Source organism: Peromyscus leucopus, chromosome 1, assembly GCF_004664715.2.
Source record: "Peromyscus leucopus breed LL Stock chromosome 1, UCI_PerLeu_2.1, whole genome shotgun sequence".
Lineage (NCBI taxonomy): Eukaryota > Metazoa > Chordata > Mammalia > Rodentia > Cricetidae > Peromyscus > Peromyscus leucopus.
In genome coordinates, this window is record NC_051063.1 from 30,820,367 (window position 1) to 30,891,821 (window position 71,455).

The 71,455-nt window shown below is 47.0% G+C and overlaps 2 protein-coding genes across 9 annotated transcripts in view; one reads left to right on the top strand and one right to left on the bottom strand.

Moving 5' to 3' along the window:
* Window positions 1–2,585: 2,585 nt before the first annotated feature.
* Casp7 (caspase 7) lies at window positions 2,586–48,074 on the bottom strand. 3 transcript variants are annotated; one of them, XM_028875138.2, is made up of 7 exons: window positions 47,878–48,074; window positions 41,326–41,444; window positions 14,881–15,017; window positions 13,708–13,836; window positions 11,092–11,267; window positions 10,372–10,507; window positions 2,586–7,554 (listed from the first exon to the last, which is right to left on the bottom strand). In XM_028875138.2, the coding sequence occupies exons 2-7, from the start codon at window positions 41,442–41,444 to the stop codon at window positions 7,325–7,327; spliced, it is 927 nt and encodes a 308-aa protein (XP_028730971.1). In that variant the 5' UTR covers window positions 47,878–48,074; the 3' UTR covers window positions 2,586–7,324. The 3 variants fall into 3 exon arrangements, with proteins under 3 accessions (XP_028730971.1, XP_028730972.1, XP_028730973.1); XM_028875139.2 differs by lacking the exon at window positions 47,878–48,074 and adding an exon at window positions 43,343–44,898; XM_028875140.2 differs by lacking the exons at window positions 41,326–41,444; window positions 47,878–48,074 and adding an exon at window positions 29,959–30,126.
* A 13,490-nt stretch (window positions 48,075–61,564) lies between these two features.
* The window catches only part of LOC114697061 (nebulin related anchoring protein), a 73,988-nt gene continuing 64,097 nt past the window's right edge, over window positions 61,565–71,455 (top strand). For all 6 annotated transcript variants that reach the window (XM_037205936.1, XM_028875135.2, XM_037205942.1 and 3 more), the window contains exons 1-5: window positions 61,565–61,801; window positions 62,110–62,204; window positions 62,688–62,775; window positions 67,107–67,211; window positions 70,025–70,126. In XM_037205936.1, coding sequence (XP_037061831.1) covers window positions 61,730–61,801; window positions 62,110–62,204; window positions 62,688–62,775; window positions 67,107–67,211; window positions 70,025–70,126 — 462 coding nt within the window. In that variant the 5' untranslated portion in view covers window positions 61,565–61,729. The remainder of the gene's footprint in view (window positions 61,802–62,109; window positions 62,205–62,687; window positions 62,776–67,106; window positions 67,212–70,024; window positions 70,127–71,455) is intronic.

Here is a 71,455-nt window from a genome sequence, read left to right on the forward strand (position 1 = left end):
TAGTGCAGATGTTCAGGCAGGCCTTTTAGTAACCCTCGGTGGTCTGCTGTCCCCAGAGTGCTGAATCAGACACTCCAGCAGGGGTGGTTAAACAGATTCCTGGTTTTCATCCTAGACCTTCTGCACTGCAGTGGAGTAGGGAGTAGGGAGTCTAAGGATGTTGGGACATCCCAAAGCTTGGGGATCACTGAGTCACCTGCCTGCAGCCCCAACCCCCACTAACCTCCCATTCCCTCCATTTTGCTGGCAGTTAGAATGGAAAGCATTTCTTCTGGCAACCTGTCTCAGTCCCAGGCAGAGGGGCAGCCCCCATTGGTATTTCAGATTTGTTATATTTGCATTCATTGTATTATATACACACATCTCTCCCAGCCAGTTTACTGGGTGATTTGCTTATCTTTTCTGGGGTGAGCATCATTTCTTGGTCACATTTGAAAGCACCCAATGTAACATGACATTTGGCAGTGAGTTGGGGTTCATTAAATGTTCACTCCATCATTCAGTCCCTGCACTTCTGGAAGACTACAGTTCGACAACACAGATTAAAGAACATGGGCAATTAAAAGGCTCGGGGCAGAGAAAGTAAGTAGATGGTCCATCTTGAATCTCACATCATTGGGATTACTTCCTCCTCCTCCACCACCACCTCCACCACCACCATCACCACCTCCAACATCTTCGTATCACCACTATCTTTGACATCTACTACTTACTGATCTTCGTGCAAGCATCTCACAAACCCCTCCACTGACATCATTTCATCTCACACGGATGTTAAAACTGGAGGGTTACATGAGTATCAGGAGGACAAATGGTACAAATGGAGTCTGATCTTGGATTGAACTCAGTCTAATTTTTAAGCATTTCAATGCTTTTCTGCTTAAAAAAAAGGATGATGATTGCTGACTGAGATATGTCTTAAACACCTGAAGCTAAAACTAACAATGTAGACCAAACCTACCCTGTCACCAACGCCTTCTTCTCCTGTCCCTCCATCAACCTCATGCTATTCGCCCAGGTCAGACCATCAAAGCTCAAGAAGTCCTCGGTGTTGTGTACCTGAGGCTACAACCCTTCCAAATTCATACTCCACTGACACTGTCTGACTTTAAATACCTGAAACAAATTTACTGAAAACTGTAGTAGCATAAATACTTATAAAACCAAATAATCTAAAACTAATGCCAAAGGCAGCTCATCATATTGGACCATTGTATTTTCAGATGTTGATCACATACTATAGAGGGCTCTTCATGCATGGATCTACAAGCTAATGGAGTTTCTCTGTCCACATCAGTGGTAAAGTGTTGCCTGGGACTTCCCAAATAATGTCTTTAGTGTGTTTGTGTTCGTGATTTATGAATCCAATAAAAAGAATGACTTAATATCTGATCCAAAACAAACTCCTGGGGTCTATCAAGAAAGGAAGCAATCTGTGACCTGTGGGCACACCAGTAAGGAGAGAGAATACGTGTCTGGGTAGGCTCCAAGGGCAGAATGGGAGAGAGGAACAAGCTTCCAGGCTTCAGTGCACAACTCTTGCTGCCAGTGAAAACATGCAATGCAACGCTCCCTTTCTATTTCTGAAGACATCTCAAAGTCTACAGTTCACATGTGCAGATGTGTTGAGAGCATACACGTGATCCTACTGTAACACTCAGCAAATGCTTTAGAATGGAGATAGGTTTAAGAGATGAAAAGCTTATAGTATACAGGCCATGGGGGGATGTGTTATGGCTTAAGTGTGACTTCAAAAGCTCATATACTGGAAGCTTAATTTCCAAATCCATATGCTAATGGTATTTGGAGGTAGGGACTTTGGCTTCTCTAGTTGCTGTGGTAACATTCCTGACAGAAGCAATTGAAGAAAGCAAGATGGTTGGTTTTGACTGTCAACTTGACACACTAGAGAGTCACCGAGAAAGGAGTTTCCACATGGGATGACCTTGATGAGACTGGCTCATGGAAATGTCTGTTGGGGTGGATTACTGTAGTGGGTAGCCATTCCAGCTTTGATCTGGAAGTTCCAACCCCCATTGAGGCTTCAACAACTGTCACGCCTACAAGGCGGGGCCAAGGGAGGCGCCTGGAGACCGAGATCTGGATGGGCCAGTGCTCTCTCTGTTCCTGGACCCTAGAAGGTGGAGGTTGACCGAGCAGAGCTCCAGAGAACACCGCTGGACTTCGATACACCTTCCCCAGACCCCACAACCTACCTTTCCCTTTTTTGTAAGTTACACACTAAATAAATCTTCCTTTTAACTACGTGGAGTGGCCATAATAATTTCACCAATAGACTACTTTATGTTAATTAAGGTGGGATGACTTCCCCACTGTGGATAGAATCCCAGAAAAAGATTTTTTTGAACTACATAAGAGTGAGGGGGAAAGCCAGCTGAGCACTAGCATGCATTATTTCACTGCTTTCTGCTCTTGACTGGGAATATGCGACTGCTGCTTCAAGTTCCTGTAGCCTTGACTTCCACACAATGAAGGGCAGTACCTTGAAATTATGAGCCAGACAAAACTTTCTTCCTTAAACTGCTGTAGTCAGGGTATTTTAATTTTATCATAGCAACAGGAAATTAAACAACAGGATTTATTTTAGCTCACAATTTGAGGGTACACAGTCTATCGTGACAGGGAAAGCATGGAGACAGGGGTCTGGGATGGCTCGTACATCACATCAGCAGTCAGAAAGAGAGAGAGGAACATTGTTACTCAGCCAGCCTGCTCCTTTGTTCCTCTAAGTCCACGGGACAATCCCAAATCCAGTTAGGCTGCCAGTGAAGATTATCGCTGGAGGCTCATGTTTCAGTGTCGAGGCAAACAACTATGTGATCTTTCAAGCTGATGAGCACATAGATCTAAATCCAAACTCTTGTTGAAGGTGAGATAATCTTGAAAGTATCCCTGAGATGCTGGGACACTGCTCTTTGCTCTCCTGGCTCTCTTCAGCCAGTCCTTTCCACTTCTGCATTTGCAGATCCAACCAACCAAAGATCAAACATATCTGATAAAGTTGCATCTGTACCAGACATGAGCAGATGGTTTCTCTCATCCTTCCCCAACATAATATAGTAGTATGCCATCCGAACAGCATTCACATTGTATCATGTTATAAGTAATCTAGAGATGACTTAAAATACATAGGAGGAGACAGGCAGATGGCTCAGCAGGTATAGCCCCTTGTCCACAAGCATGCTTGGAGTTCAGATTCCCAGCATCCAAGTAAATGCTGTGCGGGATGACAGCCTGTCTGTGACTTTACTGCCTGGAAGGCTGGCTAGCTAGTCTACTAAACTACACAGTAAGCTCCAGGTTCAGCTGAGAAACCCTGCCTCTGTGATAGAGGAAGACTTGAGCTGACAGTCCTGGGCCTGTGTCACACTTGCCCACACATGGGCACCCATACATACACAAACATGCACAAATATACAAATATAGAGAAATAAAAATATATGGGGGGGATATGCACAGGCTTATGTGCAAATACAATGTCACTTGATGGAATGTGAGCATCCACAGATCTTGGTATCCTGGATGTAGGTCCTGGAACTAGTTCCCATGGATACTTACAGCCATGGCAACAAAGACAACTGCTGCTGTAAAGTGATGACCACCACAGCTGCTCACCTAACCCACTGGTTTTTGGGAAAGGTCCCAAAAGATGAAACACTGGCGGGAAGGGTATGCACCCAGGATACCAACAGGCAACCCTTGGTCATCAGAGAACCTGCCAGTGAAATGTAACAAGTGATGAGCTGCAAGAGCAGACTAAAGGTCAGTCAGAGCCTGTGACCTTTCAGGAAATGCCACATCCTTCTCACAGAGGACTTCATCCGCCTGAGGTTTTAAATGACACATGTACAACAAATCCCACCACTTTATCTTGAAATCTGTTTTAAGCAATTCATAAACATAATGGGATTATGATGGTTTACAGAAATGTGCTCAGGAATAGAGCTGAGGACAATCTGTGAATATATAAATAGCCAACTGCTTAAATAGGCTGGTGGCACCCCGAGGAAGAACAGGCAGGAATCCAGATCTGCATGCATTGATGCCCACGGACACCACACAGAACTGCCTCCCTCATAATACCACAGCCAGACTCATGTGATGAAGACAGTGCTCGCTCTGATACTCCTGCAAGGAAAGCCTGGGCTCTGGGTACCAACAAGAACTGGGAAGGAGTACTCACAGCACTGGATTCTGTTACCTCCCAGCCGCTTGCATCTGCTGGTCAGAATATAAAAGGATAAGAACAAGCAGGTAAAGATGTTTGCTGGAGGAGCCTGGCAACCGGAGCTTGATCCTTGGACCCCAGAGAAAGGTGGATGGAGAGAATGGACCCCACAGAGCTGCCCTCTGGCAGCCACATGCACATCATGGCATGTGTACAACTCACACACTAATAGGAAAAGTGTAGCCACAGAGCTATGAATGAACTCGGGCTCACGTGGAAGAGGATCTCTGATCTGGATAAGCAAACTGTCTCTGTGAGTGCCCAAGAATGAAGACGCTTCCCTAATAGGGTTTAAGGAATATCAAGTATGGTCTGCAAATCCCTGAGCAAAATGCCTGGAACTTCAAGTGTTCCAGATTTCAGAATTTTAGCTCTGGGATTATTTAGATAGATTTTATTGGTTGGTATCCTTAATCCAAAGTATCTCACATCTGAGACTATCTGAGCACACGAAACCATTTCAGAACATTTTGGATGCTAGGTGCTCACAGCTTGTAATACCCACTGTTTGCAACCTATACACACAGGGGTCACTTTTCTCTTGCTGTGATAAAATAGCCATGACCAAAAGCCACTTAAGGAAGAAAGGGTACACTTTACCTTCTGGTTTGGGTGGGGGGAAAGTGAGCAAGCTACAGACCCCCAAAAATGGCTCCCAAGGGCACACTTCTTTTAGCAAGACTCTGCCTGCTAAAGGTTCCAGAACCTCCCCATCAGCACCAACCAGGGACCACGGGTTTAAATACATGAAATCTCTGGGGCCGTTTTTTCATTCAAACCACAACACTTGGAAAATTAAAAATAAATGAACTCTAGCTGTTTCGAAGACCCAAGAGATGTCTCTGCAGTGAGAAGGGAAAAGTCTGTGCTAACAGTGGACATGAAGAAGCCCAAAGCAGCCGCCAAATCAACGTCATTTATGCGCATATGGAGAATGTCACACAGAAAATGGAATAGAATCCAGAGAGCCAATCAGATGCAGAGAATCTGGATACAGACTAAGGTACAAGAGAAGCAAACCTGGTAGTTGTGAAGCGGAATGGAACATGGGGATCAGGACTGTCTCCACTTGTGAGAGCACTGGCCCAGTTCTGTTATTTCGCATACTTATGAATACAACCACAGGTGCATAATTTCATTTTAGAAACAAGCTTGTATTTTAGTAATTTGTAGAGAGAAGGTTTTGGTCCATTAAAATAAATAAATAAATGAAGCCGAGCCCTTAGGATCACTTCTTCCCCTTTGGCGGAACTTATAACGTACCCTGGCCAATAGGGCTTTTACCCCAAGTCCTACATGCTTGGGCGTCTTGATTTCTACACTAGCCCGCCACTGCTTACAACAGCCTGTGGATTCTGGTAGCCGGAGGGCAGCTGCTTGAGTCATGGTCTCTACTTAAACTGGGACCATCTGGTGTAGTTTTGATGACAGGGACCAGGGGCAAGTCTAACAAACTGGTCTTAAATGATTTTCTTTGTGGGAAGTCTACTTTTATAATGGTGATTTTTTTTTTTTTCTAGGAGGTTGCCCTGTTTGGACTGCTTTACAGTTAACCCTTTTATGAAACATTTTGTCCTCTAAGTGATCATATACTTACTGTGCTCTAGCTTCCAAATAAATAATGTTTGTACTTTGTATGGAGACCAGGTCAGCAGGATCATTCTCATTCTGTTTCCTAATTCCTTCTTCTTTTTTTGTGTTTTCTAATTTCTCATTGCACTAAATAACTTCAAGAAGAAAGCAGCCCGGGCCAGTTAGGAGTTACTAAACCACATTTTAATCAATAAATAGGAACATTTGTTAACCACTTATTAGGTGGAAAAAATAGGAATGCCTAACAAATTCCAAAGAAAACACCTTGAAAAGAAAGTGCTAAGACTTTTGCCCTAAGCTTCGTAGAATCAGAGGTAACAAAAAATTATTCAGAAAAAAAATCTTGGAATAACTGAAAGAATTCCAGATATATTTGAAATACAGAAACATTACTTGGCACATGAGGTGGAAACATTGTTTTTTAGCACCTGTGTGGATGATCTGACAAACCAGTGAACAGATGAACAGCTGCCTACAAGAGACTTAGTTATTTAAGTTCACATTATGGGCCAAGCTCACAGCCCCACTCCCTGGCTCAATAGGCCCTGCTCTGCTCTGTAGCGCAGGGCATCTCAGGGGCCTCACTAGAGGCTTCCAGGGACCTTGGACTGGTGATGTGCTGGTGAAGAACATGAGAAGAGGCCTGGGGATGTCTTGGTGTCTGACTCAGCTCTGGCTTGGTTTCCATCTCGGACAGTGGCTTTGTCCTTGGCTGGGCTCCATTTACCACAACCCTCCATGGTCTCTGCTCCGAGGAGGCAGTGCTACCACAGTACTTACTGATGAACAGGGAACCAACCTACTCTCACAGCCTCCCAGTCACACAGGAGGTAACAGATTTCTACTGCTCGGCTCTTTTCCTTAATTACCCGCGTAAGTGAGTTCCCTGTATTGACGCTTCTCCACTGAAGCACCTTAGAAGGGCCTGTTTTCTGGATTAGGTCCTGCGTACTAGAATACTCACTGTTTTCTCACTTCCCTGGGAAGGCCTGCAAATGAATCTGTCCTAAGTCAATGAAAACAGCCACTCCTCTACACAACAGCCACCTTTCCAGGAGAGGCCAACGAGCGTCTCAGCTGTATTTGTTTGTCAAGAACTGGAATCCTCTTTGCCTAGTTCAACTAAGACTTTGATTTTCCATTAATGCCACCACCAATGAGTCTTGTTCAGAGGTCATTTTCATAGCCTGCACTCAATGTGATGACCAGGTAAAAGAAATATGAACAGGAAATTAACCTTAAAAGGAAAATATAAAGTCATCAATGAACAAAATTACAAAATTATTTAAAAAAAAAAAAGAAGTCTAGAAACCCAGAATATCAGACATTACCAGGAAACTTCCTTCCTGCTGAATCAATATACTTCCTTAAAATAAAATCTCTTAATTTAACATTTCTGGATATTTTGAGAGCATCAAAATGATAAACATAACAATTGGACTCATCAATGAGTGACTGCAGGTTCTCAGCTGGAAGGGACGGTCATCGGCCGAAGTAGAGCTCTTTGGTGAGCATGGAGACCATGCAAGGGATCTGCTTCTTCTCATTGAAGCGGGCATCTTCAGACTGGGACTCGAAGTGCCTGGCCACCCTGTCATTCACCCTGGTCAGGATCTGCATGATCTCCAGGTCTTTGCCATGCTCGTTCAGGATGGAGCAGAGAGCCTGCACAAACCAGGAGCCTTTTCCTGGGTTCCTCCATGAGTAATAGCCTTCAGCCAGAGACGGAAGGGGAGGGGGGGGAAGGAGAGAGAGGAGAGAGAGAGAGAGAGAGAGAGAGAGAGAGAGAGAGAGAGAGAGAGAGAGAGAGAGAGAGAGAGAGAGAATGAGAATCTGTTAGCCAACCTGCTAGCTGTGCCACCACTGGGAAGAATGGTCTCTCAGCACTGGGGGCCTGGGTGTTTGGAGATTATCTCCCTCTCTTCTGCACCAAAGTCAGCGACGAGAAAGTTGTGTTGAGAGCAGACATCTCAGGTGTGAAGCACTACATGAAGATGCTCAGAATGCTTTGGGTATTCCAGTACAGAAACCAGTAACAGACGGTGTCACTAAAGGCCAGTGATGGTAGATATTGCCAGAGGATCTCCTGTGTCTGGGATCCCTGAGATACCCAACAGAGAGTGAGTTGTGTGGAGAGTCCCCTACGGGAAGGGGAAGGACGCTTTACAGTTTTGCATCACCTCACCACCCTTTTGGAATGAGTGCGACTTTCTAGCCCAAGCCCAGAGCACAGAGTTATAAGAGCTGCAGAGATTTCTGAGGAGTGTATTTACTGTCAGGAGACACAGAATGAGGGTAGAGTCTGTTGAAAAAATGTACAGGCAAGTGCTGCTGGCTGCTTTAGGGGCAGAGGCAGGGGAGGCTACTGATCTAGGGTGGCAGGTGCTGTCAGGCAAGAAGTGTGTGTCTCATGGACCATACAAGTCTCATGGATTTTCCTGGGCCCCGACCTAAACATCTTAAACGGAACACCCTAGCAGACCTAGGTGCTGAGGAAAGAAACCTGACATGGAGGAGCAGGTCCCCAGGAACCCAGGACCTCACAACAGCGCTAGCTTTAGTCACCTGAACAATGCAGAGGTCCACTGGACTCGGATCCCTGACCATGGTGCCCTCCTTCTGTGACTTCCTCCATCTTTAACTCTAAGGGAATCTAAAATTGCTTCTTGCAAGTGGGAAAGCCAGTGAGGAAGTCGGAAGATCAAGCTCCCCATAGCACTTAACATGGCTGGTGGGGAACTCACACCTGTATGTTCGAATGGTTACCTGGGAACCCCTAAAGGATAGAGGTCAGAGGACACAGGCCGAGAGTCAGTCCATGCCCAGCCTCACCAGGTCACCATGAAGAATGAGATCTACAACAACGCAATAACATGTGGAGTTTCATTCATTATCCTGGGATAGATATACTGGTGAAAGGATTGCCTTGGTTGTGATGCTAGAAAGTCCATGGTGTAGTCTAGTGTCTTAGTCTGAGCAGTGAAGCTGCCGATCTGTGGCCCCTTCCCCGGGGACAGGGAAGAGTGCATGCCTCTCAATGACAGCAAGGGCAACGCAAAGCGGTATTCGGTTCACATGATTAGTTGTGTTGATGCTTCATCCTCTCCTGACAACTGGTCCAGGTCCAGTCAGATGAGAACTGGAGCATCACTGTCGTCCTTATCACCTAGTTACGGCCTACGGTTCAATCAGCAGGAGGCACACAATAGTAAGCTACAGGCAAAAGTGTCCTTAGGATTCTTGTCCGCACTGAACACACTGGCCAGGAGCTGGACGGTGCAGTCACAATACACTCGCCTGTAGACAGGGTCTCATTCAATACAGCGGCCTGGTAAGGCTGCATCTATCATCTCCCTGGGCTTATGCTTGACCTTTGACCTCTAGGGGCTCCAAGGTAACCATTTCAAAGTACAGATGCCATCATCCTATGACTCTTTGACCTGAAACAGTTTCCTTTCATTTCTTTATCAGGGCAAAGTTCAGACTGCTCGGCGGCCCATGCAGCTCACAACAGTCTCCTCGGTGTGCCGCTGCGGCCTGACCGTTCTGTGCCGCCACGTGTCCAGATATGGACTTAACTGTGCCCCATCCCCACCCTGGGGCTCACAGGTTGTGGTCCCAGCCTCCAGTGTGATGGCCTTCATGGAATCAAGTTAACAAGGTCAGAAGGGCGGGTCCCTGACCCAGCAGGACTAGCGTCTTTAAGAGAAGACACGCCAGAGCACTTCCTCTGTGTTTCTCTGCCACGGGAGGAAGAAGGAAGGCCATTTGTGAAGCAGGAATAGAGTCCTCTTCTGAGACCAGTAGGTCATGAAATAGACGTCTGCTGACCTAAGCCAGCCGCCACATCTGTGACCTATCTAGTCTCCTGTCTAGCAAGGACACCGGGCCATTTGACCTAGAAGGGAGTGGTAACTGAATTCTGGAGTCAGCTATGGCAGTACCATGCAGGAGAGCCTTCCTTATTGGCCCCTGCAGGGGAGTTTGCACTCTTCCTACCTGCTTGTGTGCACCTGTGTGCAGGCACCTGGGTCCACGCTGGGTGTCTTCCTCTATTGATCTACACTTTGTTTTTTGAGACAGATCTGTCACTGAATTCGGAGCTCCCCAACTCAGCTAGAGTGGCAGACCTCGGGTGCTCCTTCGTCTACACACCAAGTGCTGGGATCCCAGGCACACACTGCTATGTCTGGCTTTTATATGGAGGTGGGGGAGTCAGCCTTGGGTCCTCACGCTCCAACTGCAAGCAGCTTACCCAGAGCCACATTTCTAACCCAGAGCCACATTTCTAACCCAGAGCCACATTTCTAACCCAGAGCCACATTTCTAATGAGGAAATGTGACATCTGAAATGCTCCAGAACCCAAACTTTAGAGCAGGATACTGCCACTGTTTCAAATTTTGAAACGTTTTGAGTTAGGGGTGCTAAAACTGTAATTAATTACTGTAGGAGACTAATCCAGCCCTCACACCTGAATGCTGATGGAGGAACATGGATTGGTAAGGTCAGCAGACAGTGGACGGGGTACCTGGAACTGTGGAGTAAGCGAAGAGAAAGTCAGCTTCCACCGGGATCTTGTACCGGGGATTAGCATCGGTGTCGGTGTCGTTGATAGGCCCGGAGTCGGCCTGGATCCCGTCATCCAGCTCCGTCCCTCGGCAAGCCTAAGGCATATCAAAGTAGAGATCACACATGGGCTGGAACCAGAACTTCTCATGCTGTTCCCTGCTGTGCCCCAGGAGCTCGGTGGCCAGCTGATGAAGAGATAAGCACCCACTTTGAGTCAAATTACAAAGCAAAGCACAGCGATGCCGTCCAGAAAGGAAGAAAGTCCCTGTGCCAACCATTTCCAGGCAGACAGCCCCAGACCCGTCTGCATACCCCCAGAAATACACCACCCCCAGAAACACACCCCCCCAGAAACACACCACCCCCAGAAATAACACACCACCCCAGAAATACACCACCAGCCCCCAGGAAAACACACCACCCCCAGAAACACCACCCCCCAGAAATAACACACCACCCCCAGAAAAACACACCACCCCCAGAAACACACCAAGAAAACACACCACCACCCCCAGAAATAACACACCACCCACAGAAACACACCACCCCACCCACCCAGAAAAAACACACCACCCACAGAAACACACCACCCACAGAAACACCCCACCCACAGAAACACACCACCCCTGGCACTATGGCATTGCTTCCCGCTCCCAATCCCACTGGCTTTGCAAGGCACCTGAATGAAGAACAGTTTGGGTTTCTCTAACAGGGTTTTGCATCGATCCCCCCTAAAGTGAGCCGTCAGATCCTTTATCGGCGTCACACCATCTTTCCCGTAGATTAGATTCTCCTCTCCGTGGCTCAGCAGGACGCAGGCGAAGCAGGCTGAGTTGCTGTGGTCCTCCTGGGAGGCTGTGGGGAAGCAAGGCCAACACTGAAGACTCAAGGGCCAGGGCTCCAGGAACAGCTGACAGTTTGGGGTCAGGGGAGAGCATGCTATCCCCTCTTCAAAGGGCCGGGCTGGGCCACCTCCCCAAAGAGACTGTGGACTGATGGGAAGAATTCTAGATTTCTCTCAGACAGAACCCAGGCACCCAAACAGTGACTAAAGGACACTGAGAAGCAGAGGAATATGGCAGTCCTGTGGCTGATTCTGTGATGCCAGATTTAGTTAACCTCCATTTTCTTGTCTGTCTATAAAAACAATGTGGTTAGGGTAGCTATTAAAAGAGTTCCTATTTATTTATTTACTGGACACTGGGTCTCACTGTGTAGCCCTGGCTGGCCTGGAACTTGCTATGTAGACCAGGCTGGTCTTGAACTCAGCCTGCCTCTGCTTCCTGAGTGCTGGGATTAAAGGCGTGCTCCACCAAACCCAGCTACAGTTACTATGTTTAAAGTGAGATACATAAGAAGCATCATGAAAGTATTAAAGAAAAGAAACGTTGGGCCAAGCAGAACAAGCCAGTCATAAAAAGGGCAAATGCTGTAGGATCTCACTCTGGTGAGAGATACCCAAATAGAAAGGAGGGTGCCAGTGGCTGGGGAGGGGTAACGGCAAGTGGTTAATAGATAGGTTGCTGCTGGGCAGTGGTGGTGCACACCTTTAATCCCAGCACTCGGGAGGCAGAGGCAGGCAGATCTCTGTGAGTTAGAGGCCAGCCTGGGCTACAGAGAGATCCAGGACAGGCACCAAAACTACACAGAGAAACCCTGTCTCGAAAAACAAAACAAAACAAAACAAAAACAAACAAACAAACAAAAAAAACTAGATGGGATCACGAGAAGGGAGCAGAGACATTAACAGGGAGGGGACAATGGAATGCATGGGATAAGAAGGCAGGAAGAGAGGGGCGGGGACACTGGAATGGAGTGGGGGAGCAAATGAGAACAAAGCATAATGACACAACATATGAAACCCACTATTGTGGATGCCAAACTAGGAAGTTAATAGGAAAAAACAGATGGCTGTCAATACGGGAATTAGGAAAGGAATCCCAGAGCACACTCAGCTGACTGGCCTGGCTTTAGCTTATCTATGGTCACGACACTAACAATCTACTAGCTAATACCAAACTAGCCATGGGGAAAAAAGATTTAAAATTTCAGGGATACTGCCTATGTGTTGGCATTAATCTAGGTACTTTAGGTGAATCATATATATTTTTTAAGATTTATTTTATATTTAATTCTATGTGTGTGTGTTGTGTGTGTTGTGTGTGTGTGTGTGTGTGTGTGTGTGTGTGTGTGTGTGTGTGTGTGTGTGTGCGCGCTCAGCATATGAGTACAGGTGCCTGCAGAGGCCAGAAGAGGGCATCTGGTTCTCTGGAGCTGGAGTCACAGGTGGTTCTGAGCCATCCAACATCGGTGCTGGGAAACAAACTCAGGCAGGAGCAGTATGCACTCTTCACCACTGAGCCATCTCTCTGGCCCCAAGAAGTCAATTCAAAGGAAAACAAGAAAGGCTACACAAAATCTTTCTTTTTCAGATGTGTCGTTAAGAAAAGCTGAGCCCTCTGCTCTCTGTAGGTCTGTCTAATAACGGGTAGGACTCTAGTTTCAGATACTTGCCCCAAGTGTGACAGAACCTCCATGGCGTCCTTTAAGGCATGTCCAACCCATGGCTTGTGGACAGCATGTGCTGCAGTGCTGTGGATATCACTCTATATAAATAAAACACTGATGGCCAGTGACCAGACAGGAAGTATAGGCGGGACAAAGAGAGAGGAGAATTGGGGAAACAGGAAGAAGGAGGAGAGACACTGCAGCCACGGCCAGGAGAGGCAACCTGTAAAGACGCCGGTAAGCCACCAGCCACGTGGCAAGGTATAGATTTATAAAAATGGGTTAATTTAAGATAAAAGAACAGTTAGCAGGAAGCCTGCCACGGCCATACAGTTTATAAGTGATATAAGCGTCTGAGTGATTATTTTATAAGTGGATTGTGGGACTGCGGGGCTTGGGGAACCTGGAGAGAAGCCCTCCAGCTACACTGCAGGACAGCTATGAACTTAGGCTCAATGCAAAGTGGGAAACTCACCTAAAACATGATTCTTCTAGGATTCATTTTGTAACTCTACATGGTGCATGAGAATGAACTCTGCAGATGCCAATGTCATGTCACAATGTTAAAAGGCCTGGTATATAGTAAACACATCTCTCCTGGAGATGGGCATAAACTTTATAAAGTCTGGTCTGGTCCCTAACTTACTCTCCAGTCTCTCTCTCACCCTTTCCAAAGTCCATCCACACAATTACAATGTGGCGAATCTACAGCCAACATTACAGAGCCCAGATCCTGCTCCTCTTGGCACCAGGGTCAGACAGACAAGGGCGGCTTATGCCCACTCACCTTGTCTAAGCAGGTCTTGCATCTTTGCACATGAGCAGTCATTGTAGACAACCACGTCAAAACCCAGGCTTCGGAAGCACTTGAAGAGGGCCTCGGCATCTTTGTCTGTCCCATTCCGGACGTCCATACCTGTGGGGGTAAATCGAGGAGTGGGGCGAGCAATGTCGAGGGCAGGCTCTGGTCAGAGCAGGGGTTGAGCTGCACTCCAGCCCCAGTGCCCGGAGCAGAAAACACCTTCCAGCCTTCCAGCTTAAATGCACAAGGGAGACTAGAGGCATACTCAGAGGAGGGACTCAACCTCCACACAAGATAAGCTTCCTCATGGTAACCCAAAACCATACGGGTCTTGTGACAGCCAGTGCTGGCTGCTAATGTCACATGATCTAGAATCACCCAATTAAACAGGCCATTTTATCAGAGCCGTAAGAAAAGAAACTAAGAAAGGCTCCTCGATTCTTAGTCTCTAAGCTACAGCACATGGCTATGGTGATATTTTATTTGTATTAAAATGTTATTTGTATGTTAATAAATAAAGTTGCCCGGGAGTCAAAGCTATTAGCAAGCCATAGGAAAGCAGGGCAGTGGTGGCGTACGCTTGTAATCCCAGCACTTGGTAGGCAGAACTAGGTAAGTGTCTGTGTGTTCAGGGATACAGCCAGTATTGGATATACATGCCTTCTCATTGGTTGTAAACCCAACCACATGACAACCTCATCACGATCTGTCTGTATAGACCTCCAGGTTTTCTATGGTTGGTATTGAGATTAAAGGCATGAGATTAAAGGCAGAAGGAGTCACTGCCAGCTGCCACTGCCAGGACAAGCCACATGTGAAGATGCCAGTAAGCCACAAGCCACATGGCAAGGTATAGATTTATGGAAATGGATTAATTTAAGCTATAAGAACAGTTAGTAAGAAGCCTGCCACAGCCATACAGTTTGTAAGCAATATAAGTTTCTGTGTTTACTTGGTTGGGTCTGAGTGGCTGTGGGACTGGTGGGTGACAAAGATTTGTCCTGACTGTGGGAAAGGCAGGAACACAGAAAATTCTCTGCACCTCTCCTGGACATGGAATACCACTGGCAGAGGGCTTAGCCACTCTCTGATGAATGTCTGGTGTAACGTAGAGAATGTGGGAGCATCAGGAGAGGCTGGCCCAGCCCCAGCACCCACCTGTCACTTTGTCAAAGTTCTTGTTGTTTATGATGATACATTTTCCCATCTTCTCGAAATCCATGTTATACAGGTATGTGGGCACTCGGTCCCGGGTGGTCTTGACTGGGCGTGTAGAGGCATTTCTCTTCTTTTTCCTTGGGTTACAAAAAGTCAGTCAGAGGCTGCGGAAGCAGTCTGGGCAGCTGTGTGCTCAGGGAAGCCATGGAATTTGTGAAGAGAACACCCACAGTGGACAGACAGCTCTGTTTAACTGTCTTGTTTAAATGGAATAAGGCTCCAGGATAAATTTCAATGGATGTCAGAAAATGCATATCGTAGCCACAATGTGCCTCCCAGAGTGGCCACAATGTGAAAAATGGATGGTCATTTTTGGATCTGCCATGAATTTGCGTCACTGGTGGGGACCTATCAGGGTGTCCACTGTGTACCAAACGCACACAAACCTCACAGCAGAACAACTGCCCGGAGTCAGGCAAAGGTTTACTGAAAGACAGGGCCATACTGTCCATTGTGCCCCAGAAAGGAACTATCCCACAGTTCTGTTGACAGTAAGTGGCTGAACTGAGGAGGAATATTCATGTGGCAGAGTAAAAGAGAGACTGAATGAACCAAGACAGCATGAAGCACCTGAATGGAAATCACAAATGGAACAGAGCACAGGGCCAATACACAGAGGACTGCACACAGACTTCAGTGCCTCATTCTAAGTCTAGAGAGTTTCTGACACCAGAGGACCATAAAGACTAAGCGATTTTCAAATAAAGAAACTGGGATGCCAACCCGATGTGTGCACGTGTGCTCACCTGTGTGTGCCCGCAGATGCCACCAATGTCAGGTGTCTTCCCTCTATTGCTTTCCTCCTTGTTTTTTTTGTTTGGTTTTTTGAGTGGAGTCTCTCCATGAATGTGGAGCTCACCGTTTTAGCTAGACTGGCTGGCTAGTGAGCTGCCTGGTCCACCTGTCTCAACCCTGACTGGTGCTTGGGTCACAGATGCCTGCTGCCATGTCTAACTTTTATGTGAATGCAGGGGACCAGAACCCAGGTCTGCAAGCTTGCATAGCAAGCTCTTTGCCCACTGAGCCATCTCTTATACCCCCATGCTTTCTTTTTTTTCCTATGTATTGGTGGTGGTTATAGACATATGTCAATAAAAATTTACATGTGTAGACACCTTTTTGTGTGGATGAATATTTTAATAGCACTTATGTTAATGGGGGGTGGGAGAAACAGCAATTTTTAAAAGAACTGTTTTTAAAAGAATTGTTCTGCCCCCTACCCCCAACAACTATAGTTTTATTGGGCAAGAACCATACAGGCACTGTGGTGACAGCATGGACATCACGGGGGAGAGCAGAGGACCCAATGGGACCCAAGAGGAGGAAGAAGAGGACCCAATGGGACCCGAGAGGAGGAAGAAGAGGACCCAATGGGACCCGAGAGGAAGAAGAAGAGGACCCAATGGGACCCGAGAGGAAGAAGAAGGACCAAACCAGAGAAGAAGAAGAGACCCAATGGGACCCGAGAGGAGGAAGAAGAGGACCCAATGGGACCTGAGAGGAGGAAGAAGAGAACCCAATGGGACCCGAGAGGAAGAAGAGGACCCAATGGGACCTGAGAGGAGGAAGAAGAGGACCCAATGGGACCTGAGAGGAGGAAGAAGAGGACTCAATGGGACCTGAGAGGAAGAAGAGGACCCAATGTGACCCGAGAGGAAGAAGAAGAGGACTCAATGGGACCCGAGAGGAAGAAGAGGACCCAATGGGATCCGAGAGGAGGAAGAAGAGTACCCAATGGGACCCGAGAGGAAGAAGAGGACCCAATGGGACCTGAGAGGAAGAAGAGGACCCAGTGGGATCCGAGAGGAGGAAGAAGAGTACCCAATGGGACCCGAGAGGAAGAAGAGGACCCAATGGGACCTGAGAGGAAGAAGAGGACCCAATGGGACCTGAGAGGAAAAAGAGTACCCAATGGGACCTGAGAGGAGGAAGAAGAGGATCTACTGGAACCTGAGAGGAAGAAGAGGACCCAATGGGACCTGGGAGGAAAAAGAGTACCCAATGGGACCTGAGAGGGAGAAGAGGACCCACTGGGACTCAAGAGATGGGGCCTTGCTGGTCTCCTCTCCAATGTGAGCTTCAGGGGGACAAGAGTTTCATCTGATCTGAAAACCATTGAATCCCCCACACCTATAATGGTGACTGCCAGGTAATGGGCTGAGTAAATACTTCTTATACAGCTCTCCCCAAAAACAGCAGAGACAAAGGATCAGTGAAAACCCAGCTGGTGCTTGATAAATGTGATTTCAAGGTCAGTGTCCTGGAGTTTTCCTGGACTCTTTGCCATGGCAGTTTCTCAGCATCTCCGAAAGGATGTGTTCTCTCTCTCTTCCCCACTCCTCCTGTGGTCCAGACTGCAGATGAGTTCAGTATCTCTATCTGCTTATTCTTTCCTGTTCCTGTGCTTGAGTGCGTCTCCATCCTCCACTTTTTACAAGGTCATGTTTCTTCCATGGTACTATTTCATTTTAGAGACCGTCACCCAGAAGCTGATCTCTGCTTCCTCTTTTATTTATCCATGCCTGTTCTGCCTCATCTTCCTGTCATTAGACAACAGGGCTATGGAACACTGGGTTTGGGGTAGGTAGAGCTCTGGTCTCTCTGCTCGTGGCCAGAGTGCCAACTTCCTTTCCTATTAAATGGAGCTACGTCACATCTAGTAGGTACAGCCCATTTGCATTAGTCAGAGCTCTCTAGAGGAACGGAACCGATATAAAGAATATGCGTTAAAGGAGGCTTTATTAGACGGCTGACGAGGCAGCTGGAGGAGTCCAACAATGACTGTGTCACACCACTGATGCAGAGAACTTAGTTGTCACTCAGCGCACAAGCTGCTGCTGCAGACCTGGGTATTCCTAGAGAGCTGCGACTCCCCAGTCCACCCTGGGAGCCTGAAAGCACTGGTTCCAATACCCGCAAAGGAATCGTCATCAGAAACGGGCAAAGGAACTCCGCAGTGAGAGAGAAGGATGAAGGGGCAATGGTCAGCAACTTTACTTCTGCATCCTTTCTACATCGGGGCCACACGCTGCTGCAGCTCAGATGGGATGGGGATTCTCACTTCCATCACGGCAATCACAACAGCTCCTCACAGAGGTCCGATGTCCAGTGATACTCGGTGGTCACACTGAGTTTAAAACCACCCACCCACCACTGTGGAAGTGAGACAAGGTGGCTTGAGTCTACCCACGGAGTGTTTCTGGGTGTAAGCCAAGAGAGGTTCTTTACGTTCAAGGACATGCCCCAGGCAGGAGTAGAATTCATTTTCTCACCGCCACCTTCTCAGTAGTCCTACAGATGGTGTTCTCCGTGTGCATTAAAGTACAGATGCACAGCCCCTACCCCAGGAACATTCTGGTGTTCAGGAGATGTGTGGGAGGTGGGCAGGGGGTACAACGCCATTTTCTAGGTATCAATAACAACAATTAACGGTTGTCAGTGCCCATGGAGCGCGCTAAAACTCCCAGCTGCACTTCCTCACTGACTCTTAATTCAATCATAGAGGTGGGTGGATACCACCACGATCCCATTTAAAGGCAGATGACGGAGGCTGGAGTGTTTACCTGGCCATCTTGGGGACGAGTGAGCACACAGGGGCCATGTCATAGCGTGCACTCCCTGGACAATGGTGCCCCTCAGGTGGAAAGAAGCACAGACAGGCTTCTAGATAAAGCAACTGTGGCGAGTTACCAGTTCTCAGAGAGGTCATCCATGGTTCTAGCCCCAAGACTGCAGGTGACCCTTGGACAGAGTCCACTAATTCCAGCTCCCAGGCCCCACAGCTGGATCAAGCTGGCTTGGAGAAAATGGAGGTGCGGAGGTTTGATTTTCTCGGTGGTAAACACAGCCCTTCTTATCACTTACGATTGTGAAAGTACTTTGAAACCTACCAAGTTCAAAAAAGACACAGCCTTCTTCTTGTTAGCACCTGCCACCTATGGGCCAGGAGCGTCATAGATCAGTGCACAGTCCCAAGGCCAAGTGCAAGTTCAAGTTCAGATCTGAAACAGCCTCCTGGTGTGTGCTTTTTCCACACAGTGACCTCTCTGAGCAAACACTGCCTTTGATGTTGAAATCCAGGACAGGACTCACTCATCTCTCAACCTACTTCTGGGGAAGCTGGTGCATAATCCCTGACCTTTCTTAAACCAGGTCTCCTAACTCAGTTAACCTCTCAACAAAGGCAGCTCTGGGACTGGCTTTATCTAGCATTTTCTGTGACTCCTTGGAAAAGACCAGAATGGGAAGAGAATGAGAGGAAGCTCAAGGCAGAGTAGAAACCTCATCATCTCAAGCTCACTTTAGAGCACAATTCCTGCACCCTGTCGCTGCCTGAAGGCCATCCAAGGACTGTGACAGGAACAGGGGAGCAGGATGCCCACAGGCTGGAGAACACACTTCATCCAGGACAACCCTTGAATCGGCACAGTTCTATTTCTGTCTTCTGTGGTGAGAGTTCCTATGTTGGGGGGCTAATGAGGTGGTTCAGCAGATGAAAGGTGACCTGAGTTGGATCCCTGGACTCCACACAGTGGTTAGGAAAAACTGACTCCAGCAAGCTGTCCTCTGATCTCCACACGTAGGCCATGGCATGTGCATGCATGTGTACATGTGTGCATGCATGCACGGGTCGTTCCCCCCCCCACACGATACATTAAATGTAATGTAAAATCCCCAACAATTGCTAGGATGGCAGCCATGTCCCGAACACACTGTGGCTCTTACATTCTAGCTGTCATTAGTTCATCCCCATTATGAGCAAAACAAAACCAGGAAGCATCTTTTTATAATAAAAAAAGGGTAGGAGAGAAGGGGAAATCAAGGCCTCTGCTTCCGTAAGAATAGAACCTGGAATGGTACCTCATTATTTAAAAAGTAGTTATGAATTTATTTGATTAAAAAAAGGGAACAAGACTGGGGAATAAAGACACACATACTGTAAGGACAATGAAGCACTGTCACAAAAAGTACCTAAAAACTGAATTGCAAATAATGTACAGTCTTTATCCCTGGGAAATATCCCAGAAGGGGGGCAGGGACAATTTCCCTCCCCAAACCTGCCCCTAAATTGAACTCCTCAAAAATTTTAAAAATCATAATTATTAATGTGTGTGTGTGTGTGTGTGTGTGTGTGTGTGTGTGTGTGCGCGCGCGCGCACAGGCCATGACATACCTGTGGAGGTCAGTTTGTAGGAACTGGTTCTTTCCCTCTGTGTTTCTCAGGGATTGAACTCAGGTAATCACGTTTAGTGGCGAAAAACTTCACCCACTGATCCATCTCATCAGCTATGAATTTGTATTTTTCAAAATGAGCCCAAATCTCCTCCTCTTGCTAATCTGGGTCAGTCACTATTAATGGTTCCTTGTAACTCAAGTAGCTTTCAAGCTGTTCAAGCCAGGTCTGCCCAGGCCACAGATGTGTACCAGAGGTGATTATCCACTCAATTCCATCAAATTTACCTTCCTAAGAAGAGCCAGCGCTGGGCATGCAAATTCTGGAATCAGCTTGCAGCACAGAGCAGAGAAACAAGGAAAAGGAGGAAGTGACTATAGAGAAGGCATCAGGAATGAGCCAGGAGAAGGGAGGAGGGACCCCCAGGGTTCGCTGCACACAATGACATCTCCACGAATGAGCAGGACAGTAACCTGCCATCTAACAGCTCTGCAGTTTGGGGACCCTTTTCTCTGGAGTTCTCTCCCTTTCACACCGTTATCCTTTAGAACTGTGGGGAAGGCTGCCACATGGGTACAAATTAATTGCTCAGCCTATCCCCCTGACCATTTAGTGACAGTCGCGGGGTCAGTCTCTCACCAAATGGTTAAAAGGACAACCATGTTGTCCTTTTCAGTGGTCATGTTTGAACATGTGACCTGAGAAGACAAGAAGACAGGCTGGCTGAGAGAGGGCAGGGCAAAGACAGAGGGCAGATGAGTCAAGGTGAGGATGGGGAGGTGTTGCAGGATATTTATTTGCACTGTAAAGATGTGGCTCTGCCTAAGGCACCTTCTGATTGGTTTAATCAAAAGGTGAATGACCAATAGCTAGGCAGGAGAATATAGGCAGAGCTTCGGGTCAGAGAGAGAACTCTGGGAAGAAGAAACATGGATTTCGCCAGCTGAATTGGAGCAAGTTGGACATGCCACATACTGAGGAAAGGTAAAAGCCATGTGGCAGAACATAGATTCATAAAAGCCGGTTAATTTGAGTTACAAGAGCTAACTGGGGACACAGCTATGCTATAGGCCAAGATTTCATAATTAAGAAGTCTCTGTGTTGTTATTTGGGTGCTGGAGATCAAGATAATTCAACAAGAAGCTGGCTACATCTGACGCCCAGTGTCCAGCATATAAATCCACATAAGGCCTGAAAAAGCTGAAGAAAAAAAAAGTTCCCAAGTTCCCAGTAAAAGCTTGGTGCTTGTGGTGTACAGAGGCGCTGCTCTTTAAAGAGGCCCTGCTCCCTACCAAACACTTGAGTGGGGTTTATGACAGCAGGGGTGGGAGACCAGCTAGAAACTCCTGCAGCACTGTGAACCCAGAACCCCCAGGCCAGGGCTGCAGGAATGAGGCTCCACTCTCACCAACCTGAAGGGGGCGGAGCCGGCACCAGGCCATGTGCTAAGCGGAGCCACGCAGTGGAGGGCCTAGCCACAGCTTAGCCGTTTAAGGTTTGGCTCATGCAGTCAGAGAAGTCTGTAGATGCACAAAAATGTGCTTAGATGCTGAAGAAAAAAGACTATGGATATAGATAGACATAGAAGAATAAACAGTTTGAAAATAATGAAGTAAAGCCTTTAAAGAGAAAGTAATATAAAAAGAAAAAGCCACATAAACATGAGAAATACACAGGGTGTCTGGATCCTGTATGGTGTTTTGTCTTTAAATTTTTTAAATGCTAATGAACAAAAAACAATAGCTGCTGAGAGACTGGATTATGGAAACTGCTAAATTAAACCAACCTATATATTTTTAAAGTGTCCTAACCTCAGAATGAAAGTCAGAAAATGTGTTGCATTGGGGGAGAGGTCTTTCTTTTGTTTCCACAGGAAACAAAAAGTTATGGATTTCTTCAAAATTAATAAAGACCAGATTTGATCAGGGGAGACATTCTGAAAATCTTGGCTAATGACATGAAGAAAAAAAAAAAAAGAACAATTGCAGGACATGTAACAGGTAAGCTGATCCCTTAACGTAGGAACAGCTCTGAGACTGGATGAGACATGATAAATCTTGTTGGCTACAGAGTCCTCATGACTTATTATTACATGCCATCCTTTCATGTGGCATGGACAGAGATTTGGTTATACAGTCCAAACAGGCTTGCCTTTTATCTGCTCAAACAAAGAACAAAAAAATCATCTTTAGCTGACTTGTGTACACTGCACATTCCATATTTGTGTTAATGCATATATATATATATATTTATATATATAAAATCTTTAAAAGTTTGTGTGTTTTCAAGAAAAAAAAAGGGGGGGGGATAAGACACCAATAAAGACAAGTAGCCCAGATGATCCAGCCTCTCAGAATGCCTCTGTTGCAGTTTCCTCAAAATTCTGCATCCAGAACAACTTCAAAGCTGCTAGTTGAGATGATCCCGTGTGGTGGTATTGTGCTGCCCAAAATATTGTGCATGCTAATAAACTTATCTGGGGTCAGAGACAGAACAACCACAATATTAAACATAGAGGATAGGCAGTGGTAGCATACACCTTTAATCCTAGCATTCCAGAGGCAGAAATCCATGTGTTCAAGGATACAGCCAGGCATGGTGACAAACGCCTTTAATCCCAAGAATTGAGCCTTTAATTCCAAGGAGTGATGGTAGAAGGCAGAAAGATATATAAGGCGTGAAGACCAGAAACTAGAAGCTTTTGCCTGGTTAAGCTTTTAGGCTTTTAGCAACAGTTCAGCTGAGATACATTTGGATGAGGACTCAGAGGCATCCAGTCTGAGGAAACAGTATCCACTGAGGAACTGGTGAAGTGAGGTAGCTGTGGCTTGTTCTGCTTCTCTGATCTTCCAGCATTCACCCCAATACCTGGCCTCAGGTTTGATTTTATTAATAAGACCTTCTAAGATTCCTGCTACAATCCAGCCTCACAGACTACTCCAGCTAGGATTTCAGATAAGCCTGGCACTTTTACATTACAGAGATTGGACAACAAATGATACAGTTAGATCTCTTAGGACTTGAATTTTCCCAGGGTCCCCTAAAGATGCCATCACCCTCAGACAACAGGAAACAGTCTAAGGAACATGATACCCACATTCCAAAGAGGTGGGTGGGTGGTTTTTTGGTTGTTCAATGGGTTATATATGTATGTCATCATTTAGGGTGTTTGGTTACAAATTGTTATTGGTCATAGTAAGGGAAGACACTAAACAAAGCAGACTAGATTCAGGTATCTCATTCTGAAAAGAAAATAAGGAGGATATAGGAATGATAGGGGAAAAAGGTAGATTATTGAATCTACTTTTAAATAAAAAAAAGAGCAAATACTAACCTTAAATATTTTCACATAGGTATGGATTTTTGTATATTGATATAAATTTAAGGGCATTTTTGTTTTAACATATTATATGTATGTTTCTACTCTTGTTTAAAGTATTATACCTATGAAGCTCATTTTAAAACATAATGTAAAGTTCTAGTCCTTAAAGGCTATTATTACAAACTCTTTAGGATAATTAAGAAATGTAGGTTATTAGTTAGTCATCTATAACAATCAAACTTATAGTCATGTAGATATATTTTCAAGATCAAACAGATATTTTAGATAGATAGGTGGTCTTCAAACACTTCAGAGACCTACAGGATATGGCATTTAAGATGTTTTAATAACATAAGGCTTTTCATGACAGTGAGACACATCTGCTCCTGACAGCACCAATCTACTTCAAAAAAGGATGGTGGGCATCGAAGAACCTTCTGGGGTCTTTGATGGAGTTGAAGACTAGATAGTTTTATAGTTTTCATTGTTACCAAATTCAGAAAAAAAAACTTACATAAGAGATGTAAAGTTTATAAGGTTAAGAAACATAAAAGTTTAAATTGTTTATCTAAGAAAATATTTTAAGTACTAAAAAGATATTTTTAGGGTGGTAATACAAGTTACGATAGAAAGTTGATTTAGGAATAAAACTTTGAACTTACTAAGATAAGGTAGCTAATACAGTACTTTCTTTGAACTTGCCAAATACACATGTATTGGACATTGTGAATGTAATTCTTACCTGATAATTATTCTTATTGTATATATTTTTACTTTGTTAAAGTTAAAAACCTTTCCTTTTTATTGAGACAAAAAGGGGGAAATGTGGGATACTCTTTTTGTACACTGTGAAGATGTGTCTTTGCTAAAGTACCTTCTGATTGGTTTAATAAAGAGATGAATGGCCAAAAGCTTAGCAGGAGAGGATAGGTGGGATTTCTGGGGAGAGAGAGGAAGAGGAGGAGGAATCTAGGCACACAGATTTGGCCAGCAGACTTGGAGTAAGTGGGACATGCCATACTGAGAAAAGGTAAAAGCCACGTGGCAGAACATAGATTAACAGAGACAGGTTAATAATTTAAGTTATAAGAGCTAGTTGGGAAAAAGCCTAAGCTAAGGCCAAGCTTTTGTAATTAATATTAAGTCTCTGTGTTGTTATTTGCAGGCTGGCGATCCCATCGAGAAAATACTACTACAGGGAGGAGAGTGGGTGACATATAAGCCCAAGACTCCTACACTTCAGTGTTTCCCTAAAATAATGACCAGGGGGCTGTAGAGATGCTCAGTGGTTAAGGGTACTTGCTGTTCTGGAGGACCCAACTTTGGTTCCCAATACCTAAGTCAGGTGGCTCACAATCCATCTATACCTTCCATTCCAGGGATGCTGATGGCCTCTTTTGGATTACACATGTATAATCAAACATACATACATACATACATACATACATACATACATACACATAAATAAAAACAAACAAAATTTTAAAAGATGAATCAGGTCTCAATGTGCAGCATGCAACTCCATTCCAGGTTTCCCAAAGGCCCCTGTGGTTTTCTTTCTGCCTTTTGGTCCTGTTCAGTGTTCTCATTCACATGCTCAGACCTTCAGTGACAGCTCACGAGGCTCTCAGAGCACAGCAAGAGCCACAAGAGCCACAGTGGGCCATGCCTTGTCCAGCTGCCTACCTGCCTCTGCAGACACAACTCCTAGCATTGGCTGCTGGCTCAGGCAGGACCCTGAAGGCCCGAGACGTGCCATCTCCCAATCTTTGGAGATGCCTTGTTACCTTCTTACTGGCCACTAGGGTCTAGACATGCTCTCCTGCTCTCTTCTTCCAAGTGAGTTTTAAACAACTAAGAACAAACCAAAAGTAAATCCATGTTTGTCCCTGCCCAGAGCTACCCAGTGGGTTCCTGTTGCCGAGAAAGATGCTAACATCCTGGCCACCACCACACATATGGCTGAGCCACATCCTACGTCACTTTTTCTTTCTCCTAATTATCCCACTCTAGAAAACCATGAACTTGTCCGGCCTGTGCCTACCACGGGCTCTTGCCATCACTCTTCCCTCTGCCTGGCATCTCATGGTGCCAGAGATCCTTCACGTCCACAGGGCCACCAGCCCCTCTTCCACCCACCACTCTAGATCTTGTCTGTTTTAGTGTGTCCCTGGCACATGACCTGACCTCAATTACAGAGCCACCATCTGTCCTGCTAGAGGGCAAACACATTTCTTTCTCTCTCTCTCTCTCCCTCTCCCTCTCCCTCTCCATCTCCCCCTCCTCTCCCTCTCCCTCTCCCTCTCCTACCCCACCTCTCCCTCTCTGGATTCATGGTCTCCATATGTTGCCTAGGCTGGCTCTAAACTCCTGGGCTCATCCAAGTACCTGGCTGAGGGTAAACCTATGAAGGCAGGACTCACACTAATTCCTTGGTGCCTCCAGCTTGACTGGGTAGGCACCCTGTTCACCTGTCAGCCACTTCAGGTGAGCTGAGGGAGGGGCACCAGAAGCCTCCCACCCCAAGGTCACATGTCTGAAGGGAACTGACTTCAGCAACGAGGATGCTTTGGGAGTTCTGGTGAGCTAGAGACAGCTGTTTCTCTTGGGTCTTTCCTCTGTGTTTAGAATTTCAAGCCACCTGGAAAAGTTTTCAGACCCTTCAAATGTTTCCCTCCATTTTGAACCTTTGGGACAGGAGGTCATTAGGAGCTTCCAAGCAGGCAAAAACATTTTCACTTGGTACCGTGCTCACATGCAGCCAGCAGGGCAGGCACGTGTCCGTTGGCTGGCTCAACCTCACCTATGAGTGCATGTATGCTTGTGCAGCACACATGTGGAGTGCCTATGGAGGCCACAGAGGGAACTGGATTCTCAGAATTAGTTACAGATGGCTGTGAGCTGCCATGTGGGCACTGGGAATAGAACCCAGGTCCTCTGGAAAAGCAACCAGTGCTCCTAACTGCTGAACCAGCCCCAGAGGGAGAACCTTAAATCACAAGCACACCTTCTGCAAAGAATGAGGATGCTCCCATGTGGACCAGTACCAGCAAGAGGCATCAGGCAAGGATCAAAACAGAGGCACAAAGAGCCACATACTCCCTTGCAAGGAGGATGAGAGGAGAATAAGGTATTTTTAGATTGATTTGTTCATATCTGCAAAAGATTCTTGAAGACGGTGTTATAGAGACATCCACAGATTCTGGGGTTAGACATAGGTTGACTTGAGTCTCTGCTTTACCATGGAGGTGTGTGATCATGGGTCCAAGCTGCTCCTCTCCCTCTGCTTCAATCCTTCCCTTGGTAAAGCAGAGGGAAACAGCTTCTAGCTGAGAGTCTGCAGACAAGTTAATATCCACAAAAGTGTTATGTGTAGAAATGTCACGATCATTTCTAGTGTTGTTGTGATTTATCACTAAAAGTGTCTAGCCATGTTGTGGCATCAAGAAAAGACACTGTTTCCACGCTCCTGGTGGCCATCCACACTCTCAGGTGGGGCAGAACCCCAGCATGCATGCTGTGTGATTACCTCCCTTCATGGCCTCCAGCATTCAGCCCCATTCCTCTGCTATCAAGGCCTTCTGGGAGGTGCCTCTCAGTAGCCACATGGGTGAATTTCACAAGTTCCCCAGCGCTGACAGCAAACTGAACATTAGGTCACTTTACTATTACAGTCAAAAGAGACCCAGGACACGCCACTGCTGATGTCATCCCTCAGTCCTCCTGGTATTTAAAATACCATCTCTAGTCCTAGCGGCTGAAAGGGAGCCACCTGCTACTGCACATCAGCAGCTGTGGCCAAGCAGATCACTGGACAGACAGGTGTCATTGGACAGCAGGCTCTTGGGACTCCCGGAGACTGTGCTAATTAATTAGCTCCCCACAGGAGGCAGCAGGTCCCCGGCAGGGGCAGGCAAGGAATTAAGAAGCTTTGAAAGATCCATATTAGGGACTCGGTCAGCTGGCCATCACCCCAGAGACAGGGCCTTCTGAATATGGCTGTATTCCTTGCCCCAAGTTCTTACAGGTTTTCTGTATAAGGAGCTAGAACATGAGGGCCGCAGTTAGAAGGGCCCCACAGAGTCCCAAAGTCAGTCAAGGGACAAGAGTCTCTCTGAATCTGACAAAGGGTAGAGACAGCACAGGAACAAGTCCAGATACTTGTCTTATGAGCAAAAGCATGACTATCTCTACAGCCTCAGGCTTCACAGTCAATCAACAGTCATTGTCCCATGAAGTCTGCGAGAGACAAAGACATGGCATAAAACTGGCCATGGCTTTCCTTTGCTTATGGAAGGGTGGGCATGTGCTGGCATTCACCTGGGCATGATCTCATGGAAGCTACAGGTCTATGTCTGGTGGCTTCCTTCACTGCATTCCACCTTTGTGTGTGTGTGTGTGTGTGTGAGACTAAGTCTTCCATTGAACCTGGAGCTTGCTCTTTCGGCTGGTTGACCAGCAAGCCCAAGGGAAATCTGCCTATTTCCACCCGCTAGTGCTGTGGTTACCAACACAATCAATGACCCTAGATTTTATCTTATTTATTTATTAATTAGTTATTTTGTTTTTTAAGACAGGGTTTCTCTGTGTAGCCCTGGCTGTCCTGCACTCACTCTGTAGATCAGGTTGGCCTTGAACTCAGAGATCTGCCTGCCTCTGCCTCCTGAGTGCTGGGTCAAAGGCGTGTGCCACCACTGCCTGGGTAGCCCTAGATTTCACACAGATGCTGGGGATTCGAATTCAGGTCCTCAGGCTGAGCAGCAGGCACTTTACCCACTTCTCCAGGTCTATGCCCGCCACACAACCCCCCCTCTCTCTCTCACACACACACACACACACACTCTCTCTCTCTCTCTCTCTTTTGACCTCTCTCTCACACACACACCCTCTCCACCTCTTCCTCTTCCTCTCTCTCACACACACATACACACACCTCTTCCTCTTCCTCTCTCTCTCTCTCTCACATACACACAACACCCTCTCCTCCTCTTCGTGTCTCTCTCTCTCTCTCTCTCTCTCTCTCTCTCTCTCTCACACACACACACACACACACACTCTCCACCTCTTCCTCTCTCTCTCTCTCTCATACACACACACCCTCTCCACCTCTTCCTCTTTCTCTCTCTCTCTCTCTCACACACACACACACCCTCTCCACCTCTTCCTCTTCCTCTTCCTCTCTCTCTCTCTCTCATACACACACACAGCCTCCCCACCTCTTCCTCTTCTCTCTCTCTCTCTCTCTCTCTCTCTCTCTCTCTCTCTCTCTCTCTCTCTCTCACACACACACACACACACACACACACACACACCCTCTCCACCTCTTCCTCCCCCTTTGTTAATTCTCTGCTGATCAAGCTAACCCTTTATCTTTGCCTTTTACATGCAGAAGACCTTCCCCAGGAACACAGAATTCGTGTTTGGAGGCTGCCATACTTAAGAGCAAAATCCAGGATAAAACAGACTAGTGAATTAAAAGTTCTAAATCCTCTTAAAAGCTTGAGTGTTCCACAATTGGCTGCAGATTAAAAAAAATAAATCTGGCCACTAAATCACTGTACTTAGGGCCAGACACTGGAGATCACAACAGACAACATCCTGGTGAAATGACTTAAAGTGTGCTAAAGGATGTGCTTGGAAGGTCAAATCACACTGGACGGACACACACACACACACACACACACACACACACACACACACACGGAAGGACGGACGGATGGAGCTGCCTAACCAGCTTCATCTTGGTGCTGGCTTCCCCACTGACATAGCCAAGCACTACTTTCTTCTTAGACCAGATAGCCGCAGTACCCTTCCAGGAACAGATAACACCAGTACTGATTACCAGGAAGGGACAGGATTAGCCTGGCTTAATCAAGCAGAAAGCCATTTCTCGAAGCCTCAGATTTCAGTGTGAGGACAACTCAGTCATCTTCACGACTTTAAAAAAAAAAAGACAATAAAAAACCCTGCAGGTTATTTCTATAAAAGGGACAGCATGAAGAAGCTCCAGCAACTGTTACCAGACAACATTATGGGATCCAAAGAGTATTCTGCCCACTTGACTAGGAACTGGAAAGCTCGGAGCACACAACGGACTTTGACAATCCACTCTGGGTGCCAGTATAATTTTCCCCACCACTGGAGAGGATAAATACAGGTTTTATCCTCTTACAGATCCCCTGAGCTGCTCAAAATGTGAATTATGCCTTTCTACATTTGGAAAGGAATATAAGCACACAAACCCATGCCTATTTATTTCCTAAAGTGCCTCCCTGAATAGGATTCCCAGTAGCCAGGTCCTGCAGACATTCCTGGGCACACAGTAAACACAGCACCAGGCACTCAGCTCCCTGCTGCTGTTGTATTTGGAACCAGGGCTCTGGCTTTTGTAGCCACTTTGTCTAAATATTTTGGGGATGATTCATTCATGGTTTGAACATTCCAACAGAGGGCATCCCCACAGTCTTTTCCACACCACAGTAGAGGCAGGCCAGGGTGCTGAAAGGGGGGAGCAGAGAGGTACCTGGTATCCCCGTCAGGAAGCAGTCCCCTCTGCAGCAGCACCACACTGCCCCCCGAGACCACCGGGAGTGAGCTGCCTTCTTCTCGGTAGTAGTGAAAACTCAACATGCTTGGAGCTCAGCTGGCGACGGGAGGCTGGCACAGGCCAAAGCCCCGCAGGCCTGGGACTGAATCAGCAGTGGCCCGCCCGCTGGAGTTTTCCATAGGACATTCAAGCTGGGGCGGGGAAGGTCACACTGGCCTCTGGCTTCCCTGCTGACAGGCAGAAATGAGCAGCCTCCACACTGAGGCCCCCATCCCATCCCAACGACAGCTCCCTATGGACAGAGTGAGGCGTACTGGATCCAAAGGGGAAGGAAGGAGGACTTCCACAAACATGCAGCCAGCAGACCATCCTCAAGAATGATGAGCGATGCATGATGGCTGAGCAAAGGGCCAAGTGTCAACAGAACACAGCATGGCACGGCTCTGTGAAAAGACTAAGCACATATGCCTGCCCAAGCATGTTCACACACACCACAGCCTGTCCACCCCAGTACCAGTCTACAACAGGCTGCGAACAACACAATCTGTGAAACTGAACACATTTGTAAATGTGCAAAAATAGGCAGTGAGCTCTGGGGGAACCCACAGTCCAGGCTCATGAGGTTGGCACTTCCTTCCAAAGGTAGTCAGGGGAGGATAAGAATTAACAGACACTTGCAGGGGTTTACAAAGTCCCTTCATTTTCAGGGGAGGCAGGTTGCCTGGAATCTTGCAGAAAGGAATGGTCCAGAAGCCATCATGCATCCCGGTCTCAAATGCAACTGGGGAAATGCAGACAGGGAAGGACCCAAAGGCACAGCTCTTCCAGGGCTTGGCAGAGTGTTGCAAACACTGACAGGGGAGCTGGTGAGGGTGGTGGCCACACTGTCCCTGTGGCCACCTGCCATCCTCAGCTGTGAACAAGACAATCAGCTCTTTACAACTTTCTCTCACTTTGCAAAATACAGACGCAAGGTAGCAATGTGAGTTTCCAAGAGCAAAAAGGGAAGACACATTCCTTCTCTTTTCTCCAAATGTTAGCCTCCACATGTGTCCTTCCTTCCTTCCTCCTGACTAAAAAAGGATGGGAAGACAGACCACTGACAATCAAAGTCATCAAAAGACTTAAGGAAAGTCATTCAAGGGAAGAAACGGAGGCTGAAGTGACTGCATGGTTTCTGGTCCCTCCGTTGGTGAGTGGAGACCAGGCCAGGATCTGAACACAGGAGACCCTACCCAACCTCTGTGGGCATTTACATGAGGCCTTTGAGCTGCCAATTCAGCATCAAATCTTTATGACTTTAAACAAACCTGGGAAGCACCCAGCATGCTAGAGCTCCGTGGAAAGGTTTGTATACTGAAAACTAAATGCTGCGGATACAATTTAATGTTCCTATCTCAGTCCTGGCCTTCTGGATCAACGGGTACCCTGCCTTCGTGGGAACACTTTCCAGCTTGATTTAGCATTCTTTGGAACGGGGGTGGGGGTGTGTGTAATCTGGTGTCTTCTTTCTTGTCTATTAATTCCCAAGCATCATTCCCTCTGAACATCCCTCCTTCTCCTGAGTGAAAGGCAGCCACCTGATCTTCCTTATAATTACACAAGCAACACATTTTTAAATAGGGAGCTGTTTATATATAACACACTAATGGAGAAACCCAAACTACAGGCTGGGAAAAGGAATTATAACCAAGTGGCATTTATTAAACACTCCCCAGGAGATGGAGGCTGGAAAAGCCATGTGACTGGGGCCAGCAGAAAGGGGGTGGGGGTGGGGTAATCAGATTCTGAGGCAGCCTTTGCTCCTTTTCCACGGGGAGCTGGATGGGCACTGGGACCCTCAGCAGGGACCTTTGAAGGCCTGGAGAAGCCAGCGGGGGTGGGGGTGGGGTGGGGTTGACACGGTGTGCAGTCTGTTCACTATGCTGTGTCTTCTTGAATTCTGCCTCGTGCGGACCTTGTTCGTGCAAGCTCTGCAGGTGATGTGTTGGAATACAATGTTTTCTAGGGGTGGGCAGGCTGCTCTAAGGTCTGGACCTCCAGTGAGTTTTCAGTACTCAGGCCATCTACACCATCCAAGCCTAGCTGGTGGCTTCCATCCACTTTTCCAGGCAGAACCTGTCACTGCATGGCCTGACCTCTTCCATCTTGCTTGCCCTCCAGCGCCCCCTGGCGATTCCTTGAAAACTAAAATTCCAGTTCCTCTGGCCTTCCCCAGCCTCTCACAGCTCCCAGCCTACAGCTCAGCAATTAGATTCTACTTTCCGTGGCTATGCCCAAGCATTTCAGAAAAACTTAACTCATGGCCAGGGCGGAGACTACATGGTTCACACAGGCGGCAGCTGACTGGCTCTAGCCACTAAAGAGTCACTGCTGCATCCAGAGAGGGCTCCCTTCACGACCCTCAGGGCACTATGGTCCATATTTAATGTAGATGCTCATACTGACTTCGGGAGAGCTTAAAAGCCATACTTAACAAGTCTTAAAGCCATCTTCTGTATTTTTTCTTTTTGTGTTTTTCTATGTTTCACTAAATGCTTTTCAATAATCAGAAACACAGAAAAACATTCTAATATATAAACTTGAAGTGAAGGACAGTTCAGATTATTCGGAACCAGTGACACAGAAATTGAATAAAACAATGCGGTTCTGCCATCTAGTGGCCACAATGCCAAAAAACAAAAGGCTGTGAAGGCCTTAACCCTGGGGCCAAAGTCCCATCCAGGCATTTAGTGGAAGGTTGTTTCTCCCCTCAATCCTGACCCTGCGGATCCATCCAGCCTTCCTGGGAAGGTGAGTGGGTAATTTGGCTCTAAATCAGGGACAGTTGTGGGATGATACTGCCTCCTGCTACTGCCCTACCTGATGATGAGCACCTGAAATAAGGGATGACCTAGCTGATGACGAGCACCTGAATGAGGGATGACCTAGCTGATGATGAGCACTGAGATGAGGGATGACTAGCTGATGATGAGCACCTGAGATGAGGGATGACCTAGCTGATGATGAGCACCTGAGATGAGGGATGACCTAGCTGATGATGAGCACCTGAGATGAGGGATGACCTAGCTGATGATGAGCACCTGAGATGAGGGATGACCTAGCTGATGATGAGCACCTGAGATGAGGGATGACCTAGCTGATGATGAGCACCTGAAATAAGGGATGACCTAGCTGATGATGAGCACCTGAGATGAGGGATGCATGGGGAGAGAAGGCCCTTGCCTTATGTGGCCAGAGATATCCTGAGGGGCTAACCACACTCCCCAGAGCACCCGCACTTCCAGAGATGATGGGCCACCAAGGTCCCTGATACTGCTGACAGAGAAGGTAGAAAGGAATCCTTGTACCTCCAGTTTATGCAGGGTCATAGTTTCTCTTCAAAGCAATAAAAAAGTCACTAAGGCACTATGTATCTATCATCTATATATCTACCATCAGTCTACAATCTTTCTATACCTTTCAACCTGCCATTATCAATCACTGATCCTCCCCTCCCCTCACCCTCCCCTCCCCCTCCCCTCCCCTTCCTCCCTCCTTCCCTCTCTCTCTGTGGTCCAGCTGTTACTTTCTGTTTCTTGTCTTGTGCCTTTACTTCTACTTGGTCACAAAAGCTCTGTCGAGTTTCACCTAACAGGCACTCTGATTTTGTTTCCCCCACCCCACCTGCCCCATTTCCCTGCCATCTACCAGGGATGTCCAACCTTCTGACATTTTAACACAACCTTATTACCTACAAAGTTCATGCTCAGAACCATGCAGTCCAATGGAGTTACAAAAAATGTTTCCAACAAAAACCAAACTCACAGTGTTTTCAGTACGTTTACAATTTCGTGCTGGGCCACCTCATAGATATTCTTAACCACATGTGGCTGGTGTGCTGGGCACTGCACACGCCTGACTGCACACCACGGTCGCAGTCCCGCTGGCCGCCTCCCTCCAAGCACACCTCCTCTACAATCATGTACAGCCCGGGATCTAGCAGTGACTGATCAACGCCCTTTGGGAAAGCCCTGCAATGTCTTCCATGTTCTTTAGGACTGATTTAAAATTACCTGTTATCTGTTTAGCTCTATCTTCCCTCTCCTGCCTCTTTAGAGGCAGCCCTACGATGACCTTGCTTCCCACTGCAGCCCCAAGGCACACACAGAACCTAAGAGATAAGGCAGAACAGCGATCCAGGAACCTAAGAGATAAAGGCAGAATAGCAATCCAGGGTGAGAGCTGGGTGGGAGGCAAACAGTAGCTTCAAATCCTGGCTCAGCCTTTCATAAACTATGGAACCCAGAGCTAACACCTGTGATCCCAGGATCTGGGAGGTTGAGGCAGGAGGAATGAAATTTAGGGGCCAGCCTGGACTATATGGCAAGACCGTCTCAAAAATCAAAAACCAAACTATGGCACTTGTTGCAAGGGACTTCCCTGATCCCTGTCACTATCAACACTACATAAGTAGAGTAAGATAATGAATTATGGGAGCTGAAGTGGGTACTTTTAAAGCCAGGGAAACTTTAATTGAGGGAAAAAAAAAAACCTTTTCATCTTAGGTTCAGAAAAAAGTCTGAACGTTAAGGACATATTACAAATCCTAACTGCATTTTATTTAGAAGGATTTCTTCCTGGTAGGTGGCTAGTGTTTTATTTAACACCCAGTTCTTGGGGTCACAACCCCCTTTATGGGGTTGTGTAATTGAGTATGGGGGCCAGGAAAATGTTGTCAATAGTAGAAAGTTTCTAACATGCAGACCAGAAAATAATGAGAAGTCAAAAGCATAATGAGTTGCAGGAGCTTTGGGCAGTGTCCACCCACCTGTGTCTCGGAGTGTGTCTTTGCACTGTGTATGCAGACAAAAGCCGATGAATACTGCCAAGACACGTCAGCTCGGGGTCAAGACCACCGAGTGTTATGGACGGCAATATAACGAATGGAAACATAATGGTTTAACTGAAAAAAACACACTTCACATTTTTGCTTACTGTCAGCCAGGTGTGGCAGGGCACGACTTTAATCCCAGCACTCCTAGAGGCAGAAGCAGGTTCTGAGTTCAAGGCCAGTATGATCTACTCAGCAAGTTCCGGGACAGCCAACGCTACATTGAAAGACCCTGTCACAAACAAACAACAAACCCAATAAAACCAAACAATACAAGGTAAAAAGTTTCTTAGTCTCATTTTTTCAGAAAAGAATCAAATTCATGTATCTTTAGGCTGGTTTGTGTTGGAACGTTCATAACTGCTATGTGACTTACCGTTTTGAGTTTCACAAAAGACTTTTTAGTTTGGGATCAGGACAGAATTTACAATCATTTCTACAACTGCCCTCCATGTACTTTGGCCATTTTGTACTACACTTACATAGTGTGGCATTTGCAGCCTTGAGAACTTTTAAATCAACATACCAACTGGGTCAAACTCTGAAGACCAAAAGGCCCTGAATATCAAATATTCAGCTGAGATTTCTTGGTTGTTGTTGTTGTTTGGTTTATTTAGAGATAGGGTTTCTCTGTGTAGCCCTGGCTGTGCTAGAACTCTGTAGACCAGGCTGGCCTCTCAGGGATCTGCCCTTCTGCCTCCGGAGTACTGGGATTAAAGGTGTGAGCCACCACACCTGGCTCAACTGACGCTTCTTAATGTAAAAACAATCAAGCACATGTATCTCATGAATGCACAAATTCATTCCCAGCTTTGATAAGGTCACATGCATGTCAGTGCTTATTAAAAATTTCTTTTAATGCATGAATGAGTGTGGGTATGTGCATACGTGTCCAGGTGAATGTGGTGTGTGTGTGTGTGTGTGTGTGTGTGTGTGTGTGTGTGTGTGTTTGCGCGTGTGCAAGCCAGAGGGCAATGTCAAGTGATGTTTCTCAGGATCCATCCACCCTGGTTTCTGAGACAGGGCCTCTCACTATTGTGTAACTCACTAGTAGGCTAATGTGGCTGGCCAGTGAGCCCCAGGAATCTGCCTATCTACACCTCTCTAGACCTGGGACTGGAAGTGCAAACCCTAATTAACACGGACTTCCTCCTGGGATGTGGTAATTTACACGGGTCCTCGCGACAGAACTCAGGTCAGCGTGCTTGTGTAGTACGCACTGTAGCGACTGAGCTGTCTCCAGGCTTACATGAAATTTTTTGATGATTTATTATTAGTAAGCATGTGATTTTTATATACCTATATGAATACATATGCGTGCTGCGCGCGCACGCGCGCGCACACACACACACACACACACACACACAGAGGCACACAAAAATTTCTTGTGTCATGAATGGAGAGACTTTAAGAAGCGTTGATTTAAAGAGCCAGATGCCTAAAGAATGCTGAGAAAATAAACTAATGTTCCTCAACCTAGGAGAATATGACATTAGATCATCATTCATTATAGCTAAGAACTGTTTAATAATCCAACAGTCTTATACTCCATGTAACAAAATCAGCATTTAAGAAAAACAGCACGTAATTTAGATACCATGCAAGGACACCAAAGTGTTCACTTCCATAACATGGACTCTGATGTTGGCGACAGCCATGTACTGACGGGACAGGCACCAGAACCAGGTCACCCAAGCTGCTTGCTTGCCAAAGGTAGAGGGCGTACCACAGACTACGTCTAATTTTGCAAAACACCAGGGCTTATGCCAAGGTCTAGGTCTTCAAGCAGAATTCTCAATCTTCCCAAAGGCCATTTGCTTTAAGCAAATACATGACCAGACCCTCAACTTCCATTTGTGTGGGTCCCCCAAACCTTGTCTACATGACGCCACATCCTTCCCCCCTTCCCCATCCTCCCATCTCCACTGTGAATCTGACAGAACCATTCTTGGATGCTGCAGAAGACCCAAGTCACTTAACAAGGGGTCAAGTGGGGTTTCCTGTTAAATATGAGAAGATTTGCATGTGGGTTGAGCCAAACCCAATTATACACTGAAAAACACCCTGAAGAAATCCATTCATTTATGTTTCAGAATGGAATGTGTGGTGATACTTTGTTTGTGCTTTAGCAAATAAAGCTTGCCTGGATCAGAGTGTGCAGCTAGCCACTAGAGGCCAGGCAGTGATGGCACACACCTTTAGTCCCAGCACTTGGGATCTCATGCCTTTGATCCCACTACTTGGAAAGCACATGCCTTTAATTCCAGCACTTCGGAGGAGAAAATAGGAAGTGATGTGGCTGGTCAGAGAGAGGAAGTGATAATGTGGGGTGGAGACAGGAGCTTGGCCCTCTCAGTCTGAGGATTCCTAGAGGTAATAAGTCTTTCTAGTGGCTGGCTGCTCTGCTTCTCTGATCTTTCAGCATTTACCCCGATATCTGACTCCGGGTTTTTAGTATTAAGACCAGTTAGGATTTGTGCCACAGGAATGGGACGGTGGCTTAATAACATTGCATCGTTCAGCCCCACTATTCCCAGCCATTTCCTCATGGTTGTCTCAGGAGGGTGGGGTAAACACTGACATTAGGACGTTCAGCCCCACTATTCCCAGCCATTTCCTCATGGTCGTCTCAGGAGGGTGGGGTAAGCACTTTCATTAGGAGGAAACAGAGCTGGGCTCCATGCTCTTTCCTTCCCTCCCGACTTCCCATGTCTATCCAACTATAACTTCGAATTCATGAAGCTTGTCATAGTATGCTGTGGTGATTTGAAATAAAATGGCCCCCAAAGGGAATGCCACATAAGGGGGTGTGGCCTTGTTGGAGGAAGTATGTCATTGTGGGGGTGGGCTTTGAGGTCATATATGTTCATATATGTTCAAGCCACACCCAGTGAGACAGTTCACTTCCTGTTGCCTGCAGATCAAGATGTAGAATTCTCAGCTCTTTCTCCAGCACCATATCTGCCTGCATGCCACCCGCCAAGATAGTAAACTAAACCTCTGAAACTGTAAGCCACCCCATGGTCATGATCATGGAGACTCTTCACAGCAATAGAAACACTAACTAAGACAGATGTCTAATAAGACATTTACTAAATGAAAATGGGTTCAGAACTCTACTGAGAGAAAGCCAGTGTGATATGGGTAACTGCTTGACAAGCTACACAGGGCCTGGACACCTGAACAAGTGATGTCAGCAACCTGGAGGTCCTAATGCGGTAACATGCACACACATACTACAAAGAATCGTCACGAGTGCTTACTAATGCCGCTATTCCTGACACTGAGCTACACAGATTGGCCTGTAAGTAAAAGGCAAGGAAGCCTTGGAAACAACTGAGGGTGGGGGGCGGGGTTCTGCGACAGACTTCTGATAGCCTTCCTAGAAACTGGGGGAGGAGGGTCCCCAAAGGTTGAACAAGTCAGGTAATTTCCAATTCTTTACTTTGAACACGAGGGAGCACCTAACTGAGTTGTCATTTTTGGTACAAAGCTCGAAGGAATTCAGGAATTAAGTGGCATTACTATCCCAATGTTCTTCCATCCCATAAATTTATTCATGAGTCTTCAGTGCTTACATATCTAAAAATGGAAAATAAGCAAGAGGTACTGACTTTCTCATCCCAGCACTGAGGATGTTTCTTCATTTATTAAGAAACATTTTTAAAGCCTGCAAACTCAGGATAATTTGCAATTTCCACTTATTTTGATGAGTAACAAGGTAATAATGCTAATGACTATTTATTTAGAGAAACTGAATTGGAAACAGGAACTTAGCTGAGGGTGAATTCCTTTCAATACTCAGGAAAATTTGAAGATCCCTTCAAATGCACACAATATACATATGAATGCATGGATAGTGCACACAGCTGCATGCTGGGGTGAGGACTGGAAGACTTTCAAGTAAGTAAATCTGAGAGAATGGAAGGGAAGAGAGGACAAAAAAGGGTAACTTTAAGAGGAAAAAAATAAGATAAAAATTCTGCCACCGAAGTGTTGTTTATACTCTCTAGTGAATAAGGACAGCTAAAAAGCCACTTCCTGTTTAGACTCCATTGGATGTGCTTAAATACAAGATGCTCAAGTGTCACTGGTTACCACACTATTTCCTTTCGTATCTTCCAAGTACAACACTCCAAAGACCCTACTGACCGATAAACAGTTCCTGTCTGTCTTTCATTCCAACACTCAAAAGTGAAACAGTACATCCTTCGCAAGTGTCTTAAGAAAGGATTCATGTCACCTTAAACTGTCCAAGGGAGCATGTGGTGTTGTAATGTGACATTAAACACTTGAGGGCCACTACTCTACGAGGCTTTCTCTGGCAAATGGGTTAACCTGGGCCAATTCTGGCTTTTGAAAGTTCCCAGGAGCTGGAGATGTATTCTCTCTCATTCCAGTGGATTATTCTCAAATGACAGCCACTGAAATTCAAGCCCGCTGTGGTGGGGTTCTACTTTTCTACATCCTACCTGGGGTGGTGTGACCAAAAGTTGCCTCCGGAGGGTTGTGGTGTGGGGATAGGAAGCCCGTGAGTCAGCTCTTCCCTTCCCGAGCACCAACTGGAGTCCGACCTCAGCCTGCGTGCCCTGCTGTCTGTGTCTAGTGGGAGAGGCTTGGGCAGCACTGTGGACCCTTCCCACCACTGATGGGTGCCCAAACCAATGGCAATACCAAATCCTATTGCCCTGTGCCTTTTCCACCACAATGAAGTCACCATGCACAGCGGACAGTGTCTTAGCAAGTCTCCTTTCTCTACAATTTCTCAAAAGACGATTCGTTCTTTTTTCCCTTTTCCATTTTGTATGTGTATGTGTATGCATGTTTACATGTGTGGGTACATGGGTGTGGTAACAGATGCATGCTGGGGTGTGTGTGTGTATACTGAAGCCCTAAGTTGAAGTCAGGAATTACCCTCAATGGCTCTTCCACCTTCTTCAATGAGGCAGGATTTCTCAACCAAACCCAGAGCTCACAAATGTGGCTAGTCTCACCGGTCAGCTCAATCTGTGGATTCCCCTGTCTCTGCCGCACAAGGCTGGAAGTATGGGCAGGCCACCACCCACACTGTAAGCAGTATTCACATGAGTTCTGGGAATTTGAATTCTGGTCCTCAGGCTTGCATGGGGGCATCTCCCCAGCCCCCCCACCCCAAGATCCTCTCTTACAGCAGAGTTCAGCAACTTGAGCACAGGTTTTTGTTTCCTTACTGGCTGAGAGCTCTCACTTAGAAAGATCTCCGTGTGCATCCTCCTTTGGGCATGTTAGAATCGCCAGCATCAAGAAGCGGCCCTTTGGAGGCATCACCAAATAAAACAGGGGTGACCTGAATACAGTTCTGTCATACCCCCAGTGACAACCAAGATGTAAGTAACAGGTGAGCAGTGTCCACAGCCTGAACAGAGACGACACATCTGGGATGGGAAAGCGGGGTGACGCGAGATCCCATCACACCACACACAACCACCAATGTGCAACTCAAACCAATAGTGCTCATTTCTGGAGTTTTCATTTTAGCATTTTCAGACCGCAGCTGATGAGTCACTGAAACCTGAGAAGGTAAAGCGGGGATTACTGCTGACCCTCACACGTCCCCGGTCAAAAGAAGGTGCAAGGTGCCTCTGCTCCCCTGGACCCCTCCTTTTAAATGTTTTTAAAACTACAATTGTGTACACGTGGAGGTCAGAGGACAACTTGCGGAAAATCGGTTCTTTCCACCAGGTGGGTTCAGGGGACAAACTGGCCAGACATCAGGCCTGGCAGCTACCGCCTCTACCCTCCAGGCTGTGTTGCTGGCCCACCCCTCCTTCTAAGTAGAAAATACACCACAAACCCGTTAGGTGAGTGTTGCCGGTACTGTCTCAACTCTACCATTTTAATGACCCATCATAAAATAAGTGAGGAAACCGCTTAGTGCCTCAGTTTCCCTAACTGCCAAATGGCATTAATGATGGAACCATCTCCCTGAAACATATAAGGATTAAAAGTGGTAATATCAATAATAAATGAAGATGTGATTACTGATACATGTCAGGTGTAGACTATGAAGTGAGCTCAGGAAAGGCAGGCCCTGAGCAGGGGTGGCACCAGTTTCACCCAAGGAGCAAGTGATTTTGGTACCTGCTATTCCTAGAACCTGAATTCTGCCTTCAGCCATGCTCCTTACCAACGAGCGTCAGCCGCCCACCTTGCTCTGCAAGACGCCCCTGATGAAAGCAGCCTTTCACTCCTGGGAATTACCCCTCAAACACAGCCAGTGAGCAGGAAGCCCCCAAAGGGGCTGCCCTTACTGGGCCTGCCCAAGCAAGAGGGTCCCTACTGTCACCTAGAGCCCATGCAGCTCCCGCCCCAACACACACACCACAAACCTCCTTTCATGAATGTCCCCTGCCCACACGTGGTGGAGACGGCAGGTGTGAATTAGGCCCACATGGCGGAGGGTGATGAGCGCGGCGAAGAAGAAAACGTACCAGAGAACTGATGAGATAATGGAGGAGCGGTCTGGCTTCGCATCAACTCCATCTTCACTTGAAGAATCCACTTCTTCCAGCTCCGCAGGAAGCTGATCACAGTTCTGATCATCTGCCATCTGGGAGGAAAATGAAGCCGGAGAAACAGGGATTTAAAGGGGCACCACTGCCCTGTGATGCGTGTGTGCTCAGGTGTGTGCAAGTGAGCGTGCGTGTGGGTGCCTGTGCACGTGGAGGCCACAAGTCAACCTGGGTGTCATTCCCCAGGCACCGTCCCCCTTGTTTTCTGAGACAGGCTCCCTCACTGGCCTGGATCTCCCAATTAGGGTAGGCTGGCTGGCCAGTGAGCCCCAGAGGTCCACCCGCCTCTGCCCCCCAAGTGCTGGGATCACAACTGTGTGCCCCAGCTCCTGGCTTTGTATGTGGGTTTTAGGAAGCAAATTTAGGTCTTCACACTTGAGCAACTGTAGCCCTCTGCTTTTGGGTATTTTTAAATGACACTCTCTAGGTGATACAGTTCTTAATGAATTAAACCTAGGGGTGAGCAGTCTTGCACACTTAAGCTCCAGAGTTCCTGCACCACCAATATAAGAGTGTAATAAAACATACCAGTGTCAAGTGTATGGCAGGCCTCCTTCCAGAGACCAAGTAACCGAAGCCCTTGACCTCACAGCTTCTACTCCAGCACCCGTGGCTGTGCTAAACGTTTGGTGCATACAATGAGCTGTGGAAAGTCTGTCACGGTTCACAACAATCAAGAAGCACCCCTAAATCCCTGACAGGTCACTCAGCACACCTCAAAGACAGCACTAACTCTGAGGCACAGAGCTCTCTTCACTATGGGTGGCTTTACATGATCTACCCAAGTGGATTTCCATTGAATGATTTTCCTGCTCAAGGATCTTCAAGAGGGCTGGAGAGCTGGCTCATCGGTTGAGAGCACTGACTGTTCTTCCAGAGGACCCGGGTTCAATTCCCAGCACCCATCTGTCTGTAACTCCAGTTCCAGGGCTTCTGACATACAGACATACATGTAAGTAAAACACTAACGCACATAAAATAAAAATAAATTAAAAACAAAAAAGAATCTTCAAGAGGCCGAAGGAGATAGCTCAGTAAGGTGCAAGGATGAGGAGCTGAGTCTGATCCCAGCACGGTGGCATGCACTTGTAACCCCAGCCCCAGGGATGCAGACATGTGGCCTAGCTGAACCCGTAGTTCCAGGCCAATGAGAGAAGACCCTATCTCCAACAGAGAGAGAGAGAAAAAAAAGGTTGGCAGACTCCTGAGGAATGACACCTGAGGGTGATATATGGCCTATATTCACACATGTACACACACACATCTTCAAGTGAGCCTCACTATTTAAAAATTCATTTTTAAATTCATCTCCTTGGATTTTAAGGCCCTTCACAAGCTAGGGCAGGCGTCAGTAGACTGACCCACTCGTTGACAGGAGTAAAGTCTGTTCATTTATGTACCATCTCTGCTTGCTCTCTATCTGTGAGCAGACACATGTTTACTACCTGGCTGTTTATCCCACGCTCACTGCCTACTTGGCTCTTGTTCTCGTCATTTATTTGTGTCTGCTAATTGCTTGGCTCCCGCAGGACAATATAAACTCATTGTGGTAGAGGCATCTGGCACACAGAAGGTGCTTATTAAATAAATATTAATTCAGTGGAAGGCTGGAAGAAATGAACACCCCCCTGGGAAGAGAATTAGCTAAACAAGATGCAGCAGGTCCAGGGAGCGTCCATATTGGAATCACTGTTCACAAATCAAACCCTGTTTCATTCTGCAAGAAAAGATAAGGGATTCACTTTCAGCAAGCAAAGGAAGCCGGTAAACTTCAGATTTTATCTGGTTTCAGACTTAAGCATGTTCAGCAGAAAGCCTCAGCCTTCAGGGGAAGTGTGTGCACACCTGTCAGGGCTGGCCTAGGGATGTGTCCACCTGGTAGGAAAAGAAGGTGTTTTTATATAAAGAAGGTGGTCATATCTGTTTTACAGAGTACCTTGTGTCCCAGGATGTGACAACAAGTGACGTCTGGAGATGGAGATCCAGCCTAGAGAGGGTTCCATGGAGGCCAAGCAACAGCTTTGTGGACTTCAGCTCTGAAGTGTCACTATGATGTTACTTTCAGGAAATGACAGAGAGACAGGAGGAAACAGACAGAGGACAGAAGGGGAGGAGAGGAGGAGGGGAGGGAAAGGGAGGGAAGGGGAGGGGAGGAGAGAGGAGAGGCTAGGCTTCCGGGCAGTGGAGAAGGAACCCTGGACACACCCACCATGGCCAGAAGAAATCAGATGGCCACCCTCTCTCTTTGCACATCACAAGCCTCCCCACTACAGGACCAACGGGTTTCTGGTCAGGACACAATCTTTCAGATCAGGACCCCAAATGTTTCTTAAGGGATTATGCCATCAGAGGAGAAAAGCGGAGGTAGAACATTCAGAAGACACTCAGCAGTTTCCGGTCATCTTCACACTGACTTCCTTAACACTTCAAGTGCACCATCATCAGCAAGGCACATGTTTGAGTATCTTCAAAATTAACAAGTCAAAGTTCTGTAAAAACCCACCAGAAAAAGACACTACCTTCAATGTGGTCTTAAGCCTTGACTCTTCTGTCAAGCTTAATCTTAAAAGTTAAACCTAAGATCCATAAAAGAGAGAGAGGAGTAAGGAAGAGGGGAGGGTGAGGGAGAGGGAGGATGTCCTTGTGACTACAGGAAATTCCAGCTCTCATCCATGCCCTAGAAACGACAACTTTGGCCACCCACCACAGACCAGAACACAGCCTGGAAGTGTAGGTGTCTACAGGGATTACATCAAATTCTCCAAAGTGTACACAGCAGAGAGCCTAAGAGGGCAGTTTCATGTTCCCATCACCTGCCCTAGAAGGACAGCGCTAAATAAGACATTTTAACAGCAATGGAGGGATGAAGAAAATGTATTCTTTGTTATGTGACTAATGCCCCAAATCAGAAGGAAAACAGCAAAAACTAACTCAATTTTTAAAAATGCACAAAAGATGTGTTTGGTTTGGATCTGGTATCCCTTTCCCTTAAAGGTCCCGAGCATCCTGCTGCTAGGAGGAGGCACTGGGACCCAAAGTGAGGCCTCATGGGAAGCCTTCTAGTCACTCATGGGTCGTCAGAAGAAATCATGAGACCCACTTCCTCTTCCTTTTGACTTCCAAGCCATGAAGCGAATACCCCGCTGTTAGGACTTCAAAATGAAATGCCCCCTCCAACAGAGCCCTGAGGTGAATGCAGGCTTGGTCTCCGGCTGGAGGGGAGATGGAAGCTCCCTGAGGTGAGGCCTTGCTGGAGGAAACGGACCATTGGGACTGTTCCCTGAAGGGCAGTGTGCGCCTGGGCCCTCCCTGCTACCCTCTCTCTGCTTTCCGGCTCCCACAAGGAAAGCAGCTTCACTGAATCAACAGTCCTGTTGCTGTGGCGCTCTGCCTCATGTGGGCTGAGACTTCCCAGCCAGGAGCCAAAACCACTCCAAAGCAGTGGTTCTCGACCTGGGGGTCAGGACCCCTTTGGGGTTGCATATCAGATATCCTGCATATCAGATATTTAATATTGCAATTCCTAAGAGTAGCAACATTACAGTTATGAAGTATAATGAGATAATTTTGTGGTTGGGGTCACCACAACATGAGGAACTGTATTCTAGGGTGGCAGCATTAGGAAGGCTGAGAACCACTGCTCTAAAGGGAGGCTCTCTTTAAGGAGTCCTCTGAGGTACTGGTCACTGAGGAAAAACTGACCAATATGTACCAGGATGTGCGACGTCTGCACAGGTCCCACAGCAACAGGCCCCGTTAATCATGGGCTGGAGCCTCCAAGGTGGTGAGCCAGAGCAAACTACGTCTAAGCTGATCACTGCAGAAAGCTCACAAACAGGCCTGAAGACCTGAGAAGGGACCCACTCTTAGCTGAGGAGCTACCGACTGCTAGGGAGGGAGAGTCAGCTGACCTGAGGGACAGACTCCGCCCCATCGGACGGCCTCACACCCGTGTGCAAATGGTCAGCACTAACTGGATTCAGCCACACTTCGTTCCACCAAGTCCTCTTCACAATGCCCACACCTTCTGTTGGAGGCGTGGTGGTTTGCATAAAAATGGCCCCCATAGGCTCCTAGGGAGTGGTACAATCAGGTGTGGTCTGGCTGGAGCAGGGGTGGCCTTGTTGAAGGAAGTGTGGGGGTGGGGGTGGGGATGGGGTTGGGCGGTGGGCTTTGAGTGCTCAAGCCAGGCCCAGTGTCTCACTCTTCTCCTGCTGCCTGCAGTCCAGATGTAGAACCCTCAGCTGCCTCTCCAGCACCATGTCTGCCTGAGTGCCACCATGCTCCCTGCCATGATGACAGTGGGCCAAACCTCTGAACTATACGCCAGGCCCCAATTAAATGCTTTCCGTTGTAAGAGTTGCCGCAGCGTGGTCTCTTCACGGCAACAGAGCCGTGACTGAGATAAGGCCTAAAGCATCTCCCGGGCTGCCGGGAAGTGATCGACTTTGCCCCACCATACACTCTCAACAGCTGGATGCTCAGCCTTGCCACAGGCCCGCAGCAACAGGGCAAGCAGACCAGACACCGACGTGCCCCAAGCCAGGAGCCAAAAATCTAAGTCTTCAGCCTTCCTGCTAACAACCTACATCAGCAGCCGTGGACTTGGGACTCTTCAGTCAGCACGGCTAGGCACTCCGTAGCTTCCTTATCCCCACGGTGAGGCCAACTCTTGACTTTGACTCCCGGCTTTTTCCTCAAGCCCTCCTGAAAGCCTCCTCACCTTGGCTCTACTGTGCTGCCCCGGGGGTCTTCCCAGCAATACTTTTCTTGTATCTGCCCCTTTTCTCAGGAGCTGCAAAGAGCGGTCATTACAGCGACATTGCTTGCCCACTGTCAAGAGACAGGAAATGTCTCTTTCAATGACTTACAATGTGTGACGCCCGCTGTCACAGTTTGGGTGTAGTTGGTCCCTCAGCGTCCTGTGGCGGAAGACTAGTCCCCTACATGATGCTAAGAGATGGTGAGACGTAAGAGATGGGATCCAGCAGGAAGCCACCAGGGTGCTGCTCATGGAAGCTTATGGGGCCCTGTGTTAGTTCACAAGAGGTTGCTTAGAAAACAATACGTCCAGCCACTCCCCAGCTACTCCAAATTCCTGTCTTACAATGTGGCTGTTCCTACTTGCAAGCACTTTGGCCTCTGGGCGGCCATCTCCCTGGCTAGTTTTTTATTTCTACGTGACATCACCTAGAGTTACCCAGGAAGAGGAAGCCTCTGTTGAGGAGGTGCCCAGATCAGACTGGCCTGCGGCCATCTCTTTGGGGGATCGGTCTTGACTGGAAGGCCCAGCCCGCTGGGGGTGGCACCATCCGCTGGGGGTGGCACCATCCGCTGGGGGTGGCACCATCCGTGGGCAGCTGGGTCTGGGCTGTGTAAGAAAGCTGGCTGAGTGAGTGATACGCAGTTTTCCTGCCTCCAGGTTCCTGCCCAGATTTCCCTCAGTGATGGGCTGTGACCTGGAATAGTCAGGTGAAATAAAAACCTTTTCCTGTCTTGGCCGTGGTGTTTATCACAGCAACAGAAAGCAGACTAGACATGTCGAAGCAAATCGTGCCGAGGTGGGTCAGGATACTGCCTGAACTTCATTTTCGTGAGGAAACAGACTAGTTGTGCCTGCTTTCCTAGTGCAGTGGTATCATACATACTCACCTCCTGCCCATATATCGTCTTCCCTAAGCGCTCAAAGTCCTGAGGCTGCCACCTCCACACCAGTGTCACCTAAGGTTGCCACGGCTAAGTAACCGGCCTTTGCCCACATCCTGCAGAAGGCCGCAGGGTGGCAGCTTATAAAGTTAGGCCTTAGCAGCATGGAGGGGGTGTAAGGTCGGGCTGGCCAAACTCTGAAGACACAGCCTGTAAACAGAAAATTGGGGCCTCACCAGTGAGCCCGGTTCCAGAGCAGGACCCGAGATCTATTCCAGCATCGCCACCTGCACCTACAAGTAGACTTACTTTCCCATAACAGGCAAGCTCAGGGAGTGAAGGCGGGTGTCGCCTGGAGCCCACACCGCCCAGCGTCGTCGCCTGCCAGAGCCCTGATGCAAGGGTCCCCCAACAAGGAAGCGTAGTTCACGCACACTTTCAAGCACACTTTGCTCTGGTCAAAGACCTGCGCACCCTGACTCCCTCCTTCCCAGGGCACAAGTCAGCCAGGTCCGCCCAAGGTTCCCACTGAACAGACCAGGCGCCTAAGCGGCCCGGCCGGTCTGACGAGGCCAAAACAACAATATCCACTGCCCTGCGCCCGTTCTTCCTTCCCGTTACATCCGGAATGGCACCGGATGGGCTAGGAGGCCAAGGGAGGCCCAAGCCGAGCAAAGCCAGCGATGGAGGGGCATGGAGAGCCCCAGCCTCAGCCTGCCCTGCTGTGCGAGCCTGCGGGAGGGAGGGGGACCCTGGGCGGGGACGCTCGGGAGGAGGAAGCACGCGGAAGAGGGGCGGGAAAGCCGCGACCGGGGCCCAAGTTACCGTTCCCACGGTGGCCGGCGGGAGCCGACGGTGGCGTCCGATCCTCCGCGAGGGTCTAGGACAGCGTTAGGGAAAGTGAAAGCAAAAGTCCCGGAGCCCGAGGGGGAGGAGCGGGCGGGGCAGACACGGGCCGGGCGGGGCGGCGCGTAAGCCCCGGGAAAGCTGGCTGCGCGCGGGAGAGCGCGCCCTGCGGAGCGCGCCGTGGGGAAAGTCCTTTCCGCCCGTGCAGGCTGCCCCGGGTCACTGCCTGATTTTTGGCGGCACGAGCTGCGAACCGCCCGGAGGCGCCACGTGTATCATCCCGCCCTCTGTGAGGTTTGGGCGACCCCTGCCGCAGCACGGAGCGCCCGGTAGTGCGCTCCCTACAGAACTGGCCGGCCTCGGGCTCTACGAAGCTGCCCGCCAGAAAAGTGACCCCCGGGCTACCCTCCGCAAATCTGTCACGTGCTCTGAAAAGCTGTGTGTGCATGGTCCAGCTCTGCAAAGTTGGCGGCGACCATCACCCTAGGAGAGGGGCCCTGCTAATTGGAGCCACCTCTTCCCCTCACTATCTACTGATGCAAAGTTCCCAGCGCTCACCTGAGATAAACCCGTTAAAGTCAAGGATCCCGCTGCTCCGCGGTCCCTGAGAGAGCGCAAATGGCAAAAGTGCCGATTGACCTAAAGATTTGACGTGACCTCAACGACGAGGCTCCTGTTTTCTCTAACGCAATCAGCATCTCTTCCTGATACTATGCACCAACTGTCGCCTAGGAATGGTTGTATTCCCAGATGTTGTTGAGGAGGGGGCCGCTAGGGCACTAACTTTGTCTTAAGCAAGTCTCCACCGCCCAACCCCGGCTTGCATGTATATTGCACCAAAATCATTCATGTGTGCTCCCCTGTGCCAGGCACTATGTATGAGGAAGCAGATAGCGCGTTCCCACAGGTTCCTGTCCATGTTGCCTCTAACGCGCGTGCGCTCGTGCATATATACAATACACACACACACACACACACACACACACACACACACACACACACACACACACACACACACCTGGGCTTCCATCGTAGAGGCTTCCAATTCCTCCCCTCAGCAGAGAGTCCCCAGAACCGCTAATTAAATTCACACTGAAGTCAACTACCTGAGTGCAATGGTAGTTTTAGGCAGACCGGAGATACTTGCTTCTAGGACCTGAAGTCTCTGAAGTCACCAGGGCTATTTTATTTGATACTTTGCTTTTTCTTGAGGCTGAGAATTTCAGCACTATCTCTAAAATCTTAGCAGGTATGGGCACTTCCTGGATGTCAAGAAAGACTCACCCAGGCAAAACTGACAAATCTTAATATGACTGCCTACTTTTTATTTAGTACTGGTATCCCTGAACTGTTGAGGTAAATGTTGCAGTAAGCCATGGCTCACACTAAGATGATTTGCTTTTTAAGATAATTCAACTGGCATTCCTTTGAAAACTGAAGAATTCCATTAAGTGAAACTATACTCCGATTTATCTAAGTTGTAAACTTAGACTTTTCCAGGATAGCCCTGAAATGTGGAAGGGACCATAACAGCACATCTCTGCTCATTTGGTGATAAGGAATTTTTGTGGAATATTGTTTTGACTAAGCAAGGAAGCGTTACATTGCTGTGGAATATTAACTATGTGAAGATGTGTTACATTTGTTTATGCTGCATTTGTTTAATGATGTAAGAATATGTGTTTAATTATGTAAAGATGTATTGCTGTTTCACCTTGCCTGCCTAAGGCACCTCACTGATCTAATAAAAAGCTGAATGGCCAATAGCAAGGCAGGAGAGGGACAGGTGGGGCTGGCAGGCAGACAGACAAAGTAGGAGGAGAAATCTAGGCTTGACGGGAGAGAAAGAGAGGGACCCTCCTGGGGCCAGAAGCTGGGCAGCCTCCAGCCAGACATGAGAATCAGGAAAGTAGGACATACAGAAAGAAAGAAAGGTAAAAAGCCCCAAGGCAAAATGTAGATAAAGAGAAACAGATTAAAATAAGAGGTAAGCTAAGGCTGAGTATCAAAACTAATAAGAAGTCTCCATGTCATGATTTGGGAGCTGGTTGGTGGCCCCAAAGGAAAAGTCTGGTGCAGCCAGCGTCTTGTCGCCCAGGAAGACAGTGATGTTTCCATCCACAGGAAGGTTCCACCCTGTGTTACAGCGTGCATGACACACCAGCCTACAGGAATCCACAGCTGGATCAGATGGAGAGGTGGTGTGGTATGAAGGGAAAGCTTCTCTCCCTTCTTTCTTGTGGACTGGCGTGAGAAAGTCCAGTTATTTGCTCCCAGGCTGGATTATTACAATATCAACATTTTAACCCCTGGACACACAAAAGGGAAGAGACCTGTCTCAACTCTCTCTCTGTAATATTATACTGGCAACTTGAATACAAATGATATTCTCTCCTAAATGTCTCTCCCACCTTCAGATCACGTAATTATTTTAAGTTTACTTATTTATTTTTGGTTCATAATACTTTATTTTTAATTAATCAATTTATTAATTTTCCCCAGCTCAATCACAGTTTCCCCTCCCTCCCTCCTCTCCTCTCAGTTCCTCCCCAACAGCCTCCCCCACATCTACTTACAGCAAGACTAGGCACCTCCTCTCCTATTAAGGCTGGACAAGGCAACCCAGAAGGAGGGCAGGGCCCCAAGAGCAGGCAACCGAGTCAGAAAGAGCACCCCATCCCCTCTCCCTCTGCCGCAAGAGGACCAAGCCACATGACTGCACATGTGCAGAGGGCCCAGGTCAGTCCCAAGCAAGTTCTCTGGTTGTCCGTTCAGTCTCTGTGAGCCCTCATGAGCCCAGGTCAGCTGACTCTGTGTGTTTTCCTGTGGTGTTCTTTGTAAGATGAATTGCTAAACAATCTTATTAATAAAAAACCTGAAGCCAGATACTGGGGTAAAAACTTAAGAGACCAGGGAAGCAGAAAGAAGCCAGCTATGTTCTTACTGCTAGAAATCTTCAGCCAAAGAGACCTACTTCCTGTATACCCATGCCTATATGCCTTTCTGTCCCTGCCCTCTTACTTCCTCTCTCTGCCCAGCTACATCACTTCCTGTCTGTCTGTACAGACCTCCAGACCTCCATGGTTAGTGCTGGGATTAAAGGTGTGTGCCTTTAAAAACCATGCCTGGCTCTGTTCCCAGTGTGGCCTTGTTGAACTCACAGAGATCCAGATGGGTCTCTGCCTCCCAAATGCTAGGATTAAGGGTGTGTGCACTGCTTGACTTCCATGTTTAATATAGTGGCTGGCTTTTTCCTTTGATCCTCAGATAAGCTTTATTGGGGTGCACAAATAAAATATCACCACAGTCCTTGACCTCTCTGGCTCCCATAATCCTTCCTTCCCCACTCCCACAGGATTTTCTGAGTTCCACCTAATATTTGGCTGTGGGTCTCAGCATCTGTTTCCGTCAGTTTCTGGGTGAAGCCTCTCTGATGGCACCAATGTATGAGTATAGCAGAATATCATTAGGAATCATTTCTTTGATTTTTTTTCCAGTCATGTTTGGTTCTATCCTGGTTTCTGGGCTGTCTAGCTTCTGGGTCCTGGCCCTCCAGGCATTTGTCAGGGATGGGCTCCTTCTCATGGTCTGGGTCTCCAGCTGGACCCGTCATTGGTTGGCTACTCTCATAATTTCTGTGCCACCTTTGTCCCAGCACATCTTGTAGGCAGGGCAAATTGCAGGTCAGAGGTTATGTGGCTGGCTTGGGATCCTAATCCCTCCACTGGAAGTCTTGCCTGGTTACAGGAGATGGCTGGTTCAGGCTCCTTATCTCCCATTGCTAGGAGTCTTAGCTGGGGTCACTCTTATAGATTGCTGGGAGTTTCCATTGCACTAGGTTTCTAGCTCATCCCAGAGATGTCCCTGATTCCAGCTGTCTCTCCCAGGACTCTCCCTCCATCCCCCCACACACACCTGATGCCTCCTCTTCCCAGGTCTACTTCCCTTACCCTGACCTCTTCCCCCTGCCATACCCACCTGTGTTATTTATTTGTTGGTTTGTTTATTGTGGTGGTGGTGGTGGTGTGATGGCTTGACCCAGGGCCTTGGAGTGAAGAAGTCTACCACTGAGTTATACTCCTATTCCCAACCATGTCATTGTTTTAGGATTATGGTCTATACTAAGAGTCTATGGTGGATGGAAGCCTCTTCCTCACTCCTTAGATCTTCGCCAGCAATCAGGATGTCTCACTAGTGTAGCTAGAGTTTTTCTCTCCAGGTCCCGCCAAGCCCCGGAAGTCCTGTAGCCCACTTATAAAATAAACATACAGATGCTTATATTATTTAAACTGTTCGGCCATTAGCTCAGGCCTATCATTGTCTAGCTCTTACTCTTATACTCAGCCCAGTTTTTGTTAATCTATATGTCGCCACATGTTCCGTGGCTTTACCTGTTGCCTTTACATGATGCTCCCTGGACAGCAGGCTGGCATCTCCTCCTCTCTGCCTTCCTGTTCTCTCAATTCTCCTCTCTGCTAGTTCCGCCTATACTTCCTGTCTGGCTACTAGCCAATCAGTGTTTTATTTATCTATCAATCAATCACCCACAGCACCCTAGGCCTGGCCTCTTAGCTGTTATTGGCTTTGTCTCTTTAGACTTTGTCTCTAGCCTCCTCTGCTATCCAGTAAGTTTCCATCCCTACCTGCAGGGCACACCCGCCCTACCTCACTCTCAGATGCGCCACAGTGATGCTCTCTATCGAATACTGCACAAGACAGCTCTGGTCAGACTATAACTACAAGGGACTCCATTAGAGATACCCCAATATTAGCAGAAATGTCATTGACTGTACCCACAGACCTAGACCCAAACTCAGGCTCCTCTTGAGATACCGATGGTCTTCTGCTATGTGAGAAGTTCACACGGGAAGCTCAGGGCCCAGGCAGAATCCCTTCTTTTCCTACAGAAGGAATTCATGGTTGCCCCTTAACTCCAGATATATCCTTTCTGTTCTCTAAAAATTCATTTGAGCCCTTTAAGTAGTTTTGTATGCCAGTGTTAGGACTATGGATTGGGGGTGGGGTGGAGGACTGGAGAGACTTTATAAGACATAAAGTTTTGCTTGTCATCTCAGTGCCTGTTGTACCCTGCAGAGAAAGTTTACCTCTTTGCCAGCATATCACAGGCCAGCTGGTCGTAAAAAGCACTCCACAGCCAGGGACTTCCTTTGGTATCCTCTTGAAGTGCTTTCCAAGATGAGACTAACTCTGTCTGGTACCTACAGTATCAATTTCCGTGGAGTTCTAGAGAAGGAACTTCCAGCAAGTTCCACTGGATATATACTCAGTCTCAACCATGCCCTCTCCAACAAGGTTTGGACCTCAGCCCTGGAGTAATCAAAGGAGGTGACATGTTATAGAACATTACTTTAAGATGTGTTACATTTGTTTATGCTGTGGAACATTTGTTTAATGATGCAAAGACGTGTTGTATTCTTTTATGTTGCATTTGTTTAACTCTGTGAAGCTGTGTTTCTTTGCCTGTTTAAAACACCTGATTGGTCTAATAAAGAGCTGAATGTCCAACAGCAAGTCAGGAGAAAGGATAGGCAGGGCTGGCAAGCAGAGAGAATAAATAGGAGGAGAAATCTGGGAGGAGAAGAAGAAAGAACAAGAGGACAAGGAGAGGAGAGTGCTTGGGGCCAGCCATCCAGGCACACAGCCACCCAGCCACTCACTCAGCCACCCAGCCACTCAGCCACCCAGCCACTCAGCCACCCAGCCAGCCACAGAGTAAGAGTGAAGATAAGATTTACAGAAGTAAGAGAAGGAAAAAGCCCAGAGGTAAAAGGTAGATGGGATAACTTAAAATTAAGAAAAGAAAGAAAGAGAGAGAGAGAGAGAGAGAGAGAGAGAGAGACAGACAAAGAAAGAAAGAAAGAAAGAAAGAAAGAAAGAAAGAAAGAAAGAAAGAAAGAAAGAAAAGCTGACCAGAAACAAGCCAAGCTAAGGCTGGACATTTATAATTAAGAATAAACCTCCGTATGTGATTTATTTGGGAGCTGAGTGGCGGGCCCCCAAAGAGTCAAAAGAGTAAAGATACAACAACAACAGTGATGGAAGCTTTCCTTGTCCCTGCGATAGCTATTCTTAGTTGTCAACCAAGAAAGAGCTTTGACTGAGGAATTGCTTCCATCCACAGTGGGAGACCCATCTGGGGAAGGTGGGCCTGAATTGTTATAAATAGGCTAGCTGAACAGGAGCAGGAAGCAAGCCAGTAGGCAGCACTCCTCCATGGTCTTTGCTTCAGTTCCTGTCTCCAGGTTCCTGCTTAAATTCCTGCCCTGACTTCCCTCTGTGATGGACTATGATGTGGAAATGTGATCCAGGTTAACCCCTTCCTCCCTGAGTTGGCTTGGTCAGTGTTATTTCAGCAGCAGAAAATCAACTGGGACAAGCCCTTTATTTCAGCTCTGTGAACAGCAATGTGCTATGGTGTTACATTACATTGCACTAATATGTTTGCCATGGTATGCTTATGGTACATGACAACCGCAAATGTTGAAGTGCTAACCTACAGCACCTCAGAATTATCTGTATCTGGAGATTGTAACATGAATCTTAGAAGGTCTTATTAATAAAAAAAAAAAACCCAGAGCCAGATATTGGGATGAAACTTGAAAGATAAGAGAAATAGGACAAGCCACAGCCAACCTCACCTTGCCAACTCCTTGGCTGATCCTGTTCCCTCAGACTGAAAGCCTCTGAGTCCTCACCCGGAAGGGATCTCAGTTGAACTGCTTAAAAGCCCCTAGTTCCTGGTCCTCATGCCTTATATACCTTTCTGCTTTCTGCCATCACTTCCTGGGATTAAAGGCATATATCCTTCCCAAGCAAGACATGAGATCTCAAGTGCTGGGATTAAAGATGTGTGTCACCATGCCTGGCTCTGTTCCCAGTGTGGCCTTGAACTCACAGAGATCCAGAATGCTAGGAATAAGGGTGTATACCACCATTGACTGGCCTCTATGTCTAATCTAGTGGATATTCTGTTTTCTAACCCCAGATAAGTTTTATTAGGGTACAGTATATATTGGGGAACATAAAATATCACCACAGAAGATAGTGTCTTTTAAAAAATATACTTCTTTTAATGTCAAATGTATATATATGCGTGTGTGTGTGTGTGTGTGTGTGTGTGTGTGTGTGTGTGTGTGTGTGTACAGATGCCCACAGAGTCCAGAAGAGTGCTATGGAACCCCCTGGAGCTGGAGTTACAGGAGGTTGTGAGTCATGTGGGAACCAAACTCAGTTTCTCTGCAGGAGCAGTACAAGCTCTTAACCATTGCGCTGTCTCCAAGATGGGAGTTTTACAGAGGTAAAATGAGGCCACTGTGGCTGTAGCCCAGCATGACCTTTGTCTTTGTTAGAGCTGCAGATTAGCACCCAGAGGCACATGAAGGGACCTGTGAGGACACAGGGAAGAGGTGGCCACCTGCAAGTGGAGCGGTCTCAGGAGAAATTAACCCTGTTGATACCTTAATTGTGGATTTGAGCACCCACAATTGTGAGCAAGTGAGTTTCTGTAGCTTATGCCACCTTCTCTAGGGACTTTTCACGACAGCACTAGCAAATTAAATCATGTCCTTTGCAAGTGTGCTAGAGTGATAGCTGTTGTGTTTTAGGCTGTGATGGAAGGTCTGATTGGAAAAGTTTGAAAGTTAAGAGACAAGGCCCTGGTGTGTGGATTTCCCACACCAGCATTGTCTCTGGTGCAGAGAAGTGAGGAGTGATCTTGCCTGAAGAGCAGAGAGCAGAACAGCCACTAGGTTAAACATAGAGGACTGGCAGTGGTGGCACACACCTTTAATCCTAGCTCTTGGGAGGCAGAGATCCATTTGGATCTCTGTGAATTCAAAGCCACCCTGGACTGTATGAGATTGACTCAGTCTAGGAGAGAAAACAGAGCCAGGCAGTGGTGGCACACACCTTTAATCCCAGTTCTTGAGATCTCCTGCCTTTTCTTGGAAAGTCACACGCCTTTAATCCCAGCACTAAGAAAGAAGTGATGTGGTGGGTGGAGAAAGGTATATAAGGCATAAGGAGACAGGATCTAAAGCCTTTTCAGCTGAGGAAGCTCATTTGGCTAGAGGCCTATTGGCTGAGGCTTTTCAGGCTGAGGAGTCCTATAGGTAAAAGGTGGCTTGTCCCTTTGTCTCTCTGATCTTCAGGTAAATTTTATTAGGGTACACAGTATATCACCACACAGCACCATGGAAGCTTATGGTGAGTGAGGCTCATATAAACTCTTTACCAATTTCCTATTTCTAATTTCCAATTCATATGTTACCCAGTGCCTCATTCCCTCACTTATCAGTGTTAGCTCCAGCCATCCATGCCCAGTGTTAGCTCCAGCCATTCATGCCCAATGTTAGCCCCACCCATCCATGCCACCAATCCCAGCATTTACTTAGCTTCTGAGATAGGTCTACTTTGAAGGTGTAGGGGAGTTAGTAGTAGACGAGAGTTGAGTGGATAAGTGTTCTAGGCACGCCCCTCCCAATGTCTGTGGCACATTTCTGAGGCACATTCTATACAGTTCCTCAGAGAGGCCCCAGCAACACTAGCCTCAGTCTTCCATAGCAGTAGTACGCACAGAACATATGGATGATTGGCTTTCCCTGACTTGTTCTCTTCAAGCCCTTACCCCTGCCAACTCTTAAGTATTTTTCTGCACCCAAGTCCCTGCTTCAGTTTCCAATTTGAGGGAGGCCTAAACCAAGACAGATATAAACCCCCAGCACAGAACAGGCAGCCCTGTTCTAATCTGAGCAACAGTGACCAGTAGCTGTCTTGACACTTCAAAACCAGTTTGCGTCTATAGTCCCAAAGAGAGCTGGAAATGACTCAGAGGTAAGGAAAAGTACTCTCTTCTGGTGACACATGCAAGGTATAAAAAGATCTTGATTAGCTGAATCAAGGGGCCCCTCCTCAACAGGATGACGTAAAAGGTGAATAAAGGCTTGGTGGACATGAACAGAGTCGTTCATGTCCACCAAGCCTGTGGAGGTTTTCATCGACCACAAGCTCCTGATGAGTCAAGACGTAAAGCCAAAGCCAAGTGGGTGGTGTTGACAGAAGCATCCGGCCAAGGGTCGCCAACACTGTGTCCATCATCAGACCCACCTGCTAGACTTTGCTGACTGGACAGGGGAGCAGAGCCCTCTCAGTTGCTACTGTAGAGTCCCTCCGCCTCATTTGTGTATTTACAGGGTGGGAAAGACTGTGTTTCCGGTGCCAGCCCAGCCTTGGCTCTATGGGCACTGACGATCTTCACATGCATACAAGTATTTGTAATGGGTCTTACTTTGGACTGCCAGCTCCTGAATAATGACATGGAGACTTTTTATTAAGTATAAAAGCTTGGCCTTAGCTTAGGCTTGTTCCCAACTAGCTCTTAAAACTTAAATGAATTTATATTAATTAATTTTATTTTTTATATCATTACTTTTATATATTTTATATTAATATGAAATGTTTATATTAATCTATGTTTTGCCACATGGCTCATTAACTCTTCTCAGTACCATATGTTCAATTTCCTCTGTGTCTGGCTGGTGAATCTCCTGCACTTCAGATTCTTTCCAGAGTTCCTATCTCTGCCTGGAAGTCCCAACTATCCTCTCCTACCTAGCTATTGACCATTCAGCTCTTTATTAAACCAGTCAGAAGATGTCTGAGGCAGGTGAGGAAGGAAAGAGATGCATCTTCACACAGTGTACAAGAAGATTATCCCAACAAAGTATCAGTGTCCATGGCTTTCTGCTGCCATGGAATTTACCTGCTGGTATTGAGGACTAAGCTGCCCTGGGACCTCTGTCACACAGAGTTAATACTCACAAGCTTTCACCAGCAAGGGCTGATGGTCAATTCTGTCTCCTTCCTTCCCCTGGCAGTCATTCACATACTGTGAATGAGAATTTTAATTGTCAGTTTTATTGGATTGAGAGATGCTTAGAAAATTAATAAAGCACACTCTTGTGTGTGTCTGAGGCATTCCAGAGGCAATTAGGGCATGAGGGCTTTGACCTAATGAGTGATTTAGCCCATAGATGGAGTCTCAGTTGAGTAGACTGAGAAGTGGTAGGAATGTGGAGATGGGATCAGTTGGAGGATGAGGGGTCACTGGGGACACACCTTTGAAGGGGAGATGGTTTGAATGGGAATAGCTCCAATTGGCTCATATGTTTGAATACTTGGTGGATAGTCAGTGAAACTGTTTGGGAAGGATTAGGAGGTGTGGCCTTGTTGGAGGAGGTGTGTCTTTGGGGGCAGGCTTTAGGTTTCTTTCTTTTTTTTTTTAGATTTATTTATTTATTATGTATACAGCATGTATGACTGCAGGCGAGAAGAGGGTACCAGATCTCATTACAGATGGTTGTGAGCCACCATGTGGGTGCTGGGAATTGAACTCAGGACCTCTGGAAGAGCAGTCAGTGCTCTTAACCCCTGAGCCATCTCTCCAGCCCAGGCTTTAGGTTTCTAAAGCCCATTCCATTCCCAGTTAGCACATTCTCTCTGTGTGTGTCTCTCTGTCTCTTCTCTGCCTATGGTTGTGGTCTCAGGATGTCAGCTCTCAGTTATTGATCAGCACCACACCTGCCTGCCTGCTGCCATGCTCCCTGCCATGATGGTCAGGGACTCCAGCACTCTGGAACTGTGAGCTCCCAATGAAATGCCTTACTATTATTATTATTAAGTGGCTTTGGTCCTGGTGTCTCTTCACAGAATCAGAAAAGCAGCTAAGACAGAGGATGTGTCTGTTTTCTGTTCTTTCCTTCATGTCTGTCGCTTCTTGGTGTGGTGAGGTGGGCCGCTTCCTTCCATCCAGCTCTTGTTGCTGTATTTCTGCCTCCCCTTGGGTCTAAAGCAATGGAGTCATCCAGCTGTGGAAGGAGCCCTCTGAAACCCAACCCAAAGCTTTCCTCCTTTCCAGTCGTTTCTTTCCAATGTTTCTCACAGCAATAAAAAGCTGGCTAACCCATGTGGCCCCCCGAAAGATGGAGATCACATGGGCTAATGCACTTTATAGGACCTAATGTCCCTAAAATCCAATCCAGAGTCCAAAACTTTGTAAGCACCAACATGATGCTACAAGTGGAAAACTCCACACGAGGAAATGTTGCTTCATGCACAAAATTATTAAAAATGTGCATAAAATTATTTCCTGACTGTGTATTTAAATAAGGTGTATATGAAATATGAGTTCCATATTTATGTATGACTTATTTACCTAAGATATCTCATAAAATATGTAAATATTCTAAACTAAAATGGAAACTTAAACCCCAAACACTTCTGGTCCCAAGCATTTTAGATAAGGGTCATGGTCACCTTGAGGACCAACTTCACACCAACTGTGTCCCCTCATTTCCTGCCTCCTCACTCTGATTCCTGACTTATAATAATAAAAGTGCTGTCCTAATACTGTCCTTGACCACAGGCCTTTGCCTCAGCTTGTTGTTTGGAGAACCTAGGCTAAGGCCCATATTGTCTGAGCCACTCTCTGAGGTCAGAGGAAGCCCTGTGCTTCCTGGGTTGGTGGCCTGATAGTCAAGGAGTCAAGGGGCCAGTGCTTGGACTAAGAAAGAAAAGCAGAGAAGGATGGTGTGAGCCAAGTGCAGACCCTATTGTCTTATCCTGTTTCCTACCACGACAACAACAGTCAGGGCTCAGCATTTCACGATGAACTACATTTACCTCATAGTCTGGAGATTAGACTGGCTGAGGGCGCGGCACTGACATCTGGCAAGGGCCTGCTGCTGTGCCATCCCTTGGGGTGAGAGCAAGGAGAGGGGAAGGAGACAACCTCAGTGTCTCAGTGGTGACACTGATTCACTAATTGCCCCTTGTTAGGCCCCATCTCCCAATATCACACTGGGAGAGAGTGTGCGAGACATAACATAGGGAGGCCTGCGTCTGTCTTGCAATAGTTTTCTTCTACTTAGACTGTCCCACTTCTGGGTCTACATGTGGCTGTCACCCTGGAACTCGTGAAGCAGAAGCAGCGGCACAAATGGAACCGGACATCTTCCGTTACAGCAATCCTTGTTTTCACAAGTGGGGCGGAGAAGACGGAACAGCTGTGGGGTACAGCCAGCCTCTGACAGGGTAGAAACGCTCTTAGCTTTTCCCATAGGTGAAACTGTCCCTGACTCCTTCCCATGGTTTGCTGGCTCCCACCTAACTCCCGAGTCAGGCTTGAGAGGTCTGGTACCAGCAAAGCACCCAGGTCTCTGTTTCCATCGCTGGGGACCATCCTGCTCCCGGGATGGTGGATTCCTTGTGGGAGGCACCTGAGCCTGGAGTTCCTGCTGGGTGTCCCTCCTCCTGCCCCACCCACTTTCCGTTTTACACCCATCCACCCCCACCCCAGTCTGTTTATTGCTTTGCAGCTTCCTCCTCTTCTCTGGTTGTCCTTACCACACCTAGCCTCGATTCCAGGGACAGAGGCCAAAGGTCACAAGCTGATACCCTGCTGTGAAAGTACTGACTATAACCCTGTTTAATATTTCCACTCCTGATGTTTTATGTAAAAAAAAATTTTAAAGGAAATTCCATGTGTAAATCCAGATTTCTGGCTCCCGTGGAAAACGAGACTAGTTGGCAATGGTGAACAGTCCCTTGACTTCTGCTGTGCATGGGGCACTTGTGCGTCCATTCGAGGTCTCACAGTTGCCGAGGACCTCACAGGGCCTCTGCAGGTATTTCAGTGTGAGCAGTAAGTTTGTTCCGTTAGTTTACTAGCTCTAACTGAGCATCAAGGACAGGCCTAATTCTAGACCCTGGGCCACAGACTATAGCGTCTGTCATATTCTGGTGGAGGCGACACACTTGAACAGTAGATTCATTCATAGTTAGCATTTCTAGGCGGCAGTAACTGCTGTAAGACTGAACATCGGGTAGAGGACACGTGAAGCAGTTAGGTCCTGGTGGGGACAAGGGAAGGGTCATTTTGTAGAGAGTGTCTCTGAAAACCTTGAGGTTGACTGTAAGCAGAGACTTAGGGCAGTGGACACTCCCCAAAGCCAGGAGGACAGATTTTTGTCATCAAGCCACCCCAGTGAGGACCTTTGTAGCAAGGGAATGAGCAAAAGGCCTTTAGGAATATTCTAGGACAAAATATAGAAGCCCAAGCACCAAGCATTCTTGTTTGTCCTTATTTATTTTTAAATTCCAGTAAAAGTTAAACACAAATGAGCATCTTAGTAAGTACTTAATTTTGTTACTGCAAAATAGATAAAATTCAAATTTGGCGTTTATGTTTCCAGGAGGGTGAATCAATCGTCTTTTGTCCCCATATTTTAGGGAGCTGTCCTGTCTGCATTAGTCAGAGGAGCTACAGCCAGCTTTTCTAATTAGATTCCCAGAGGGAGTGGGGTATGGCTATTCTTTAGAGTCCTTTTCTGGAGTATGAGCATAGGTAGTGTTCACCAGGCCCAAGTGTCTGACCACACACACACACACACACACACACACACACACACACACACACACCCAAGATTTGGTTATCCACATAAACATGATGCTGCTATGAGTTAACTTTTCTATTTTGAGAAGCACATCAACTCAAAATACCTCCACCTTGTCTCAGACGCATGCGTGCTGACGGAGTCGCCAAAATTGTCCCTTGAGTAAGTGGCAGCTTTAAAAACCGGCCAGCTGAGGACTCCAGAGCAGAAGGTCGCAGAGGAAAGTAGAGGTTGGATTGCGAAGGCTCAAGGCGTCCCGGGGAGGTTCATAGTGGTGGGATTTGATCTGAGCGCGTGAGCAGCTTGACTGTGGTTCTGCTCGGCCTTGCCTGTTGCTTCTCTGTCTCCCACACTCCAGGATGAATGTGCAGGCCTGCTCTAGGTGTGGCTATGGAGTTTACCCTGCGGAGAAGATCAGCTGTATAGACCAGGTCAGTGGAGAACTTCTGTGGTCTTTGGGAAGGATGACATACCTGGGACACGTATCTCGTCACCTATGGAGTTCCATTGAACGCTAAGGGAAGGACACATTCCACCTTTCTTACCTTCTGTTCATTTCTGTATCTTTTGTACTGCTTCAAGAGAAAAACCGTTTCATTTTAACATATTCTACTTGTGTGTATAGCTCATGAGTTTTAGTTTAATTTTATCCATAATTCTCAATTTTTTAGCTTAAAGTCTGTGGGCCCTGAGTCTAGACAAAGACCACTAATTGCCAGGTCTTTTCTGTGCCTTTCAGACATGGCACAAAGCATGTTTCCACTGTGAAGTCTGCAAGATGATGCTTTCTGTTAATAACTTCGTGAGTCACCAGAAAAAGCCGTACTGCCACGCGTAAGTGTCTGATACCCGGCTGCCATGGCCTGACTTCTGGTTTTCGATAAGTAGCCAACTGAGGGATTGGTTCTAAGCTCCAAGCTGGACTCTAAGAGCACCTCCCCCAAAGCCCTCACTCTGATCCAGTCACAGAGGAGCCCTCAGTGGGACTTTAGGGGAAAGACCAGTCCCACCCACCCTAACCCTGTGTCAGATTATAAAACCTACAGATCAGTGTAACTGCTGACGATACGCATAGACAGGGCCTTAAAGTTCCTCTTAAATAATGTCCAGATCCATGACCGTCCTCAGTGAAAATTCATCTCCATGTTACATGTGTTAAATTTACTTGATGTTTTTGAGGGATAAGATTTAGTGGGAAGTCACGAGCTGAATTCTCGAGTTTTGTGCTCATCTATCTTAAGAGACCAGTGTTCTAAGAAGTCACCCCACCCCTTGGATCAAGCACTTTAGTAATTTCCATTTGCATTGCATTTGCAGCCACAACCCTAAGAACAACACTTTCACCAGCGTCTACCACACGCCTTTAAATCTAACCTTGAAGAAGCCAGTGGCAGCCGCGGGTGGGGTAAGTCACTTAGCTTTGCATTTTGAAATAGCCTGTAAGGGAAATCCCTGGGCTCAGACTCCTGCTGATCTTTGTTTCTGTCTATATTCTGACTGGTTCACTTCCTCCTCATGCACACGCAAAATGCTCATAAGTGACTAATGCTGCTCTTTGTCTTACTGCGACATTAGAGGTCAGCCCACAGGTCCTTGATTCGAACATGATCTTTGTATCTGGCCAGCCTCCAGCCAGGACACAGTGGTGTCGCCTTATATCATAGGCCTCACATATGCTAGGTAGTTGATACATAGAACGACATTTACAGGGCTGACAAAGATTCCAAAGAGTCCTTCTGTGTCCCCCTCTGCAGTATTTTGGAGTAGAACTCCCTTGAACTGAGAAGTGGCTGTAATCTTACTGTCCCCCATGTGGGGGGACAGCTCAGAGATATTTTGAGAAATGAAGTTTGCTTTGGGAGGGGGGTTCAAGGGCTAGGCGGACGAGGGTGGTGTGTTCATGAGTCCAACAGTTTGCTTCTGTCACCCACCCAGCTGTTGGAACTGTTGCATCTATTAATACCATGAATCATTGGCCCATGAGGCGGCTCTGTGGGGTGGGATTTAGGCCGATTTCTAAAATTAGGAATTACCCAGCAGGTGGAGGACTCTCTAGTAATCTCTCCTCACCCGAGACTCCCTCCCTGGTGCCTCCCCTGTTTGGGCTGACTCACTGGACTGGACTTAAGGAAGCGTGTTAGCGCTGCTGTCCTTGCGTGTATCACTGCAGCTGCTGTGAGCAGACCTCCCTCCCTAAGTGCTCTGCACTGTTTGTGTGTAACAAGCACGTGGCCCCACCCGGGAGGCTGCTTACATCAGTCCACACACATTACAACCCAGCGGAGCAGGTTCTATTCTTGTCCCAGTCTCCCGAGAGGAACCTGAGGCTCAGAGACATTATGCAACCTGTACTCTGCCATCTGTGTACAAATCCGGATCTGTCTGGCTGTAGAGTCCATATTACTGGCTCACTTGTGTACATACCCGGAAGGTGGCAAACTGCAAAGGCCAGAAAAATTAAAACTTCACGTATCCAGATGTTTCTGCAGTTGGGTACAGGGAGAAGAACTTTCCCTCAGAATGCTGTTGGTCTGTCTACTCTCCGCCATTTCCTAGCCTCCCTCAAGCCTGGCAGAGCTACCTTACAGTTACACAACATGGCACACGGTGTTTATCTTTCCTTGGGTGGCCCTGGACTCACTCCTTTTTAACTGTGTATGACTGACCTAATCTGGCAGGGTGCCAGGGTAATCTATCATTCTTTTTTAGATCACAGGCAGGAATGCCAGTTTCCTGGGATGCCTGAGTGTGTCTATTTGTTCACATCTATGACTATGTGACAATGTGTACATGTTCATATGTTTGCACATGGTCAGTGTGTATGGGTGCTAGCAAGTGTGACTAGGCATGCATGTACATACAGATCTATGATACATGCACTGCTGTATATATGCATATGTTCATGTGTATTGTATCTTTGTGGTATGTATGTATATACACATATGTGTATATATGTATGTGGTGTGCATATATGCATGTGTGGGCATGTTTGTGTATAAATGTGTATGTACATGTATATTTATATGCATGTGTTTGTACATTGGAATACTACACCATGCATTTTTGTTCATGGATATACATGTATATGCACATGTACAGTTGAATATGGTATGTGTACATGTATGTATGATGTGTATAGTATGTGTGCATATAAGCAATTTATTATTGAGACCCCTTTCTCCTATTTTTTTATTAGGAAAAATTGAAATGAACAATCATGTCCTTTCTAGACCTCAAATCTTTGAACTACCGTAGGGTGTGTGATGAATGAATTTTCAACACTACCCTTCCACCTCTCTGAGAGACATGGCCAATTCAAAAAGAAATAAATGCATTGTTTATGTGCTAAAATATTCAAAAGAAAGGCATGCGCCAGTGATGGGAAATTTGGGTAAAGACTTCAAGCTGGCATTTGTCATAGGTCTATGATTTTCTGCTTCACAAATGTCACTTGGAAAAATAAATATCTATTAAGCTAGAACTTCCTGTTTTCTGAGAGTGGATGGAATTTCTAGAAGTGCTACCTTGCAGCTCGCTGCTGTTCAGAGAATGAACTTCCTGCTCAGGATCCCCAGTGGTATTTCCAGCCTCCGGCTGTTCCCTCTCTCACTCCTTGGTGTGGCTGTGACTCTCACTCGGGGCTCACAGTGTTGGGCAAGGGCAGCAAGGCAGCTTCTGAAGGCGAGATAGAGCCTCTTGTTTCGGTGACATGTTGCTTATCCCTTAAGTCATGGTTCTCTAGCAGGATAGTTGTACCCTTGTAGGACAATATTTGCTGACTGGGGACATTTGTCACTATCACAGTTGGGAGGGAGGAATTATTGTATTTGGTGGGTAAGAACTAAGGCTGCTGTGAAACATCCTGCCATGCTCAAGGAGTCCCCCAAGACAAAGACTCAGCTGGGCCTATGTATCAGAAGCCGTGAGTCTCTGAACTGCTCATGAGTCTCTTCCAGTCCAGTGAGGGACGTGTGCAAAGTCGTCTCAGTCCTGACTGAGTACTCAGTACTGACAGCCACCTGCCGGTCTGCGGTGGCAGACATTACGCAGCAGCAGGCTTGGGAAGTCACAGACAGAAAGTGCCCTTGACAGGAAACTGGAATTCCTAGGTTTTTCTCTCTGCCCTTGTTTCTCCATTGTCTATAAAATTAAGGGTTTAAACTTCAGCTTGTAAAAACTGAAGTTTTGGGGCCCCATCTCAGATCCAACAAATTGTGTTATCTTGGCTTTGGACCTAAGGACTTGTTGATTTTTCTCTTATGGTGAGTCCTTCCACAGCTCTCTTTAAGAAACCTTGGCTTTTCCTCAAATCATGAAGGTACTGACCTGTCAGTGCTCTCCAAACTGATCGGAATGTGGGCATGACATTCGTACATCTGTGTCTTTGCCATCACAGTCAGAATCATGCTGTGATTTATAGATACTGCCAACTGCCTATAATATTGGTGTGAAAATGTGAAGGCTCTGGGACAGCTAGGAGATCTTGAGGAATACAATAGAAGGACTTAGTTTACCAGTTCTCAAGATTTACTGTGAAAGCAATACCTAGTCACTTAGTGGACTGACATAAAGACAGACCAGTGAGACAGATCAGTGAGATAAACCACTGAGACAGACTATTGAGACAAACCATTGAGACAGACCAGGAGAACAGTCCACTGGGACAGACCACTGAGTCAGACCAGTGAGACAGACCAGTGAGACAGACCAGGGAGACAGACCAGGGAGACAGACCAGTGACACAGACCACTGAGACAGACCAGGGAGACAGGCCAGGGAGACAGACCAGGGAGACAGACCAAGGAGACAGGCCAGGGAGACAGACCAGGGAGACAGACTGGTAGATGAAAATACAAAGTCCAGCAATGAGTTGCCCATGTGTGACTGCTTGAATTACCAAAACAAAACAAAACAAAGCAAAGCAAAGCAAAACAAAACAAAACAAAACAAAACAAAATCACTGCAGTTCAATGGCGAAAGAATGTTCTTTTGGTCACATGTTGGAAAGATTGATGTTTGTACACTTGATTACAGCTAAATGGTGAAGAATGATAAGACTAGATATTTTTGTGGGAAAGATTAATTTGACTCCCATCCTAACACTATGCACAAAAAGTAACTGAAAGGGTATAACCAGTCAAAACAGAAAAGGGATAAACTTGCATGGAAATGTAAAAGATAGACAATCTCCATGACATCAGAGAGCCAGTGTTTTACTAGCCTGATGGATGGTGAGTGACAGGTTAATGGGAAGGAATCGAGTCAGAAGACTTCCCTGTGCTAAGTTTGTGGAGAATTTAGCTTTAAAAAAATTACATATCCACTTATTCACGTGTGTGTGTGTGTGTGTGTGTGTGTGTGTGTGTGTGTGTGTTTGTGTGTGTGAGCACTTGTGCCTGGCTGTACTTGTGGAGGTCAGAAGACAACTCATGGGAACCAGTTCTCTCCTTTCGCCATGTGAGTGTTGGGGACTGCTCAGGTTGTCAGGCTTCATGGCAAGTACCTTCACTGGCTGAGCCACCACTCATTAGAGCTTTGCACACGGCAGGAGTTCAATACGTGTCACCTGGCCGCTGGCACAACGAAGCCACCATGGGACATTGACACGGCGCGCTCTGTTACCGCTAAGACGCCTCGCGGCTGAGACTCAGAAGTGTCCCGATTCAGCTAGGCACCGCTCCTTTTCTTTCCCTCCTCTGATGGAAATGTCACTGACGATGCTTTCACTGTACACAGGTCAACGGCCAAGAGGATGGTGAGCAGTTCAAATCCGTTTTCCGTTGGGACATGAAGCCCAAGGATGGAGCAGGCACACCCAGCAGGCAGCCATTGATGGGTGAGGTGAGTGGTTTGGGAGGAGAGGGGAGGATGCGGACTATGAAGAGAAGATCGCTATTGCTACCACTTCTAAGGAAACCACCAGCTTTTCCTTATCCACCATGTCACTCCGCCTGTCACCAGAGACCTCCACTAGTCCTTCCTGAGAGCACCCCACCTGTATCTGCCCGGCTCAAGCTTGTCACGTTCTTTCCTCCAACCACAGGGCCTCTGTCGCCAGGAAGCGTGGCCCCAGCTGGTGGCCAGTGTTGCTCTTCTTCCTGTGACACATCACCTGTCCCCAGTCCCTCCTCTCCGTTCCTCTGTCCCCTCTGATTCAGTCACTCCTGCCTGGCCCTGTGAGGGCCTCCCAAAATGGCTTCCCCTCTTCTTGTCCCCAGTCCAGTGCCACATCAGTCACACGGTTTCTTGGATATCTTCCCATGGCCTGTTTATTGATGACCTGCTCCTTAAAATACCCTTGGGCTATTTGTTTTGTGTACATGCATAGTATTTGCATTCTTTTCAATGTAAAAGACTCTAATACGCATAGCACTAAACCTTAAATTCCCATTTCCATCCCAGACCACTCAGTTCATGTGCCCACCTTACTAATCCTGCAGGTATCCTAGACTTTCCTGTGTGCTAATATCTGTCTGAGATCTGTTTATAACTGTCCCCTGTCTGTGTCTATCAGTCATCTACCTGTCTCTCAATGTTCTATCCATCTCAAACTTCTAGAACTTAATTTGGGCACACCCTACTACCTTACTGAAGGATCTGAACTGAGTTATTTAGCCATTATTTTTTTCTTAATTTAATTTTTATTTTCAAATTATTATTATTATTTTATACACACACATATAATGAATTTTAGTCATTATTATGCCCCTATATCTCACCCAATGAAGTCTTCAAGTCACCCTCCTACTTTCATGGGTGTGTGTGTGTGTGTGTGTGAGAGAGAGAGAGAGACAGACAGACAGACAGACAGACAGACAGACAGGCTCACTCACTCACTCACTCACTCACTCACTCACTCACTCACTCACAGAGTTTAACTGAGATTACTGACATGAGCATGGATGGGAGCTTATTTACTGGAATTTGGACCACTAATCAGTAGCTACACAACTGGAGAAAAATGACACTTCCTCACTGTCTTATTAACCGTTAATAGCCAATAGTCCCTCAGGGAAGGATGTGATGTCATGGGCTCCTCCCATCTATGGTGTGATGTTGCTGGGACCAGTCTTGTACAGATGACACCAGCTGCAGGGAGTCTTGACTGTTAGGTCCAAGAGATGCCCTTTTTTTTTGAGGTAGGGTTTCTCTGTGTAGCCCTAGCTGTCCTAGAACTAGTATTATAGACCAGGCTGGCCTGGAACTCACAGAGCCACCTGCCTCTGCCTCCCAAGTGCTGGGATTAAAGGAATGCACCACCACACCAGGCTGCAAGAGACTTTTTTTTATGGTGGCTCATTTCCTCGTCCTTCAGTTCTTATGCTCTTTCTTCCCCCTTTCCTGTGATTTTCCTTGAATCTTGGAGGGGGTGATAGAGATGCATTTAGGGCATTAATTCTTGGAACTTTGAGCAGTTATGGGTCTGTGCCTTAACCACTGTGTGTCTGATAAGGGCTGAGAACGTCGTTAATTCGTGGATATAATCATCAATATTCAGAACAGGAGTAGGGTGCTCTAGAGCCAATGACCTGGTGTCTTGGTAAGGTCACAGTGCCAGATCCATGTGTGTCCTAAGTTCCCTCCTGTGGAGAAAGGGCCTCAAATCAAATCAGAAAACAATTTTATCACCTATAAAGTAAACTTAAAAGACTTGTTAACCCACAGGGCCATTGTGAAGATAAAGAATGGACAAATGTAAAGGTGTCAGAAATGGCGATAGGTACAAGAATAGCGGCTGTTATTATTTTTATTGACGATTATAAGCCAATGTATTTCTCATTAAGCAATTACTATTGCTTTCCAGCTGTCTTTCCATCCCACAGATACTATTTATAGAGCCGTCTCCACATCAGCATCCCCTCCAGCTGTGTGGACGTGTGCTAAGGATACACCATCGAGAGCAGTGGTAGGGTGCAACCTGGTAGGGCGGCAGGGTTGTCTGCTCTCACAAGTGATGAAGTTGCAGCCACTACTCTTTCCCACGGTCTCTTTGGGACACAGCAGGTGTTTCCCTAGAACAGACAATGACATGCGGTGGTGATGTCGCAGCACGCGCGCCTTCTGATTGTCACTAAGGCTGCCAGTTGCTCTCTCATACGGGTCACTTTAAAATCCTTTATTTTCCCTAATGTATATGTAAGCACATAAATGTCTTTTCGTTGCTATTTATTTCCTTAGTTTTATTCCTGAAGTTTTACAGCAAATATTTTAAAAGAAAAATCATTTTTTTCTTTGCCTTTCCCATTGGCAATCTTCAGATACAAAATAAGTAGCAGGTTTTTAAAATTTTTGCTGGGTAAAGCTGGCTTACCTCAGACCTCCTGCCAATGGGGACTTCTCCCTGCCCAGGCTTACTGCACTGAGGGGCAAAGAAATGTTTTATTGCAGTTGGGAGGTTTCTGTAACAGACGATCTCAGGGAACTCAGTTATTCAAGGTATTAGTTCATTTTCTAGTCTGAAAAACACGGGCAGTTTGATTGGCTGAGACCCTGCATGTAAGAGCAACTTGCTGTTAGATTGTGTTGATAGTGAAGAATTGCTGGGGGAGTGTGGGGTGGGCTGGGGGAGTGTGGGGTGGGCTGTGGGGGGTGGAGGGTGGACAACCAAGCATTCAGGGAATGTATCTGGATACGTATGCCTGCTTTCTTTATAGAGAGACTACTGGCCAGGGTATGGAGAAGGGAACACTTGGTGTCCAGGAGCTCTGCCAGACCCTGAGATCGTAAGGATGGTTGAAGCTCAGTCTCTCAGTGAGGTAAGGGCTTATGAACCACTTACAATTAGTAGGTAACAATTCCTTTACATATTCCTTTCTTTTTAAGATTGTGGTAGACAGAACACCTTCCGCTTGTCTTCTCTTGACTAATGTCACTGTGGCAAAAAAAACTCCTGACAGAAACAAAGGGGGTGTTCAATTTTGTCTCATGGGTTCAGGGGAGCTCAGTCAATCATGGTGGTGACTTGTTCACAATGTCTACCAAGAGGCAGAGAAATTAGTCTAGAACCTGAAGTAGATACGACCTTCAAAGGCTGGTCCCTAGTGACCTACTTTTGACAGCCATATTCCATCTCTAAAGGCTCCATGCCACCCTCAAAATAGTGTCACATGCTAAGCCAGGGAAAAAGTATTCAAGACATAAGCCAGGAAGGGGGTAGTCGAGCTAAAATGCCTCTCTCCCCAAGATTCCCATGTCTCAATCTGTGAATCCCATCACTCAGTTTCCTCACACATCAAAGACAATGTACAGATGTGATTAAGTTTAGGATCTTTCGATAGGAAGAACCTGGATTCTGAGGGCTCCCTACAAGGTTCTCTCTAGCCAGTAGGCAGGGAGGCCAGAGTCAGAGAAAAGTCACTGTAGTGATAGAAGCAGAGGTCAAAGCCATGTCGGGTCAAGAAGTGAGGAACACCAGGGCCTCTGGAAGATAAAGGAAAGAGACAAATTCTCTCATTGCTCCAGAAGGAGCCAGTCCTGTGGCCACACTAGACTTCTCACCTCCAGGACTGTGAGGGAGTAGAGAGGATGGTGCCCTTGCCCCTTCTGTACACAGCTCTGTACACTCTCCCCGTGGAAGACCCTACTTGGAAATTATTGTTAGCTTTTGTGATTTGTTCCTTTGAAAAACAGAAAGAAAGAGAAACACAAGCACTGAGGTTCTGATTCTCACTAGAAAAGTTAACCCTCGGTTGCTCAGAGAGTAAGCAGGGAAATGATTCTCACTAGAAAGTTAACCCTCGGTTGCTCAGAGAGTAAGCAGGGAAATGATTCTCACTAGAAAGTTAACCCTCGGTTGCTCAGAGAGTAAGCAGGGAAATGATTCTCACTAGAAAGTTAACCCTCGGTTGCTCAGAGAGTAAGCAGGGAAATGATTCTCACTAGAAAGTTAACCCTCGGTTGCTCAGAGAGTAAGCAGGGAAATGATTCTCACTAGAAAGTTAACCCTCGGTTGCTCAGAGAGTAAGCAGGGAAATGATTCTCACTAGAAAGTTAACCCTCGGTTGCTCAGAGAGTAAGCAGGGAAATGATTCTCACTAGAAAGTTAACCCTCGGTTGCTCAGAGAGTAAGCAGGGAAATGATTCTC

What these genes read in the sequence shown, in the direction of transcription:
- Casp7 (XM_028875138.2), bottom strand. Translation starts at nt 41,444, where the DNA reads ATGGCAGATGATCAGAACTGTGATCAGCTTCCTGCGGAGCTGGAAGAA. An exon ending in GAACTTTGACAAAGTGACAG is followed by an intron (nt 13,837 to 14,880) that starts GTGGGTGCTGGG and finishes TTACCCCCACAG; the next exon opens with GTATGGACGTCCGGAATGGG. An exon ending in GCAAGACCTGCTTAGACAAG is followed by an intron (nt 11,268 to 13,707) that starts GTGAGTGGGCAT and finishes GCTTCCCCACAG; the next exon opens with CCTCCCAGGAGGACCACAGC.